Below are 72,089 nucleotides of genomic sequence, written 5' to 3' on the forward strand. Positions count from 1 at the left end.
GCATCCTCACCAACAACACTGCACAGCTTCCAGTGGTCCATCTGGTGGCCCTACAAAACTGCATGGTCCTGGACGTGGTACTGGCGGACTGCGGAGGAGCATGTCGCATCATCGGTGCCAGTTGCTGCATATACATCCCTGATAATTCACCCTCTGTCTATGAAGCAATCGAACATCTCCACAGACTGTCTTCAGAAATTCATCAAGGATCAGTGACTTGGACAATTGGAAGTTGGCTTTGGGGCATCTTGAAGGACTGGGGTTGGAAAATATCAATGTTTCTCTTTGTCCCAGTATTGGCAATATGTGGTTGTTGTTTGGGTGTACACTGTATACCACCTTTGTGTTCTCTTTGCATAAGTACCTTGCGCCCAAAGACTATGGACACTCAGCTAACAAAAATGAGAGTAATGTATGAACAAGAGATACAGGACATTATGGAGATCGAAATAGACTGACAAGCTGGCTAGTTATGTTCAAAGGGGCGAATGTTAAAAGCAAAAGGACAATCATGAACATTATCTGCGCCATCTTGTCTGATGGAAGTTTCTACGTGCACATAAACTGCAGTCATTCTGACCGACCGCAGCCGTTTTGTACTCTGTTGGTCACCTTCTTTTCACCCTGTCCTTGCTAGCATCCTTCTGACTCTCTGACCAAACCTGATATGTGTGCTGGGGGCTATAAACTATTGCCACAACAAACATCAACACCACCTGCTGCCACAAACTCGTCTTTCCTCTCATCTCTGTTTACAGGCAAACCCATGGATACTCCTACACAAACAGGTTCCAAATACCAAACAGACTCTTGCAAACATGGTTTATTGCACTGCACACAGCAAGACTTGTTTTTGCCAACAATGGGACCTGTTTTTATCAACAGAACGGACTCTTAGATCTGGCCTGTCTCACATGTTTTAGACCCTGAAGCAAGGTCCAGCTGCAAGATTAAATTGTCTGTTTTGACCTGGGTGGGAGGAGAATTAATGTTCGGCTTGTGTAACCATGTTGATGAAACAATGGTGGGCTTGTGTGACAACCTGCCCGGGGCGGAGACTCCAAGCTTGTAACCATGATAAATGAAACAAATACATTCTGTCAAACCTGTATAAAAGGAAGAGCCAAAGCAGTTGCCAGCAGAACACCTCCCTGAGACATAACGGTGTCTGCAGTTGACGTGGTCTCCTCTTGAGAGTAATAAACCTTTTTCTTGTCTTCCAGTTCCCAGCGCTTGCCTCATTATTTTGGTAACGAACCCAAGGTGAATTAGAGGTGGGACACTGCCACCGGGCAGCATTGAAAGTCTTAGAAGCCTGGCTGCCTTTCACATCTGGAGATCAAGTAGTTCTTCAACTACTGGAGATGGTATCGATTTTCATCACAACACAAGTGCTCAAATATAGTTTCAAAAGAAAGGATTAAGAACACATTTGCAGCACAATCACCACACAAATGCATAGCACATGAAGCCCAATAACCTATCTGAGCCTAGCAGGGTGAACAAAAGTGCAATCGGTGCCAGTGGCATTAATGGTCAAAGATTGACATGAACTGCTGTTTTTTCTAATAAGAGGCTCACACTGCCCTTTCCTCATTTCACAGAACAAATTCTCCAACGCATTGGAAATGCTGCATTGCTGTGAAAACTCTCTTCTTGTTTTTGTTTTGATTTGTGACGTATGGCCCTTGTTCACCCTAATGTTTTGTAAATTGCAGGAGTCAACTATTTGTTGCTGCTCCTTACTTTATATACACTAAGGATAAAATTATTAAAATCGTTTTGTAGCGTTTCTGTTTAGTGTGGCTCATAAAACTTTACATTGTTTCGGAAATACTTCCACAATATGTCTGAGAAATAAAAACATTCAGTCGAAGTGTCTTTTCATTACCATAACATGGGTTATCGCTATGTGTTTTCAGCACATCAGTGCATGTATTCCCCTTTTGAATAATAGGCTGCATGTTGTTTAGTGATGCTCCTCTCAGAGCTGGGGCATTATCTGCTGTTCTGCTTTAATACTACATGCCACTTTAATCAAAGATCACTCCGGGATGGCACGACATAGAGAAATGATTCAAGTGGTATCTGTAGTGACGGAGCCACCCGGCCCGTTCACGCACGCTTAATACGCACCCACGCACCCCGAGGGCAGGCTCGCCCGAGGGTATAAATAAAAGGGCTCAGGACCGCTCGTGGTCTTGGCCCAGTGGCATATTCTGAGTGTGTGTGTCATTATTACAGTTCGCCCAAGACTGCAGCCTACCCATATGCTAACCCATGTCCTGACCATTGCAGTCACTACACTGGCGACGAGGGGGTCTCACCCACGCCTCGCCGTATTCTTACCTGGAGTACTCCCCTGGTGCCTGAAGTTCCCGGCCGGCCGCTGCCATCGCAGTCCCGGTGCCCGTGTGGTCTGCGCAGCCAGCGCCTTCTATTTCGAGAGCGGGTGCCCACCCCGCGTGGCTCTGCCTGCCAGAGGGTGTCTCCTGGGCGGGTGCACCCGCCTTCCTCACCGCTGTTGCTTCTATCTTCGGCGCAGAAGAGCGCCACAAAGTGAGGCCTGCCTTGCTTGCGTGCATGTGCGCCGCTCAGGCCCGCTGCCGCATCTGCCTGTGCCCGCGCGCCTCCACTTCGCTGCAGTCAGGCCCGGCCCCGCTCCCACTGTCATGTGGTCGAGCCGGTGGGTCAAAGCTACACGCTGCGCATGGTGTGTTTATCGTCGGGCTGCGCGTCTGCATTGCGAGGACGAGCTCCTCCCACGAGCTTGCCCGCAGGGATAGCACTGCTCAACGAGTACCAGGGGGAGAAAGGCCAAAATACAGTGCCACGAGAAACAAAGAAACAATTAAACCATGAAGGGACACAACAATCAGACACAGAAGGGTGCAGTGGGAGTCGCCCACAGGCCACCGTACAATGTGATTGTCAGTCAAAGGGGCCCACCCCCAGTGTGGGTTAACACATGCCTGAGCTTGTCAGAACTCCCTGCCCGGCCTACAACGATCAGAGGCCCCCCAGTTCCATGCCAGCAGCTAGAGCGCAACATCACGGCACATGCGCCGAAGCCACACTCGCCTGTGCCTGCCCTAATTGCCACAGACCAGCGAGAGTTCCTCTCCCATACGCGCCCTACGCAAGTCGGCAGCATCAGTCAGAGTTCCACTCAGCCAGCCCACAGAAAAGGACGAGTGTCCAGGGTGCAGATGGAGGTGAGGCTCCGCCGGTGGTGCCACCACCACCCCCTCAGTGGGTTGACCCACCAGCCCACATCTCGGCCTGACCAGGCCACAGCTGCCCCTTTGCCACCCTTCAGCGAACTCTCGGACCCGTCCACAGCCACGGCGCATTGGAAATCCTGGATTGGCCCTCTGAACCATTACTTTATTGGTGTGCGGGAAACCAACGGAAGGGTGAATAGATCGCTCCTAAGGTGCTACGGAGGAGGCGAGCTGTAAGAGCTCTTCGAGACCTTACCGGATTGAGGGGCAGATGATGACTACGACAGAGTTGTTGCGGCCCTGAACCGACACTTTGATCCCCAGATAAATCCAGATTTCTATAATTTCAAGCTCCGGCAGGCGTTGCAGGGGGAGGCCAAGACCTTCGATATCTTCTACGCTCGCCTATGGAAACTTTCAAGCTCCTGCACGCTGCTGGACCAGAGGGAGGAGATCAGGGCTCAGCTTATCCAGGGATGTCGGTCAGTCACGTTGCGACGCCGGATACTGCTGCAGCCTGGCATCAGTCTAGATGAGATCCTCGTGCTCGCCAGGTCCCACATGCTGTCCAACGCTCGCACAGACGAAATGGAAGCGGCCCTCAACCGGCCTTCTTCGCAGCAGTCATCACTGCGGACACCCACTATCAAAGAAGAAAGAGTAGACGTGATTCAAAGACGTCAGACTCAGTCGAAATTACCCAAGAGGCCTCCACAGAGGAGCATGTTTGAGAACTGCGGCTTAGATCATCCCCCAGCAGGAAGATGTTTCGCAAGAGGAAAAACATGCTCACAATGGGGAAAACTCAACCATTTTGCAAAGGTCTGCAGGAGTGGAAGAGTACGGAGTAATGCCCCGGGGACACGGGGGCTCTCGACGGCAGTGATACAGCTGACGGTGGAGAACCCGATAGCCCAAGTAGACAACACCCTACCTGGGTTTGGCCTAGAACCCGAAGACGACTACGTATTCTTCGTGTCATTTGTCGGCCGAGAAGGAACAAAGTGCCAACCACCAACCAGGTGCATGACCTCCATGCTTGAGAAATACTCAGGGGGTAATAGAAAAGGTGTCAGGCCCCACTCCGTGGGTGTCTCCTCTCGTCGTAGCCCCACAACTGAAACAACCAGGAGCCATTCAACTCTGCGTCGACATGCGCCTACCGAACAGGGCCGTGAAGTGGGAATGCCATCTCACACCTACGATGGACGACATTGTAGCCGACCTGAACGGCGCCAAATGGTTTAGCAAACTCAAACTCAATGCTGGGTACCATCAGCTGGAACTTCACCCCGACAGTAGGAACATCACGACGTTCTCCACCCACGTAGGATTACGTCGCTATATGAGGTTGAGTTTTGGAGTCTCTTCAGCTGTGGAGGTGTTCCAGAATGCAATAGGGGAGACTCTGTCAGGGCTGCAAGGCATAATTAACTTGAGCTATGACATTCTTGTGTTCTCTAAGACGCTAGAGGAACACCCTGCACAGAGCCAAGTGCTTGTTCTATCAGGAGTCGGTGGACTTCTTCGGGTACATCTTCTCCAGAGAAGGGCTGCGAGTAGACCCGAAGAAAGCGTCAGCCATACGATCTGCCTCGAGGTGCACGTCAGCCACCTAAGTCCGAAGCTTCCTAGGAATGGCCACATACTGTGGCCGGTTCATTCCCAACCTGGCGTCCCTGTCCGAGCTGCTCCGGGCCCTCACAAAGTCCAGCCAGCCGTGAGTCTGGTTTGCGAAAGAAGATCTGGCCGTCAAAGAGGCCCTCATTGATGACCGAGTCATGGCATACTTTCGCCCGCATCGGCACACAGAGGCGGGGGTGGATGCCAGCCCCGTGGGATTGGGTGCTGTCCTGATGCAGGAGACCGAATCCAAGGAATGGTTCCCAACTGCATATGCCAGCAGAGCGTTGACGGCCACGGAGATGCGGTATGCACAGCTAGAGCGTGAGGCCCTGGCCATCAGATGTGTGTGCCAGCACTTCCATCTATATCTGTATGGGCATGAGTTCCGAGTGGTCACCGATCGAAAGCCTCTGGTCCCCCTCTTCACCGGTACATTTCGACTTTCCCCTCCACGGATCGAGAGGTGGGCGGTGCAGCTACAGGCATAACACTTTGAGGTTATCTTCCGGCCAGGGGCAAACAACCCCGCCGACTTTTTGTCATGCCACCCTGGTTCGATTGGACCACTCAGGGCACCGGCAGACAAAGACTACACTGAAGAGTTTGTCCGGATGATCTCTCTTGAAGCATGTCCCGTCGCCCTCACGCTAGAAGACATTGGGAGAGCAACTGAATCAGATGAGTGCCTTATCAAAGTCAAGACCACGTCAGCTCCCTTACCGCAGAGGAAAGACTATTCCGACAGCAAGTGTGGAGAGTACAGAACGAGCTCAGCGAAGGTCTTCATGTAGTGGTTCTGCGTGAAAACACCCTTGCGATTCCGAGAAGCCTGCAGAAGGAGGTGGTACGCCTAGCACACCAGGGCCATCAAAGAATCTCAAAAACCAAAGCCAGACTCAGGAGCAAAGTCTGGTTCCCGGGTATGGAAGCCATGGTCGAGTAAGCTGTATGCACATGTCACTCATGCAACATCAAGGGGCGACCCAGCATCCCACCCGGTGATAACTGAAGATCCATGTCTAGAGCTGTGGTACAAAGTAAGCATCGACTTTGGGTCTTTCCCGGATGGGCGAAACACGCTGGTGCTTGTTGACTCCCACTCGAAGTTCCTGGTGGTGGAGATAGTGTCGTCGACAGCATTTCACCACGTCAAGACAACTCTGGAGAGCGCCTTTGCCATGATGGGACTGCCTGAGGAGATAAAATCTGACAATGGGCCGCCGTTCCAAGGTAGAGGCTTCCAAGAATACCTGGCCTCCAGAGGCAATCGTCACCGAAAGATCACGCCACAGTGGCCCCAGGCAAATGGGCAAGTAGAGCGTACAATGCGTACAATGAACCGAGCCCTCAGGATTGGGTTTGAGAAGGAAGAAGATGCTGTGCAGTGCCTCTCACAATTTCACAGTGCCTATCGTCAAACCCCACACTGTACCACCCAGTGTGCGCCAGCTCACCTCATGTTCCGAAAAGCCCCAAGAGACAATATTCCGGCTGACTCATCGTGGAGTCCCCCAGCGCTGGATCAAGGTTCAGCCCAGGCCAGAAGAAAAGCATCCAATGACAAGGCATCCCAAGCTTGAAGAGCCCAGTCCATGAGCATCCATGTTGGGGACCGAGTTGTGCTGAAGGACCGTCACCCTAGCTGGAATTATCGCACCCCGTATGAGCCCGAAGTGTGGGAGGTCATCAATGTACACAGTACCATGGTTATCGGCTATGCGGGGAACCCGTGTGGTCAAGCGAAACACCTCCTGGTTCAAGAAGGTTGCAGAGGTAAGGTCAACTACCGACCAAGTTATGAAAGAGTTGGAAGACGGACAACGGTCCACCCCCACGGATGCCCCTCCAGGTAGCCCAGAGCCTGTACAACATCATGCTTGAAGATAAGTGGAGGAGGTGGAAGCATCGCAGAACTCTGGAACCATGTTCCCCGAACAAGAGAAGAACATGGAAGGGTCGGCAGCAAGAGAGAACTCCCGGAGCCAGAGATATGGACTCTGGCCAAAGACTGAGAGACTTTGCGTGGTGTGCCAAGAGCGACTGAGCACCTACTCGAAAGGGTCTCTGTATCTGAAAGATTGGAGGGATGTAGTGACGGAGCCACCCGGCCCGTTCATGTACGCTTGACACGCACCCACGCACCCCAAGGGCGGGCTTGCCCGAGGGTATAAATAAAAGGGCTGAGGACCACTCGTGGGCTTGGCCCAATGGCATATTCCGAGTGTGGGTGTCATTATTACAGTTAGCCCAAGCCTGCGGCGTACCCATATGCTAACCCATGTCCTGACCATTGCCCTCTCTACAGTATCAAGTTCAGCGTGACCAGATATTCTCACTAGATAGCACCAGGGTTTGCACAATTAACACCTTGGACTTTGGGTGAGGGGCACGTGGAGCCAGCGACACAAAGAAAGGGTGGCGGATCTACAGTCCTCTATCTATTGCAGCTGCTGACGTACTTCCGGCGGGGGTAGCGTCACAGTTGCATCCCTTGTCCTCCTGGTCCTGCTGCAGGTGCTGAGTCAAGGGGCCGACAATCCCCTTTGAGCCGGGTGTGTAATCCACGGGGGCCCTATGCTCGGCTCCCGCAAATCCCCCCTCAGCTGCGGCCTGCTTCTGTTCGCCCCGTCCAAGCCCCCGGGCCCTTTGAAGAACCGAAGGGTCCGCGCCGCTCAGCGGGAGGGAAAACGACACAAGTATGCCAGCAATGCCGACAATGTTCCGCTGATTACCTCTGCTGAACAGGAGCCAGGGAGGGCCAATTAATACTTCCAAAGCTGGCTAATAAATAAACTGCTTTTCTCTGAAGGCCGAGAACACGCTCAGTAAGCCGGTGGATATTCCAGGCGCCGGGGGACGTGCGCTGGCTGCAGGCTCCAGTGTTTTGTCGCTTTGCTCTCGTCGCCATACATGTATCCCTCTGTTCGTTCCCGTGGGGCCGTGTCACACCGATCAAGTCATCAGAGGCGGTTGCGATGGCAATGGTCTCGAGAGTACATACAGTAACAACCTTGTGTGGGCCCCACTCTGGCGTGGTTAGTCATTAATACAGTAAATAAGGCTACCAGGTGACTCCTCGTCACCAAGGGCACACTGCGCTAGCCCTGGGCCTTTCTTTCATAAATCATTCCTTTTCAGGTGTGTTAATCGACTTCACTAAGTGATAAATGAAAACAAAGGGCAGGGGTACCCTTGTCCCGGAGAGTCACCGCGGTAACACAAAAAAAAAACAAAAAAAAGCATGTGAACCGCACTGAACTGAAAGAAAAAGTGGGAGAGCTTGTTTGTGATTTTAGTGAATGGTCGCTCGTGTCTTTACGTTGCTAGAAACTCAATATCTACAGTGGAAGGGCTGGTGGAATTACCCTATGGCTCCAAGTCACAAAATATCAAGCCCTGCGCTTTCCTTTAATACATATTTTTTTATCAGGTGTGGTACTTCATTTGGTTAAATTGAAGAATCGAAGACTGCACGTACAAGGAGGCAATGTTTTCTTAAAAGGCGAGGGCTAGATTGACATTGAGTCAAATTGACATTGAGCAGTAAACCATAGGGTTGGGTGTTCTACCTTGGCAAAGCAGTCTGCCGACTGGTTCAGTTGTAGGCGTATTGGACCAGTTGTGTTGTAATGAAGATGATGGCATTCAAATGCATCTTCAAAGGGGCTTTGGGCGTTCTCCCTCTAATAGTTCTGCAGCTAAATAATATGCAATAGCGTACTGCAGAACATATGATTCCATTACATTGATTAACACTTTAACCAATTCAAATGGCACTTCACAATGCAAATCGGGGTTGCCAGCCAACAAGTAGTTGGAAGAGTTAGTGGCAAATGATGCATTATGCACAGGGCTGCTAGAATTATGTGGCAATGTGTGACCACATTTCTGTGGATGGTTGACAGTATGTGTGATAGGAAAATACAACAATTGTGACATTAGGCAGCACACTCCTTAGCTTTATTATTTCATTATTTTCTCCTTTTAATAACTATTCATGACAGACCTACCAACCTTACAATCATTTTCACCATGTTAATATACAGGGAGAAGCCAGCGCAGCCTTGGTGAGGGAGCAAGGCTATGGTGAGTGGGGAATTTGTCCCTCTGCATTACTAGACAGCCACATCTACCCTCCCGCACAGCGAGGATGAACTCATCTGGAGTGATCCACTATGTAATGGAGAGGTTTTAATTGGAACCCAGCTGTGCATGGCATTCACACCTGAACTGGAAATCTATTTTGTGCAAGTATTTCTAGCGCGCAGTGTGATAGTGATAGTGGATTTCACGACGTAGCCTTTTCTTTATTCAAATCAACATTTAAAATTGATTGTAAGCGAAGTCCCGAAGGGCAGGTATTCATCTAGAAAGCATTCATTTGATAGAGATCAAAGCAAGATGGAAGATACACGCATAAGTCAAATTTCATATTTCACATTCTGAGAACATGCAGAACACATTGTTTTGAAATCTGCCGTGCGCATTTTGCCAACAGGCCCCACCTTGCAACAGCCCCCCAGGTTCCACCCAGGGGTCCATGCACCATTCCTAAAGGAATTTATAGAAAACAACAATGGGACAACTTCACCACATCTCCATCTCCACCAACCCCAGAGGAGAACCACAAACTTGACACCAGGGCACGGCATAGCGTATCGGCCCACCGGGGTACCTGAACACAGGTGTAATCCCCAAAGGTAGAAACCCAGCACCACGGGGTAGGGCGGGAGAGTTCAGGACCACCGGCAGGTCAGTCCCCCCTCCCGCCTGCCCAGTGCCTAGACAAATCATACATACCCAGACAAGAGGTCAGTCCAGTTCCAGAATCAGAATTCTTGTGTATCCCCTTTATTATCTGTCAGGGACACCGCCAGCGCATGGGTGGGTGGGTGGTTGACAAGCGTCAGCTGCTCGCGATCCGCATCAGGCATGGTGAAAGGGACAAAGAGGAAGATATCCGTGGTGTTCTTACTTAAGTATCTCTTGAGGTTCAGTTGCGCCTCTTGATGATGTAGCTGGGTGACCCTCCCACGTCTCCATTTCCTGTGCAGACTAGGGGCTCCCCTCCTCTAGTTGCGGGGGGTGCCTGGTCATAGTGTGTGCACACATGCAACTCGCCCCACATTCGCTCACTACAATGCTCAAGAACAGAGATTAGAAGCAGTTTTGTGGTATTCACGGCGTGCGATCACGGTGATATCACTGTGTGATAGAGGATGTGGTCTGACGGCTAGATTGCCGACTTTGGTGGTGGAAACCAAAGTTCGCGCCTCGGGGTCGTGTCCACATCCTGTGCTTCTGGGCAGATCATTTAATCTCCCCGTGCCTATATGTGTCCTTGTGTAACGTAACCGGTGCTCATGTAAAGCGCTCCAATATCTTCGGGTCGAGTTCACGCTATGTAAATCTGCATACAATAAAAAAAAAGGTGTCTCTTCACTGGTGGCCAGGAAATGAGGAATGAAACAATTTGTGGCAAGCCCATATGCTCTGGTCCAAGTTGCACTTCTTTAGTACACAATAGTTGAATTCCGCAATCAGAAACTGAAAGGTGCGCTGTTAACCCTTGCAAAGGATCTGCCACTGTATCGAACCATATGTGGAAGTTTTTGTTTAGTAGCTTTTGGTTCCTTTGAGCTAGAAACATTTTTTTGGGTAAAATATGCAAAGTATACAGCCGATGTTGGATTATGTTGCAAAAGTTGCAAACCCTTGATTATGCTGCTAACGCCACAACTGCCGAATTATATTATTCCATAATTGCAGTATCTCTGATAATACAATATATTGGGTCCATGATACTGGAGAATACTTGGTAGGTTATAAAAAGCAGTTTACTGTCCTATTATGGCGGGCAAGTTCAGAAAAACAGTGTCAGGTGGCATATTTTACCCTCATAAGTGCTGATACTTCAATTCTGCAAGGGGTCATTGATGTAGATTGCTCATGGTTTTCCCAAGGACGCTAATCATTTGGATCAAAAACTAAAGTATAATTTGTGAAGAAGACTCTGAAGGCAACGTAGATATACACAGGTAAGAGGCTTTATTGGAGGAAAGCACCTGGAAGTTTACTGATCCCTTGCAGGCTAGTGGTAAAGTACCCCTCAAGGAACATCCACACTCAAACAATGCAGTGGAATCGCACAGCTGTGAAATTCCACCATTAGTACATCACACACAAGTGAGAAGCTCTTTACAACACATACCTATCCCTTCCAACTTAGAACCAGCGAAACTGAAAACAAGAAAAAGAAAAACTTAACCAGGAGGTATATAGTTTGCAAAATAAAAACAAAGGAAAAGCATGAATTGAATTGAATTGAAAGAAAATTTATAATGCGCAAGAACAATGACCCGCAGGTATCAAGGCGCCTAGCAAAAGATAAAAGAATGATCAGGAAAAGGACATAGGAACCTAAACATATGCTTGGCGGAAGAAAAGGGTTTTTAAGGCAGTACGGAAGTTCTGTAGGGACGGGAGAGATCTCAGATCCAGAGGAAGTTCGTTCCACCACTTAGGAGCAAGGGTGGAAAAGGCTCTGCCACCCCATTTGGCTCTTCGTACACGGGGGGCTGCCAAAAGCAGTTTTCCAGAGGAGCGCAGAGTCCTTCGGGGGACATAGTGGGAGATGATGGATCCTATTCCAGAGTCGCTCTTTTTGGCAATGGCTCTATAGGTCATACAAAGGACCTTAAACCGGATACGATATTCTACCGGCAGCCAGTGCAGCGTTTTCCTGGCTGCAGTGGCCGAAGAGCGTCTGGGGATATCCAGGACAAATCTGGCTATGGCGTTTTGTACTACCTGTAAGCGCTGCAGCTGTCCTTTATTAAGTCCAGCATACAGCGCGTTACAATAGTCCAGACGCGAGCCAATAAGGGCAACAGCTATTTGTTTTCTTGCCTGGAGGGAAAGATATTTCCTGACCCTTCGTAGGGTGTGAATCAGGCCCCAACAGGTGGAAATGGTTCTGCTCACCTGGTTGCCTAAGTTAAGGGCAGGATCTATTAGCACCCCGAGATCTTTTGCAGAAGATGTGGGGGAAGGGCACGTTCCAAGAGAGTCAGGCCACCAATTGGCTGACCAGATGTTTTCTTTCCCCCCAAACACCATCACCTCCGTCTTCTCCCCATTCAGTTTCAGAGAGTTCTGGATCATCCAGTTACCAACCGCCTCCATACAAGATCTAAACTTGGAGGCGATTAGTTCATCTGAATGGGGAAGAGAGACGAGGATTTGAGTGTCGTCTGCATACGAGACTACCTCCATCCCGAATGATCTTATTAATTTGGCTAGTGGGGTAACATAGATATTAAAGAGGGTCGGGCTAAGTGCTGACCCTTGAGGAACCCCACATAGCACAGGACGGGATGGAGATAGAAATTCCCCAAGCTTGACTCTTTGTTCCCTCCCCGTGAGGAAGGAGATCAAGAGATCCAGAGCTGCGTTCTTCACCCCCACCTCCCTCAGCCGTGATGTAAGTACTGAGGGGGAGAGGGTGTCGAAAGCCGCAGTTAGATCTAGCAGGACCAGGAAAGAGGTCTGGCCCTCATCTACTGTCGTGCGGATCTTGTCAAGCACGATGGTGAGGGCTGACTCGGTGCTAAATTCTTTCCTGAATCCATGCTGGGAGGAGTCTAAGCATCCTGAGCTTTCAACAAAGGCAGCGAGATGCTTGTTAAGGTGTGTCTCAAGCATCTTCGCAGGAGCAGGGAGCAAGGAAATAGGCCGGAAGTTTTTTAGGATCCCCGGATCCAGAGAGGCCTTTTTCAGCAGGGGTTTTACTACCGCCTTCTTCCACTCTGCAGGGAAAATGCCATCTCTAATGGCTAGATTCATTATCTCTAGCAGCGGTGGTAAGAGGGTCTCCCTACACTGCTTGATGACTTTCAGTGGGCAGGTGTCCAAAGGTGAACCAGACTTAGTCTTGGCTAACAGTAGCTCAAGATCTTGTAAAGCCAGCGGGGGAAAGGCGTCCAGAGTGCATGGTGGGGAGATTTCAGTGATGATCGAACTCGTCTCTACCCTAGGTGTAGATGCACTGAGAACATCTCTTTGTTCCTCGAGGGCTAGGTGGATATCCTGAATTTTAGAGTGGAAGAATGAGGCGATCTTATCACAGAGGTCCTGCGAAGAGATGACGGGGTCAGGGGCTTGCAATCTGACCAGGGAGTCCACAGTTTTAAAAAGTTCCTTCGGGGAGGAGAGCGAGGAGGTCGCGGTCACAAAGTATTCTTGTTTAGCCTGCGCAATTTCATCTTTGTATTTTTTAACAAGAAGTCGATGAGCTTCCTTGTTCTTGAAGTCCCAACTAGCATGCCATAGCCTCTCCTTTCTCCTCACTTCTTGCCGAAGAAGCCTAAGGGAGTTGGAGAACCAGGGGGCAGAAGGTCTCTTTCTAGCGCGGTACCGGGATTGTTCTGGGGCTAGTTGATTCAGGGCCTTGGTGGTGACCTGTTCAAAGTGAGCGACTGCAGACTGTACGCCATCTAGGCCGGTGATAGCAAGGCTTGCAGCCCAGGGCACGAAGGAATTGCTATTAATATTCCTGAAATTTCTAGAAGTTTCTCTTGTATGGTTCCCTAGTTTATGGGGGTTCTCCCTGTGGTGTTTCAGAAGGAAAGGGACCGCCAGGTGGTCAGACCAGGAAAGATGGATCGGATCCTTGGAGGTCAAACGAGGGTCATTGGAAAAGATGCCATCCAGGGTGTGGCCTGCACAATGAGTGGCTCCCGTGACACGTTGCGTAAGCCCGCAAGATTCTAGGGCCTCAATGAGACAGGAGGTGTCACAGAGGTCGTGCCGCTCTAGATGGTAGTTGAAGTCACCCAGGATGGAGAAATTGTCTTGGCCAAAAAAGGGTTCAAGAGATTGGAGAAGGTGGTGCGTGAAGTGGGTTCTCGAGCCGGGGGGACGATAAATTAAGATACCGTTAAAAAAGGGGCGTCGCTCTTCCTTTATTGTGAAATAAAGAGCTTGAAAACTGTCAGGAGAATCAGTCATGGGTACTATGTGGCATTGAAAGTGATCTTTGTAAAGGATCGCTATCCCCCCTCCCACTCGTCCCTGCCTATCAAGTCTGGCCAGGCAGTAACCTTCCGGGACAGCCTCAATTAGATCAGGGTCGGAAGAGTCCTTAGCCCAGGTTTCGGTCACAAACACTAGGGTGGGCGTTCTGTCCAGTACCATCTCCTTAAACATGACCTTGTTCTTGATAAGGGAGCGGGCATTAACCAAGATGCCCTCTACTTCTACTATATTAGAACTAGATGTGACGGGGTGTTCAGGGGTAGGGTAGATGGGGGCGGGGTTGGGGGGTCTTAACGGAAGATAACAGCCACAACGAGGTGGGAGCAAAAAGTCGTCCGGTTCGTAAGAGTGAGAACAGCGTTTTTTACAAGGTTTAAGAGCCAGCAGATCGCGGAGAGAATAGCTGCAATGAGGGGATGGCATTTTACCAGAGTCCAGGGACCAGCCGTCCAGCTCGTCCTTAGCGCGGACGGGTGCAGACGGGCTGACTCTGGCTGGACTCCGGCGCAGGGACGGCGCCCCCGCAAACGCGACCGCTATGTTATGTTGTGTTGTAATGACATTACAACATAAGAGAACATTCAAAACCTTGTTAAACAGAGATAAAAGAAAGTTGGAACATGAATAATACTCCCATGTGAAGAGGATTAAAAATGTAATCTTTCAAATACTCTGGAGGCCTACTGTCTCTCGTCTTACTATCTTCTCCATACTCCAGCACTTCCATATTCCTCCGTTTTACCCTAACAAGGTGGGTCACAACCTCTCCATTCACCCTGAGAAGTCAACAAACTTTCATTATGCTTGAAATCCACATCTTTCATCAACATATATCCATTGCAATCTTCACATTTCTTTCCTGAATGTTCACCACCTTTTTGGTACAAGGCAACTCTACGTCAGTTCCACCGCCCACCATTCTCTAAAATCACATACAACTCACATGCGTACCTACACAAAGCCTTTTATCACCCTCTTTTCACACACTGCATCTTATAACCCATTCCATGACCTGGTCGCTGCATCAAACTCTGCCCCAAATGACCTTCATGGGCCTTTGCTATAAGTTTAGTTCCCAAGCTCACAGGTGGTACAAATCTCTCACCTCTCATCAATGTACTGTCCCCGCACTTTAATCAGTTCATCCATCATCTCGACCAAACGCCTCACAGGAACTGAAGCACAACTCTCCTTTTCCCAGAAACCACCATGCGCATAACCTCCTTAAGGGCTTTATCAACATCCATAGCTGGACACCAATCCTTTCAGTGAAGGCACCAGCCCCCTCCAGTACAATATCCTGCACAGATGCAACAGCTCCCTCAATTTCATTATCAACCACTGTAGAACCATCCACAAATTTCCAATCCACTGACAATCTGGATGTCCTCTCACCGATGCTTTTGATGTGCTATTGCAAGCAGCGATAGATAGCTTGGAAGGTGAGATTTGGTTCCATCTATAAACATCTGGGGTGAGTGATTGTGTTGTAGGCCTTTGAGACTCCGCCCTAGAAACAAAAAATTGAATTAAATACAATAATATGTGATTGAGAGAATAAGAAGATTGAGTATGTGTGTGGATGTATTCATGTTAGAATAAAAGGGAGTCCACAACCAGTTTTCCAGCTAGTGATGCCTTTAATTTAAGTTGTGGGACATTGAATTTAAAGTAAAGAACTTGTATCTTTAAATGGAGAAATAATGGTTGCAAAAAACGAATCTTTTTTAAAACTTGTACAAATAATATTTTAAACTGAATTCTTGTTGTAATTTTACGTGTTTTTTTAAATACAAGTGTACCGCATTGGTTGATCTCACATATGCTTTTTGAGAGTTATATTTACAGTCTTGATAAAGATGGTTTAACCAGGACAATACCATCGAAACGCGTTGACGCTGTGATACCTAATCTGTGTTGTGGGTTGGCACAATAGATATCAAATAACTTCCAATATATCGAGTTCCAGCTCTAACGCTATTTGAACACAGATATGGTTTATTGATGACAAAGTGTATTGTCTTTTAGATACTCTCCTCTTTCCCCTTTTTCCCCTGTTTTATCTCTCTATTTACATTTACAATTTCTGCAAGCTATTAGTACTATTGTGTATTGATAGGAAATATATGAATGAATTAATTTATTGTTGAATTAATAAAAATCCTTACAATAGCAAAGGTACAGTTGGCCTAAATGCACAAAACAAATTTCATTAAATTGCTAAAACAAAAGATAATGTCAAAGTTAAAAGAAAAGGTTAAAACTTTGTCGGGACCCGTTGCGAACGTCGTGGGGGAGTAGCCTCAGGCAGTGTGTAACAAGATCATGCACAGACCTGTAGCTGCTTTCCAATTTCAATCATAAATTTAAGACCCCTACAAGTCAGGATTGGTGATGAACCTCCCAGCCAAATAATAACGGCCTGGCGACATGTTCTTATGTTCATTTTATTTAAAATGTCCCGTAAAAACTGTTTTCTGGCTACCGTGAGGAATGGGCACACACAAAATAAGTGAATTAAAGATTCGTTTTGGTAGCCGCAGAGTCTACATTTTGGGCAGTTGTCTTGAGATTTCCAGGAAGGTCTTAGGTCCTTGGACTCGTGGAGGCCCATGCGGAGGTTGATGAGAATCTTTTTTAAGTGTTGGCTAAAGTGTGTTGCCAAGTAAGCCTGAGGCTGTTGAAGTTGGTAGGAGGAAATAACGGTCCAGGCGTGGCGTCGAAGGGTCAATGTTTGTTTGTCTACCAGTAATGACTTCAGTTTTGTATTTAAGTTGGTAATTTTACAAAAACTAGCCTGGTCTATTTTTTTGTTCCATGCTTCAAGCAATCCGAGGTCCGAAAGGCAAATTTGAAGGTGGGTGGCCCAGCGCTGAGTAGGGACAATATTGATTTCTTGCCAACAGAGATTATTTAAAGTATGTGGATCAGCAGCACGGAGTTTGTGGCAAAATTTAACGAACCTTGATTTGGACCTGAAGATTTGATTCTGAAGACCAAATTCGAGACGCACCTGGGCTGGCGAGGCGCACTTCGGTAATTTAAATACCACTTTGTAGATTTTGTTTTGCAGAGTGTTTAGTATACCAGCCTCCCCCCCAAGCCAGGTAACCAGACCGTAGGACACAGCTGGTAAGATCTGAGCGGCCATTACTTTAAGAAGATGGGTATAATTTGGGCCTCCCAGTTTTTGTAGGAGACGCCCGTATCCATAAATTAAAGTTTGGGATTTAGCTTTTAGCACCGCAGAATGTTCTTTTTTTGAATTGTCTTTGCCTAGGGTGACCCCCAAGTACCGATAGTAGGGCTGTACGCCTAAGGCAAGATGGTTAAATGACCAATTGAATTTGATGGGTTTTCGCTCGATAAGACGTATTACTTTTGTCTTATCTCTATTTAGTTCCAGATGTTCCTCGTCCAGATAGAGATTTAGAGCGTTTATCAGCCTTTGCAACCCTATCGGGGTTCTGCTTAGGAGCACAATGTCGTCGGCAAATTGGATTATTGGCATTGGGGTGTTCCCGAGCTTCGGAGCATGGCTTGCAATTTGGCCGAGCCTTTTTCCAAGATCTGCCAGGTAGAGATTGAATAAACATGGAGCCAGGACGCAGCCCTGTTTTAATCCGTCCTCAGTTGGAATTTTAGACGTAAGGCTTGGACCCTGTCCTTGTTTCACCCTGGCCCAAGTGTCTGTATAGAGGAGCATGAGAGCGTTGAGAACATTTTTTGACAGCCCCCACTCGGTAAGTTTTGCCCAAAGTCTCCCCCTGCTGACACGGTCAAATGCCGCTCTGATATCAATAAAGCAGCCATATAGCCGATTGTTGTTGGTTTTGGCTCTTTCCATCATGAGTGCTAGGGCTGTAAGATTTGTTGTGGTCCCTGTCCCTTTTCTGAAGCCCGTCTGATAATTTGGGATTAGGTTGTTGGTGTCGGCCCAGTCCTGGATCTCCTCCAGTATACAAGAAGCGTATATTTTGGCTTCCACGTCGATTAGAGATATGAGCCGATAGTTCTGCGGTAATCTCCGGTCTCCCTTCTTGAAAATTGGGTGAATAATGTTGCCTGTCCACGAAGGGGGCTGCTGGTTGCTAGTAAAGACTTGTTTAAACAAGGCGGAAAGATGAATTGCCCAAAAGTCAGCGTTATGTTTAAATACTGCGTTGGGGATACCATTGGGCCCTGGAGCGCCTTCGGTTTTAAGATGGTTAATAAACCTTTTGACTCTGTCACAGGAGAATAGGTCCAGCTGAGACCCCAGATGATTGGACCTTCCTATGTCAGGGTAGCTTAATGACTCGTCTGACAGACCTTTCGAGAAGCACAGTGACGATGAAATGTTGTTGGGGCGATGGTGGTTAACTGGAATACAGGATTCCCTTTTTAAGTAGAGGTTTTTTACGTGGGTTTCCCAGCTTTGTTTGCTGATGCCGGGATCCTGAGATATTGCATCAGCATGGTTTAATTTGTTAATGATGCCCCAGAAGTCCCTCGTGTTTCGCTTTTTACTGGCTGCTAGCAGTTTGAGCCATGTCTCTTCCCTGTGGTTTGACTTGGCTTTCCACACCATTTTATGATAGTTATTTCTTAATCTCCCAACAAGAAGATGATTTGACGTGGGGCCCTGGGTAATGATCCTTGATGCCTTCTGTTGTGCCCGGGCTATTTTTCTCTTTTTCTCCCTTAGGGTATCGGTAAACCATGGTTCCCGTGGGACTAACGGGCCATGTTGCGGTGCAGGGTGAACCGAGTGTTTAAGAGACAAATTTTCTAACAGATATGTCCAGGATACGACCAAATCTTCATTTTGGTCGTTTTTGTGTTGAGAGAAGAAGCTACTTGCGGATTCGAAGATGGCTTTCGTACCTCTGCCCCTCCATCGCAGTTTACGTAAATTAAACTTCTCTTCCTGGTGGGAGAGAACAGTTAACTGGGCAGACTCCGGCACCCCTAAGTTGATACAAAACATTTGTGGAAAGTGGTCACTTTCTGTTCGAGTTATGATTTCATAATCCATTACAGAGTCAAGCAGGATGTTACTGACAAAAGTAAAGTCGATGGTTGATAATGACTTGCCACTCATGTACGTTGGTGGTGCTGATGCTGTGCCTGGTAGTACGGGATATAGAATTGTTAATCCCTGCAGAGACAGTTGCTTAAGGGTTGATGCAATAGGCTCTGCCCGGGTTTTTGTCAATGAGGTCCGTTTGTTTTGGTCTTCTTGAATTAGATTAAGGTTGAAATTGCCTGGTAGTAACAGCGAGCTTTGGAAGTTTGTTTTCTGGAGTGTTTTTATGAGTTTAATAAGGACATATAGGAAATATATGTGATCAGATTCCCTGTGACATTTGGTTTTTATTATGACAAATTGCTCTTTATGATTTTAATAAATTGATATGTACACATTTTATTACCACATTTCCTTGTTGGCAGACTATTTTGAGCAGAGAGCAATACCCCTCCTTCTGTGGTCTTTTGTATTGAGTGTTATGTTTGATTTGTATGAATTTGAACAGTGTGTAATGTATGGTTCCCCAGATGATACAGTGTTATTTTTGATTCAATAACAGAACCCTATTCCTTTGGTGTAAAAGGGTCTCTCTCATTTGTTTACAGAATTTTCGATCTTTGACTAATAAAGCTTGTTGGTCCTATGGTCATCCTCACGGTGATGTGTTACACCTTCTGTTTTCATGTCCTCTCACCAATGCTTTTGGAAGAGAATTTGGTCACAGCTCAAAATAATTTTTTATCTAGAATGTCCTATGTCAACCACAAGTAGTTTATCAGGAGATCTCACGTTAAATGTGCATGAAAAAGGTTTATTTGATCTAATGTTGGCCTTAGCTTTCCAGCAAATCACAAATAACTGGAAATCTTCCGCTAATATATAATTTACAATTTGGTGGAATAATGTCTTTCATTATCATAGAGTAGATGTTGCTTTAGCTTCTTCATGCAAACCACATATTAATAGAGATGTATATTGGTTGCTGCTCACAAACTTTCTAAATGTTCTTGCTAAAAAACATATTAATTGTTTATGTTCTGAACGCTTTAAGCTGCCGTAAATTGTAACTGTCTCTGCTTTTTTTAAATATATTTTCATACTGTTTCTCATATGCATATTTCTAATATTACATTACTTTTACTTACTACTTCATGTTACTACTCGATCTTCAATTGGTGACTTATGTTTCCCTTTCCTCTTTCCCCTTATTTCTCTTTCTTCCTGTTTTTTTACAAAATTGCAAACAGCTCTTTTTTTTAGCATTGTTGTCGTTCATAGGCATTTTCTTAGATGCATATGTCATATTGATTGCTCATTTATATGTAACTTTAATCTTAATAAAAATGTTCGATTTCTGAAATCCTTTAAGCATCATATCTGCTGAATGCAACTTCTTCACAAGTGGCAGAGCTGTTTGCATTGTCAAGATCTTGCTGCCTGTCAGAAAACCTACATGTGACAATTTATACCGACAGTCAGTATGGTTCTGGAGTGGTCCATGATTTTCGGCAGCTGTGGTCACAGAGTGGTTTTATGACATCTTTTGGAGCTCCCATTAGGAATAGTCTTTAAATACTTTTTTTTTAAGTCTAATCACAGGATGTTTGTTTTTGGTCAAGGGAGGACCTGGCTTGGCAGTTCGGGCTGGACTGTTCCCATGAGGCACAAAGTCAAGACTGATTTGCATATGGCCAGGTCTAACTGGGGTGGCATGGTGAGTAAAAGAATGATAGATTTCACCTAGATCTCTTGCCTGGGGGTGAATGTTTTGATTTGTTCTGCATTCCGTCCTTCAATTGTGTGTCTTTTAATCTTTTTCCTCAGCAGCAATCGTACCCCCCTTGCTGACATTCACCATTTCATGATGCATACCAGCAAGGTATGGGAGTAGGACCCTTGGCGCTACCACTACAAAGCAGAACATGAAAAACAAAATGCTGTATTGTCTAGGTTGCCAATACAATCCATTGATTCTGACTAATGAGTTTCTTCAGTACCTGATGAGGAAGGAGAATTGCCTTCTTGGAGCAGTCCTGAAAGTAGATAAAGGTCAATGGCCACCCCATCTCTTTCTTAATAGATACGGCAGCAATCCGCTCTACAGTCTGTTCAGTGGAAGTTCAAAACCCACCTTTCTTATGAAGAGAAGTCCAAGTTGTAGGAATCAGTAATAAAAAGGTTGTTAATCTTGTCACAGCAGATGTCCCTGTTAAAATAGGGCTCCTGGAAGATAATCATCAGTTCATTTGATGTGACCCAAGACCAGTAGATTTTTTGGGCAAAGACTTGCTATCCAAGATGAACCGCATGTTTATTTCACCCCGGGTGGTGTTGCAATTGAGATTTAAGATGAAGATTCTGTGTTTAGGAAGGAATGAAACAGGTCATTGAAAAAATGACTGAGCAGGGGATTCTTCTGGAAGTTCTTGGTAGTCCTTGCAACTCTCCCGTGATGGGGATTAGGAAGCTAAATAGTAAATGGAGAACAGTGCAGGATTTAAGAAAAAGAAAATAGTGATTCTATGTTGTCCAGCAGTACAGAATCCAGCAGAGATCCATTTCCCAATTCCAACAGAGGCAGAATCGCACACAGTCACTAACTTGTGCCAAACATTCTACTCCATTCCTCTTTATGAACTTCCTCTTTATGAACATGACCAATTGTTATATGCATTTCAATGTCAATAAAAATCTCTCATTTGGGGGTTGGATGAAAGTCCTTCAATTCTGCATCAAATCCTGAAGAAAGATCTAAAAAAATTTAGATGGCCCTGTAATTCTGTTTTGTTCAGTACACTTATGAGCTACTTGTTGCATCCAAGATGACAGAAGACTGTAAACTTGACACAATTGTCCTGTTGAATAATCTAGCTGCCAGTAGTCACAAGGTTTCCCCTTCAAAAATGCGTTACTATAAAAAGAAAGTGATTTATCTTGGGCATCACATAGAAATGAGAACAAGGAAAGCCTCAAAAGAATGTGTTTCTGCAATCCTGGCTCCAAAGGGAGCTGAGGATGTTCCTGGAAATTGTTGGCTGTCATCATCGGATTCCAACCTTTTCCTTGATTTCAAAATCATCTTAGGAAGGTGGACCCATAGTGACATTTATAATCCGGTATCATTTGACGAAGAATGCTTAGAGGCCTTCCTGGTATTAAGAGAAAGTTTGTATAAATGCACCCGCTCTAGAATGCCTGACTATAGTTTAGAATTCTATCTTTTCTGTCACAAGAGAAGAAGGGTGTGCCTTACTATTTTGACACAAACAATTGAGGAATCATGAGATCTGTAACATATCTATCAGCTGTGTTGGATCCAGTAGCTGTAAGTCTTCCTGGTTGTTTGCAGTCGGTTGCAGCTGTTTGCACTGCAATCAAACAAAATGAGACACATGTTAATTAATCACATTCTCTTGCGATCCTACTGACTCGTACTCAAACCAAGCACATGACAAACAGTTGACTGACAAGATATGAACAAGGCATATTAGCAGATTAAATCACCTCAATCAGAAGATGTAATCCTCTGAATACTGAGACGTTTTCTTCCTGTTTCAAACAAAAGTTGTGAACTAGAGTGATGAAGATAATGATGAACCCGGAGCACGACCGCATCAATGCTCAGAATAATAATATCAAACCAAGTCCAGATATTGAAATGGCTGATCTGACTTTATTTGTTGTTGGTTCCTGTTTTAGGGACCAATGTGGAGCACTGCAGTATGTTCGATTTCTGAAATCCTTTTAGCATTATATGTGCAGAATGCAACATCTTTACAAGTGGCAGAGCTGTTTGCATTGACAAGATCATGCTGCCTGTCAGAAAACCTAAATGTGACAATTTATACAGACAGTCAGTATGGTTCTGGAGTGGGCCATGATTTTCAGCAGCTGTGGACACAGAGTGGTTTTATGACATCTTTTGGAGCCCCCATTAGGAATAGTCTTTAAATACTTTTTTTTTAAGTCTAATCACAGGATGTTTGTTTCTGGTCAAGGGAGGACCTGGCTTGGCAGTTCGGGCTGGACTGTTCCCATGAGGCACAGAGTCAAGACTGATTTGCATATGGCCAGGTCTAACTGGGGTGGCATGGTGAGTAAAAGAATGATAGATTTCACCTAGATCTCTTGCCTGCGGGTGAATGTTTTGATTTGTTCTGCATTCCGTCCTTGAATTGTGTGTCTTTTAATCTTTTTCCTCAGCAGCAATCGTACCCCCCTTGCTGACATTCACCATTTCATGATGCATACCAGCAAGGTATGGGAGTAGGACCCTTGGCGCTACCACTACAAAGCAGAACATGAAAAACAAAATGCTGTATTGTCTAGGTTGCCAATACAATCCATTGATTCTGACTAATGAGTTTCTTCAGTACCTGATGAGGAAGGAGAATTGCCTTCTTGGAGCAGTCCTGAAAGTAGATAAAAGTCAATGGCCACCCCATCTCTTTCTTAATAGATACGGCAGCAATCCGCTCTACAGTCTGTTCAGTGGAAGTTCAAAACCCACCTTTCTTATGAAGAGAAGTCCAAGTTGTAGGAATCAGTAATAAAAAGGTTGTTAATCTTGTCACAGCAGATGTCCCTGTTAAAATAGGGCTCCTGGAAGATAATCATCAGTTCATTTTATGTGACCCAAGACCTGTAGATTTTTTGGGCAAAGACTTGCTATCCAAGATGAACCGCATGTTTATTTCACCCCGGGTGGTGTTGCAATTGAGATTTAAGATGAAGATTCTGTGTTTAGGAAGGAATGAAACAGGTCATTGAAAAAATGACTGAGCAGGGCATTTTTCTGGAAGTTCTTGGTAGTCCTTGCAACTCTCCCGTGATGGGGATTAGGAAGCTAAAGAGTAAATGGAGAACAGTGCAGGATTTAAGAAAAAGAAAATAGTGATTCTATGTTGTCCAGCAGTACAGAATCCAGCAGAGATCCATTTCCCAATTCCAACAGAGGCAGAATCGCACACAGTCACTAACTTGTGCCAAACATTCTACTCCATTCCTCTTTATGAACATGACCAATTGTTATATGCATTTCAATGTCAATAAAAATCTCTCATTTGGGGGTTGGATGAAAGTCCTTCAATTCTGCGTCAAATCCTGAAGAAAGATCTAATACAATTTAGATGGCCCTGTAATTCTGTTTTGTTCAGTACACTTATGAGCTACTTGTTGCATCCAAGATGACAGAAGACTGTAAACTTGACACAATTGTCCTGTTGAATAATCTAGCTGCCAGTAGTCACAAGGTTTCCCCTTCAAAAATGCGTTACTATAAAAAGAAAGTGATTTATCTTGGGCATCACATAGAAATGAGAACAAGGAAAGCCTCAAAAGAATGTTTTTCTGCAATCCTGGCTCCAAAGGGAGCTGAGGATGTTCCTGGAAATTGTTGGCTGTCATCATCGGATTCCAACCTTTTCCTTGATTTCAAAATCATCTTAGGAAGGTGGACCCATAGTGACATTTATAATCCGGTATCATTTGACGAAGAATGCTTAGAGGCCTTCCTGGTATTAAGAGAAAGTTTGTATAAATGCACCCGCTCTAGAATGCCTGACTATAGTTTAGAATTCTATCTTTTCTGTCACAAGAGAAGAAGGGTGTGCCTTACTATTTTGACACAAACAATTGAGGAATCATGAGATCTGTAACATATCTATCAGCTGTGTTGGATCCAGTAGCTGTAAGTCTTCCTGGTTGTTTGCAGTCGGTTGCAGCTGTTTGCACTGCAATCAAACAAAATGAGACACATGTTAATTAATCACATTCTGTTGCGATCCTACTGACTCGTACTCAAACCAAGCACATGACAAACAGTTGACTGACAAGATATGAACAAGGCATATTAGCAGATTAAATCACCTCAATCAGAAGATGTAATCCTCTGAATACTGAGACGTTTTCTTCCTGTTTCAAACAAAAGTTGTGAACTAGAGTGATGAAGATAATGATGAACCCGGAGCACGACCGCATCAATGCTCAGAATAATAATATCAAACCAAGTCCAGATATTGAAATGGCTGATCTGACTTTATTTGTTGTTGGTTCCTGTTTTAGGGACCAATGTGGAGCACTGCAGTATGTTCGATTTCTGAAATCCTTTTAGCATTATATGTGCAGAATGCAACATCTTTACAAGTGGCAGAGCTGTTTGCATTGACAAGATCATGCTGCCTGTCAGAAAACCTAAATGTGACAATTTATACAGACAGTCAGCATGGTTCTGGAGTGGGCCATGATTTTCAGCAGCTGTGGACACAGAGTGGTTTTATGACATCTTTTGGAACTCCCATCAGGAACAATCTTTAAATACTTTTTTTTTAAGTCTAATCACAGGATGTTTGTTTCTGGTCAAGGGAGGACCTGGCTTGGCAGTTCGGGCTGGACTGTTCCCATGAGGCACAGAGCCAAGACTGATTTGCATATGGCCAGGTCTAACTGGGGTAGCATGGTGAGTAAAAGAATGATAGATTTCACCTAGATCTCTCGCCTGGGGGTGAATGTTTTGATTTTTTCTGCATTCCGTCCTTCAATTGTGTGTCTTTTAATCTTTTTCCTCAGCAGCAATCGTACCCCCCTTGCTGACATTCACCATTTCATGATGCATACCAGCAAGGTATGGGAGTAGGACCCTTGGCGCTACCACTACAAAGCAGAACATGAAAAACAAAATGCTGTATTGTCTAGGTTGCCAATACAATCCATTGATTCTGACTAATGAGTTTCTTCAGTACCTGATGAGGAAGGAGAATTGCCTTCTTGGAGCAGTCCTGAAAGTAGATAAAAGTCAATGGCCACCCCATCTCTTTCTTAATAGATACGGCAGCAATCCGCTCTACAGTCTGTTCAGTGGAAGTTCAAAACCCACCTTTCTTATGAAGAGAAGTCCAAGTTGTAGGAATCAGTAATAAAAAGGTTGTTAATCTTGTCACAGCAGATGTCCCTGTTAAAATAGGGCTCCTGGAAGATAATCATCAGTTCATTTGATGTGACCCAAGACCAGTAGATTTTTTGGGCAAAGACTTGCTATCCAAGATGAACCGCATGTTTATTTCACCCCGGGTGGTGTTGCAATTGAGATTTAAGATGAAGATTCTGTGTTTAGGAAGGAATGAAACAGGTCATTGAAAAAATGACTGAGCAGGGGATTCTTCTGGAAGTTCTTGGTAGTCCTTGCAACTCTCCCGTGATGGGGATTAGGAAGCTAAATAGTAAATGGAGAACAGTGCAGGATTTAAGAAAAAGAAAATAGTGATTCTATGTTGTCCAGCAGTACAGAATCCAGCAGAGATCCATTTCCCAATTCCAACAGAGGCAGAATCGCACACAGTCACTAACTTGTGCCAAACATTCTACTCCATTCCTCTTTATGAACTTCCTCTTTATGAACATGACCAATTGTTATATGCATTTCAATGTCAATAAAAATCTCTCATTTGGGGGTTGGATGAAAGTCCTTCAATTCTGCATCAAATCCTGAAGAAAGATCTAAAAAAATTTAGATGGCCCTGTAATTCTGTTTTGTTCAGTACACTTATGAGCTACTTGTTGCATCCAAGATGACAGAAGACTGTAAACTTGACACAATTGTCCTGTTGAATAATCTAGCTGCCAGTAGTCACAAGGTTTCCCCTTCAAAAATGCGTTACTATAAAAAGAAAGTGATTTATCTTGGGCATCACATAGAAATGAGAACAAGGAAAGCCTCAAAAGAATGTGTTTCTGCAATCCTGGCTCCAAAGGGAGCTGAGGATGTTCCTGGAAATTGTTGGCTGTCATCATCGGATTCCAACCTTTTCCTTGATTTCAAAATCATCTTAGGAAGGTGGACCCATAGTGACATTTATAATCCGGTATCATTTGACGAAGAATGCTTAGAGGCCTTCCTGGTATTAAGAGAAAGTTTGTATAAATGCACCCGCTCTAGAATGCCTGACTATAGTTTAGAATTCTATCTTTTCTGTCACAAGAGAAGAAGGGTGTGCCTTACTATTTTGACACAAACAATTGAGGAATCATGAGATCTGTAACATATCTATCAGCTGTGTTGGATCCAGTAGCTGTAAGTCTTCCTGGTTGTTTGCAGTCGGTTGCAGCTGTTTGCACTGCAATCAAACAAAATGAGACACATGTTAATTAATCACATTCTGTTGCGATCCTACTGACTCGTACTCAAACCAAGCACATGACAAACAGTTGACTGACAAGATATGAACAAGGCATATTAGCAGATTAAATCACCTCAATCAGAAGATGTAATCCTCTGAATACTGAGACGTTTTCTTCCTGTTTCAAACAAAAGTTGTGAACTAGAGTGATGAAGATAATGATGAACCCGGAGCACGACCGCATCAATGCTCAGAATAATAATATCAAACCAAGTCCAGATATTGAAATGGCTGATCTGACTTTATTTGTTGTTGGTTCCTGTTTTAGGGACCAATGTGGAGCACTGCAGTATGTTCGATTTCTGAAATCCTTTTAGCATTATATGTGCAGAATGCAACATCTTTACAAGTGGCAGAGCTGTTTGCATTGACAAGATCATGCTGCCTGTCAGAAAACCTAAATGTGACAATTTATACAGACAGTCAGTATGGTTCTGGAGTGGGCCATGATTTTCAGCAGCTGTGGACACAGAGTGGTTTTATGACATCTTTTGGAACTCCCATCAGGAACAATCTTTAAATTCTTTTTTTTTTAAAGTTTAATCACAGTATGATTGTATCTGGTCAAGGGAGGACCTGGCTTGGCAGTTCGGGCTGGACTGTTCCCATGAGGCACAGAGTCAAGACTGATTTGAATATGGCCAGGTCCAAACTGGGGTGGCATGGTGAGCAAAAGAATGATGGATTTAACCCAGATCTGTTGACTTGGGGTGAATGTTATAATTTGTTCTGCATTCCGTCCATCAACTGTGTGTTTTTTGCGGAAAAAGATTTGTTTGCCCTAAATTTCCCCACAGTGGCACAGCAGTATTGTTACACCTGCGCTATTTGTTAAGCCCTCAATGTAGGGAGAGCAGTTGGAACTACTCGAGCTGTCCATCCACCACCATAGGGCCCATTTGTAAAAATCCAAGCAGATTTCATAAACATGCCTAAATGTCGCAATTTTGAATATGTAGTTGTTATTGTTTCCATGGTGGGTAGAAGCCTACCCCTGTATTAAAGTTGATGCAAACACAGTAACGGAAATACCATGAAAAGACTTTATGCCTTGGTTTGCCATTATACTATCCATTGCCAGTGATGAAGGCACTAACTTCACTGCCCAATAATGGGTGGAATTTGCAAGGCCCTCCAAATACAATAGAACTTTCACTGTGCCTATTACCACCATGCAAACAAAGAATGGAGCTGAGAGGGAAAATAGGTCTAGGTCGCCCTCCACTCGATACGTCACAACTACAGAAATGACCTAGACCCAAGGCAATCGATTTTTTGTAAGACTTGGGTATCTCATGTCACACTCTTTTACAACAACCACCCGTTTCTTAATGTACAGGGTTGGGGATACACCACTCAATAGCCCATCTTAACAAGCATTAGAAATGCAATCGGGCTCGGATTTATTTGAGTTTGAGCTAATGGCATTGTAAATGCCAATGTCTTTTTGCCATGTGTTATGGAGTGTGTGCATGTGGTGTGTAGTGGAAGTATGTTGGTTGAATTGTAATTTTACCAATGGTGGCATGCTGTGCTTTATATGAATATGTTTAAAAGTAAAGTGTACCATACTGCGATTGCTTGGTGGAAAAGTGCACTGCCGGCTGGAGGTGTGTGTGCCTGGTGGAAGGGTGCACTGACGGCTGGTGGGTGTGTGCTTGGTAAAAGCGTGCACAGATGGATGATGGTTGTTGGTGTTTGTGCATGGTGAAAGCATTCATTGACGGCTGGGGGTGTGTTGTTGTGTGTGTTGTTTTCTGTGTGCTGGTGAGTTTGTGGTGGTGAGTCTGTGGGGGTGAGCCTGGGGAGTGAGTGTGGTGGTGAGTGTGTTGTGTTGAGTGGTGACAAGTGTGTGGTGTTGAGAGACTGAGGTGTGTGGTTTGTGTGTGCGTTATGTGTGTGTGGTGTATGTGTGTGTGGTGTTTTCTGCACACTCACACACTGCCCCTACACATTCACACACTGCTCACCCGCACACTCCCAATGTCACCCTGCATAGTCACACACTGTTTACCCTGCACACTCATTCTGCACACTCACACAATGTGCACCCTGACACACTGTCTCTGCAGTCACTCTGCACTCACTGTCACTCTGCACTCACTGTCACTCTGCACTCACTCTGCACTCACTGTCACTCTGCTGTCACTCTGCACTCACTGTCACTCTGCACTCACTGTCACTCTGCACTCACTGTCACTCTGCACTCACTCTGCACTCACTCTACAGTCACTCTGCACTCACTGTCACTCTGCACTCACTGTCACTCTGCACTCTACAGTCACTCTGCACTCACTGTCACTCTGCACTCTACAGTCACTCTGCACTCACTGTCACTCTGCACTCACTGTCACTCTGCACTCACTGTCACTCTGCACTCACTGTCACTCTGCACTCACTCTGCACTCACTGTCACTCTGCACTCACTCTACAGTCACTCTACAGTCACTCTGCACTCACTGTCACTCTGCACTCACTGTCACTCTGCACTCACTGTCACTCTGCTGTCACTCTGCACTCACTGTCACTCTGCACTCACTGTCACTCTGCACTCACTGTCACTCTGCTGTCACTCTGCACTCACTGTCACTCTGCACTCACTGTCACTCTGCTGTCACTCTGCACTCACTGTCACTCTGCACTCACTGTCACTCTGCACTCACTGTCACTCTGCACTCACTGTCACTCTGCACTCAGTCTGCACTCACTGTCACTCTGCACTCAGTCTGCACTCACTGTCACTCTGCACTCACTGTCACTCTGCACTCACTGTCACTCTGCACTCACTCTACAGTCACTCTGCACTCACTGTCACTCACTGTCACTCTGCACTCACTCTACAGTCACTCTGCACTCACTCTACAGTCACTCTGCACTCACTGTCATTCTGCACTCACTGTCACTCTGCACTCTACAGTCACTCTGCACTCACTGTCACTCTGCACTCACTGTCACTCTGCACTCACTGTCACTCTGCACTCACTGTCACTCTGCACACACTCTGCACTCACTGTCACTCTGCACTCACTCTGCACTCACTCTACAGTCACTCTGCACTCACTGTCACTCTGCACTCACTGTCACTCTGCACTCCCTGTCACTCTGCACTCACTGTCACTCTGCACTCACTGTCACTCTGCACTCACTGCCACTCTGCACTCACTGTCACTGTGCACTCACTGTCACTCTGCACTCACTGTCACTCTGCACTCACTGTCACTCTGCACTCACTCTGCACTCACTCTGCACTCACTCTGCACTCACTGTCACTCTGCACTCACTGTCACTCTGCACTCACTGTCACTCTGCACTCACTGTCACTCTGCACTCAGTCTGCACTCACTGTCACTCTGCACTCAGTCTGCACTCACTGTCACTCTGCACTCAGTCTGCACTCACTGCCACTCTGCACTCTCAAACTGCACTCTCAATCTGCACTCTCAATCTGCACTCTCAATCTGCATTTTCCACTCTCAAACTGCACTCTGCACTCTCAATCTGCACTCTCAAACTGCACTCTCAAACTGCAATCTGCACTCTGCACTCTGATTCTGCACTCTCAATCTGCACTCTCAATCTGCACTCTCAATCTGTACTCTCAATCTGCACTCTCAATCTGCACTCTCAACTCTCATACTGCACTCTCAAACTGCACTCTCAAACTGCACTCTCAAACTGCACTCTCAATCTGCACTCTCAATCTGCACTCTCAATCTGCACTCTCCACTCTCAAACTGCACTCTGCACTCTCAATCTGCACTCTCAAACTGCAATCTGCACTCTGCACTCTGATTCTGCACTCTCAATCTGCACTCTCAATCTGCACTCTCAATCTGCACTCTCAATCTGCACTCTCAATCTGCACTCTCAACTCTCATACTGCACTCTCAAACTGCACTCTCAAACTGCACTCTCAATCTGCACTCTCAATCTGCACTCTCAATCTGCACTCTCCACTCTCAATCTGCACTCTGCACTCTCAATCTGCACTCTCAAACTGCACTCTCAAACTGCAATCTGCACTCTGCACTCTGATTCTGCACTCTGATTCTGCACTCTCAATCTGCACTCTCAATCTGCACTCTCAAACTGCACTCTCAATCTGCACTCTCAACTCTCATACTGCACTCTCAAACTGCACTCTCAAACTGCACTCTCAATCTGCACTCTCAAACTGCACTCTCAAACTGCACTCTCAATCAGCACTCTCAAACTGCACTCTCAAACTGCACTCTCAAACTGCACTCTCAAACTGCACTCTCAAACTGCACTCTCAATCTGCACTCTCAAACTGCACTCTCAACTCTCAATCTGCACTCTCAACTCTCAAACTGCACTCTCAAACTGCACTCTCAAACTGGACTCTCAAAATGCACTCTCGAACTGCACTCTCAAACTGCACTCTCAAACTGCACTCTCAATCTGCACTCTCAATCTGCACTCTCAATCTGCACTCTCAACTCTCAAACTGCACTCTGCACTCTCAAACTGCACTCTGCACTCTCAAACTGCACTCTCAATCTGCACTCTCAAAGTGCACTCTCAAACTGCACTCTCAAACTGCACTCTCAACTCTCAAACTGCACTCACAACTCTCATGCTGCACTCTGAAACTGCACTCTCAACTCTCAAACTGCACTCTCAACTCTCAAACTGCACTCTCAACTCTCAATGTGCACTCTCAACGTGCACTCTCAACTCTCAATCTGCACTCTGCACTCTCAATCTGCACTCTCAAACTGCACTCTCAAACTGCACTCTGCACTCTCAAACTGCACTCAATCTGCACTCTCAAACTGCTCTCAAACTGCACTCTCAAACTGCACTCTCAAACTGCACTCTGATTCTGCACTCTCAAACTGCACTCTGCACTCTCAATCTGCACTCTCAAATCTCAAACTGCACTCTCAAACTGCAGTCTCAACTCTCAAACTGCACTCTGCACTCTCAAACTGCACTCTGATTCTGTACTCTGATTCTGCACTCTCAAACTGCACTCTGCACTCTCAAAGTGCACTCTCAAAGTGCACTCTCATCTGAACTCTCAAACTGCACTCTCAAACTGCACTCTCAAACTGCACTCTCAAACTGCACTCTGATTCTGCACTCTGCACTGCCCGTAGTCCCATCACACGCAGGCGGCTATGGAAGCCCGAAAACAAATGGAAGCGCACTAGCTGGTAAAACAGTCCTGAGGGTTAATGCTCCTGCTGCTGAGGTATGGGTGTAGCCTGCAGGTCTCAGGGAAGAATCCAACGGACAAACCTAGGTGAGCGACTGTACATTCTCTAAGCTCCGTGTTTAATTTGCAGATCACACCCTCGTATCCGGGTCAGATAGCTCAGTTGGTTAATGTTGCTGCAATCTTTGTATATTCACGAGGCAACAGGGTTGAACGCTGGTCGAGTACATCAGTGAGTTAATGGTTCTTCAGCCAGTGTCTCCTTCTGCCCATGGTTTCTATATTGGTTGTGTCTGTGTGCAACTGGTGCTGGAATCTGTGTATTCTACCAAGTGCCGGGGCAGGACGTTCCGAGCTTCGCCGATACAGATGAGGGAGGGGGCCGTGGGCCCCCGTGTCTTGCTGTCTCAGCGCCGGATGAGTGAGGCTAATGAAGCCCTTTCCCGGCCTGGCATGCAGCAGCTGCGCGCTGAGCGCTGCTGAATGGTGAACGCGCCCGGCCATCTGGATTCACTTACGGAGGCACCCTGACAGCTCCTAATTATAATTAATGTACTTCTGTGCGCGCACACGCACAAAAAATGCCAAACATGGTGGACGAAAACTACATTTAGCCTATCACGTCAAGGCTATTAAAAAGACACCACAGCGAAGACGAATCACTGGCCAGATGACATAACACACTAAGCAATGTGTCTGGCCAAAGCCCTAGAGATACTTTTTTTTCTCTTTAACATTAGGAGCTCGAAACTCCACCCACTTCGTGGGCATAGGCCGAGCCCTAAAAAGCCCGTCTCCTTCTGTACAACAGTACAACTACCCACACCAACATGTGCAGAAAAAATTTGAACAAGCACGATAGCACCTCACGGGCGCACCACCAATGGGACCCCTGGTAGGTACTCACCAGGACGGCCCTATTATCATCATCGGTGCTATCGCGCTAAACGGAAACGTGTCCAACCAAAAGTAATTGTGTTAACAGTGGTAAGTGCAGTGGAACAATACAGACAACACAAACAATTAGTGAAATGATACCACATATATAACATAAAAACGCATAAAGCATGAACAGACAACTTTATTCTTGTTCTCATATGCTGAATGCTCTCAATTAAAAAAGTGAATGTGGCTACTCCTTATAGAGCCACTATCTACTTGCCAACATGTTTCATTGCCTTAGTATTTATCAGGCAATTTCTTCAGGGCATATCTTTATTCGCCACTGCTTTGGACACCAGGGTTGTAGGTACTGTTGTTAAAAACATAACAAACACGAGTTTCACTCCTCTTCCCTTAACGTGTATATTCATATTGCTTATCCGCACCACAAGCACAACTATTGTCATATTTACCCTCAATCAGCAGATATATCTCCTACCAGCCGAGAGGTGTTTAAAAACAGAATCCAGTAAAGTGGGGTGCTCAAGATTTACCTACCATAGCTGGCTGGATTCGAAATATGGACCTTCTAATGGTGAGAGAACGGGCGGTATACGTGATGCGGGCATGCCCCCGTAAATGGAATAAGGTCTGGATGCCATGGAATAAATATAGGGGCGAACCGTGTGCAGCCCTACCTGAGGATGAGGACCTAGACTCAGAGGAGGATGAGGACTAGAGAGTGAGGGCGGGGTTATGTTACTCTGATTTGTAAAGGGATGGAGCGTGATCACAACATTGCCTTAAACATTGTACGGGATGTGTATAATGGATGACCACTGTTTCTGAAAGGGTACAACATTGTATTGAAGTGATGGCATTAGTTAGGTTCTTTTTCTTATTTTGTGGACTTAGTTTCTTATCTTAGTCGCACTTACTGGCAACCAACTGCTGTACTAAACGAGGGCATATTGCGAAATGGGGGAGGGTATGGATTATTGCTCAGTGAGTTTATATGCGATAAAGTCGTGATTACTTTTTACTTGCCCTTCTAGTGAAAATGTACTCAGACAACGGACTGCACTGTGATTTATACATATATGAGGTGCACTTTGCGATACATGTGCAGCAGATGGGAAACAATGTTGATGTGAATAACTTCTTTGCAAATGTGACAATAAAGTTTTATAAAAAAACAGAATCCAGTGAACTCCATTCGTGAGTTTACGTGGTCTCTCCTTGCGTGATGAATCACTGAAAGACATCACAGCCATTTTCACACACACTGTAAAATTCAACTGTTTCTACAGACCTGTACATCTTAGTTCGATTAAGCCCTCCCTTCCGCTCTTTTTAAGTACATTACCGCTAACAGGAGATTCGCCGGCTTTCTATCGTCCCTCGAGCAAGGTACTGTTCGTTTGTTCACTGTTTACATACAGCGAAAGCTGATTGGTTCCAGCATTCTCGCGATACCGGGCGGCCATCTTGGATTGGGAGCCGTCCCATTGCATATTATTCGAGGTCCTAAACTCTCTAGAAGTATCGCGAGATCACGCTGTTCGTTTCCTCGATTTCTAAATACTTCACAAAGTCTTGACCATTAATATGTTTATTATTGCAGTTATAGTCAGCCAGTTTTGATAATACCACTGCTGCATTAGGGGACCCTGCACGCTGGTTATAAAGATCGTAGCTGACTCACATGCTCCCCTATGTACAATTACTTTGTAAGGTGTCAATAATTCTGGATTGGGCCATGATTTTCAGCAGCTGTGGACACAGAGTGGTTTTATGACATCTTTTGGAACTCCCATCAGGAACAATCTTTAAATTCTTTTTTTTTTTAAGTTTAATCACAGTATGATTGTATCTGGTCAAGGGGGGACCAGGCTTGGCAGTTCGGGCTGGACTGTTCCCATGAGGCACAGGGTCAAGACTGATTTGAATATGGCCAGGTCCAAACTGGGGTGGCATGGTGAGCAAAAGAATGATGGATTTAACCCAGATCTGTTGACTGGGGGTGAATGTTATAATTTGTTCTGCATTCCGTCCATCAACTGTGTGTTTTTTGCGGAAAAAGATTTGTTTGCCCTAAATTTCCCCACAGTGGCACAGCAGTATTGTTACACCTGCGCCATTTGTTAAGCCCTCAATGTAGGGAGAGCAGTCGGAACTACTCGAGCTGTCCATCCACCACCATGGGGCCCATTTGTAAAAATCCAAGCAGATTTCATAAACATGCCTAAATGTCGCAATTTTGAATATGTAGTTGTTATTGTTTCCATGGTGGGTAGAAGCCTACCCCTGTATTAAAGTTGATGCAAACACAGTAACGGAAATACCATGAAAAGACTTTATGCCTTGGTTTGCCATTATACTATCCATTGCCAGTGATGAAGGCACTAACTTCACTGCCCAATAATGGGTGGAATTTGCAAGGCCCTCCAAATACAATAGAACTTTCACTGTGGCTATTACCACCAGCCAGCTCGAAAGGTTAGGTGAAATAGTGGGAAACTGACCGCAAATGGACCGATGCATTGACTGTTACTGCCATGATCAATCAAGCTACTACAGATAAGAAAACAGGCCTTAGCCCACATGACTTCCTAATGGGCAGACCAATGAGACTCCATGTCTTGCCACCATTAGAAATAAATTTGGCTGATGACATTGTCTTGGATTATTGTTGTTCTTTAATAAGTTGTATTTGGACCTTACATTCACAGGTATCAAGGGCTTTGCCAAAGGCACAGATACAACTCTGTCATCAACTTCAGCCAGGAGATTCGGTGCAAGTTAAAGTGCACCAACAAAAAACAGCTTTGCAGCCATTATTGATTGGCCTTTCTTGGTACTGTTCACCACCAATACAGCTGTGAAGTGACAAGGCCTTCAATCATGGATGCATGCATCCAGCTGTAAAAAGACTTCTCAAAAAGGGTGCGAGTGCTGGAAACCTCTCCCCTGAAAAAGAAGAGGATTTGCTATTATATGCCATAGGATTTGCCACTTCACCAGGAAGAGAAGGGGTCCCTATAAAATTGTCGAGCGGCCCCCAGGCATATCACCTCCAACCAGGGGGTGCTACCCTGAACGGTTCCTTACCAGTCTGGTCCGCAGCCAGGGAGAACTGCATTCGGTTGTGTTGTGGACAGCTGAAAATAATACTGAAATAATAGCTCACTGTAATTTTCACCCTCTGAATGCTGGGGATTCTGTATTAAGTATCTTTGTCCCTGTCCAGAATCATCCAGATTTGCCTGTAGTATGGAATGTTTCTGGAATAGTAGAAGAGTGTTGCATTGTAAATAGCTCCCTGAAGAAAAATTGGGTACTGCATATTTGTGCAAGTAATAAAAGGTCTGTTAATTGTTCTAGCACATGATAATATCAGTTTAACTATAAGTAATGATTATATAAGTAAGTTAAGATTATAGGTATACGTAAAAGGTGATAAATGCTGCAATATTGGTACAGTGCATTCAACCCCAAACCACTTAGTGCAGGGATCCAGAGTGGTGGAGAACAGAAGGTTCCCTGGTCATTCGATTACTGACCATTAACTCTCCCACCCTGGAGCAGGAGGAAAAAAAATACTGCTTCTCTGCCAAAGAACCACCTTCATTTGGCATCCTGCTCATCTCCAGAGTGGAGGAAGCTCTAGAGGCAGTGAACACTACTAACCACCATTGGGTACAAAGAAGTGTATTGGGAGAGGTGGAGGGAATTTTTGGCAGTACATACTCACTTGTTTACACCATTTTGGTGGATGAGTAAGTTAATAAATGCTAAGGGAATGAGGACCGGTTGGTCGAGAGAGAAATTCAGGGAAGGGAAGGTGGAAGGGAGCTATTTAGGCATAGTAAGCTAAACTAAGGTTGCTACATTTCTTCGAAGGGACTCTCTAACTGCACCTGCAGTTCACCTAAAAAATAGCAGACACCATCACAGAGAGGAATAGAAGAACATCTAACACAACTACATGTCTAGTAAACTATACTTTAGCTTTTAATACAGCCATCACTCTTGTGCAAAGAACTCTCTCTGAATTTGCCAGTGGCCATATGCTGGATGACCTGATCAAAAGTGTACATTCTGCAATAATATAAAGGTCACTCGGGCTTCAGGTAGGTACACAGCTTAATTCAGTCCACTCACACCCTGTACCCATCAATGGCCACTTGCCTTCCTGGAAACTGGAAATAAGAGTGAAAGTACCGATGGCATCAGAACTGGGCAATAGAGTTTGCTCACCATAGTTGCCTGTAAGGTAGCTTCAGCTGGTATCCCCAGTATGCATTTGAAATAATACCCACATGGTTACCTCTACCCGTGTTATCTATCTACTGCTCCCTGGAGCCTGAGAAATTGTGGATGTGAATTTACTCCTGGAACAAACTTCCTGGATGTGGAAGCCAACCACAACATCTCTATGAGAATTAGGGAATGTCACATTCTGCGGGAATGCACTAGGCAGGACACTGTGGTGCATATTATCAAGAAAGGGGAGTTACATTATCGCCGCTTTTATCGGCAGGAAACTGCCGATAAAGCGGCGATAATGGGCTTGGTAATATGCTCTATGAATTCCAATCGTAGCCCATGTTAGATGTGAAGACATCTAACATGGGCTACGATTGGAATTCATAGAGCATTTTATCAAGGCCATTATCGCCGCTTTATCGGCAGTTTCCTGCCGATAAAAGCGGCGATAATGTAACGCCCTTACTTGATAATATGCCCCTGTATTCTCAGCAGGGTGAGTGTGAGGGTCTGGAGAATTTCTGCCTGGAGCCCCAGGTCCCCTATGTACCAGGACACTCTTTTGTCCTTAGACTCCAGGTAATTGCCATGACCACCTGGCAAATTCTTGTAGACCCCATCTTGTACAGTGATAGTGAAATAATGAACAGAGAGAAATCAGTTTGGAAAGAGGTAGAAAGGATGAGAACTAAACTAGGTGTGAATATGAAAGCCACGACCCTTATCCACCTGCCCATGAATCAGTCATTAAAGATAGCTAAGGGACACTTTTCAGAGCAGTATAATGCAGGACAGATGGTCATGAACACAATTCAGAAAGAATGGTGGTGGGATTCCTGCTTCTCTTTGCGATGGGAGGGGTTTGTGTTTGCACTAAAAATATGTGTCCTGATAATGTTCTGCACAAGCCCTGTGCCTTGGGTAGTAACAGGATATGTGTACTGTATGACAGATAAGTATTTAAGAGGAGAGGTCAGGAGTTTGCATCGGAAATAGTAGTTAGGAAGTGAATGAAAAAAGAGGGATATATTGCCATTGAAGATGTTATTCATTGTGCCAGATAAAGCACAAAAGAGAGGAATTGCGGAAGATAAATGAAAAACACAACAGTGCCCATGTTGAGAAAACCCAAAATAAAATGTGTGTGTGTTCAGATGATCTCCTGACCAGTGTGCCTCTCTTCAATAACAAGAACATCTGTGCAAATCACCTTAAATGGGAGACAACCATTACAACACGGTCTTTACACCGGGATACCATTACGACGCGGTCATCACAACGCAAGTCGTTACAACGACTTGCGCTGGATGGGGCTATATACCAAGGAATAGTATGATTTACTATTCCAACACCTTCCCTACTGTTACGTAGGCTGGAGTTGGAATAGTAAATCATACTATTCCTAAATCCAGCGCCTCTAGCGCAAGTCGTTGTGATGACCGCGTCGTAATGGTATCGTGGTGTAAAGACCGCGTTGTAAGGTCATACATCCCCTTAAATCCTTGTCAACCCTTAAATAATGTGAAATAGCAGTTTCTGCTTTGAGATATTTGCCAGCCCAACACTTTGCTTTCCATATCACTGTATAAGGCTGAACTGTTAAACATTTTACTATCATGTTCTGGGAAGCTGGAACAATTTCTAATTTCAGGAAGCCTTGCTTAAATTATGTCATACACCTGCTGTAAAACATGATTTCTTTTACAGGCCTCATCTTCTGGAGAAGCAGATGACCCTTGCCATGGAGTTTTGTATAGTGACTGCCTATGTTTTCAGACTCCAGAGGAGTCTGTTGGCTGATGTTATTCGTCAGCCAACATACTTCCTCAATGCTTCTAAATAAATGTGTATTCTGATATTACCCGAGTACACGTGTTTTTTTTCTTCCAGAGCTTCAACTGAGGCTGTTGTTGGCTGGCTTGTGGCTACTGTGGACTCCTCTGCACTTGGGAAACAAAATCATTCTGGATTTGATCTGGATTTTGTCGAAATTCCCTCTTCCAGTGCCCAATTTTACACCTGAAGTGACAAGCAACGTTGGTTTTCAATATGTCAACATTTGCATTCACTCCAGAATTATTCACCATCCCTATTCCACGACCCTGCATTTGCACCATTCCATTTCCCATTGTCACACCTTGTATTGAAGACATCCCATTCAGAACCCATCAACTGTTTCCTAGCATTTCCCTTAGAGTGCTTCATCTCGGCAACCATCAGCTTCTCGTTGATTTTTTTCCGTTTTGCGTAAAACCAATCACTACTGTATTTGGAAAGCCTTTAAAAGTAATCTATACACATCTAACTTTGCTGTAGCTCATTACTAAACTGCTGATGAAAACCCATGGTAAAAGCAGAGACTAAACCACCAGTACCATCTTTCTCTGTATCTTCAACTCCACTATTCTTCATAACCTCTTCGCCACGGCGCAAATTCCTCAGCAGTGTGGGGGTGGCGCTGTGTTGCTCATGACGGCTCCCGGCCGTCATAAATCACGGTGGGCGTGTGCTCATTATGGCCGGGAGCCGTCAAACTCCGCCCACTGATTAATTCTCCCGCACAGGCTGGGGAATAACACCGCGTGGGAGGAGCGGCAACGTTCCGACGGCTCCCGGCCATCGTGAGCACATGCCTACCATGACTCATGACGACCAGGAACCCTAATGAGCTCCAAGAGGTTAAGGACCTGCACAAGTATCTAATAATAAGATGCACTGACTTTCAGCTCGTGAGGATCTGAGAATCTTTGCCCCCTTGATATCTTTCTCAGGCACCTTCTTTTTTAGATGTTCTATTACCTGCGTGTAAATGGACAAGGCAGGCTGCTTGTATCAGAACGCCGCCACCAGCTCCTTTTATAATTTGCACGGTTTCCATTGTTTTTAAAACTGTGTTGCTGCAAACAACTTAGCTCCTTACCTGCATTTCCTGTTACCCTCCCGCAGCCCCGGTCCGACGCGGCTTGTGCCGTTTGTTCGGAGGGCTGGTACGGGCAAGTTGTACTCACTTCCGGCGGATGTCGGGGTTAGCGGTGCAGTCTCTGGGTGCCGCTAGACTACTTAGGGCACAGAGCTAGCGCGAGCACATTGGACAAGGCAGGCTGCTTGTATCAGAACGCCGCTGCCAGCTCCTTTTAAAATTTGCACGACTTCCATTGTTTTTAAAACTGTGTTGCTGCAAACAACTTAGCTCCTTACCTGCATTTCCTGTTACCGTCCCGCAGCCCCGGTCCGACGCGGCTTGTGCCATTTGTTCGGAGGGCTGGTACGGGCAAGTTGTACTCACTTCCGGCGGATGTCGGGTTTAGCACTGCAGTCTCTGGGTGCTGCTAGACTACTTAGGGCACAGAGCTAGCGCGAGCACATTGGACAAGGCAGGCTGCTTGTATCAGAACGCCGCCGCCAGCTCCTTTTAAAATTTGCACGATTTTCATTGTTTTTAAAACTGTTGCTGCAAACAACTTGGGGCCAGATGTAGGTCGGCAAATACCGGTCGGTAACGGCCGATTTCGGCCGTTACCGACCGGTATTTGCAAATGGAGATGTAGGGGCCATCTAATTTACAGAATCGGTATATTTACCGATTCTGTAAAATACCGAATCGGTAAATTTACCGAATCTTGAAATCCAGATGTAGGTGGCACTTCAAACAGTGCCACAGGCCATTACCGATTCGTTATTTACCATGTAATACTATTGCATGGTAAATAACGAATACCTGTGTACATGCACATCTGTGCATGTACACCTGTGCAATGTGGCACACATACATGCCCTAAGGGCATGTATGTGTGTCACATGGCACTCAAGCCAAAATCAGGGGTGCAACAGGGTGTCAAAGTGACACCCTGTCACCCTTGCAAATTCGGTAATTTTACCGAATTGGTATTTACCGATTCGGTAATTGACATTGATTCCTATGGGCCTATAGGCCCATAGGAATCAATGGCAATTACCGAATCGGTAAATACCGATTCGGTAATTACCGAATCATACAGATTCGGTAATGATTACCGAATTTTTACCTACATCTGATTTACCGAATCTAGAATACCGAATCGGTGAAATTCGGTATTTTAGAGTCGGTAAATCAGATTTACCTACATCTGGCCCTTAGCTCCTTACCTGCATTTCCTGTTACCCTCCCGCAACCCCGGTCCGACGCGGCTTGTGCTGTTTGTTAGGAGGGCTGGTACGGGCAAGTTGTACTCACTTCCGGCGGATGTCGAGGTTAGCGCTGCAGTCTCTGGGTGCCGCTAGACTACTAAGGGCACAGAGCTAGCGTGAGCACATTGGACAAGGCAGGCTGCTTGTATCAGAACGCTGCCGCCAGCTCCTTTTAAAGTTTGCACGATTTCCATTGTTTTTAAAACTGTGTTGCTGCAAACAACTTAGCTCCTTACCTGCATTTCCTGTTACCCTCCCGCAGCCCCGGTCCGACGCGGCTTGTGCCGTTTGTTCGGAGGGCTGGTACGGGTAAGTTGTACTCACTTCCGGTGGATGTTGGGGTTAGCGCTGCAGTCTCTGGGTGCCGCTAGACTACTTAGGGCACAGAACCAGCGCATGCGCAGCGGACTCGCCCAGCGGGCGCGCCAAAGGCAAGCCCGTCTGCGCCCGTCCGCGCCCAACCAGGCCCTGGGACCACAACCCCAGTTCAAATCCCCACTAAACAGATAGCCTATTCTTCCTCCCAAATCCAAACTCTGAGGCCCCATGGGAACCAAAGCTGTAGCACATTAGATTTGGACAGTCTTTGTCCCAGTTCTTGCTCAAACTGTACATTTTTCTTGAAAGCACCTCAATTGTGCCGCCGATATTTTCCTATAACAAAGCCTACCCTGAATTTCTCCTTTCTGAGCCTAAATTGTCGGTGGAGGCATTGCAATAGTCTTTAAAAACATTTTTCAATGCAAGTTTGAGCGGCTCAATTTACCCAATTGTGAGGCGGCTTTTTTCAAACTTGCTCTACACCCGAACTTCACCTTCACAGGTCTACTAGTATATCAGCCACCGGGGCCCCTGCAGTCATGGGCTTCACAATTGTCGAATCTTGAAGCCTCGTTACTCGTGAACTCACCTAACTTCTCTGTTCTTGGACATTTAAATCTACATCTTGAGGACACTCATAACTTGACGAGCATCAACCATATTGCTGACCTAGCTGCCATGAACATCTTGCTCTGCAACTCAGGACCCACGCATAGAGCCGGCCATCTACTAGATCCGATCTTCTCCAACCTTCCCCATATACACTGTCCCGCTGCACTCCCCCTTCACTGGTCTGACCACTTTCCGGCTAAATTTAGTGTCACCTCCCCTGCTACCACAGTCACCCTTAGTGCAAGTTCTAACATCTACAAAAGAGACTGCAAAAATTAGACGTAAATACCTTCAAACATGCCCTAGATGCTCTTCGTCCTCCTGATTTCACCATTACGGATGATGTAGAAAACGCATCTAAAAAAATTGACAGTTGGCTTACAGATGCCACTAACGCCTGTCTCCCCTTGTCTCAAAAAAAATTAAACTATCATAAAATGCCAGTACCCTGGTTCAATGAATCTCTAAAAATTGCAAAGTCCAAGTGTAAGCGACTGGAACGGAGTTGGAGGAAAAATGACTCCCCTGAGTCCGGAGACATCTACAAAAAAGAATTAAAACTATATCATAAGGCATATCACTGCAAGGGCCAGCCATGTAGCCACAACCATTTCTGAGGCCACTAACAAATCCAAAATGCTTTTTGCTCTGGTTAAAGAGCTTGCAGGCTCCGAAACCACAGCAAAACCGCCCCCCGAGCAGCAACCAATTTGACGAACTAGCTCAATTCTTCACACAAAAAATAGAAGACATCTATCAGGACATAGCAAAATATCATTGTAACAGAGCCCGGTTTTTACAATCTCCCACCACCTGCTTTACTATACTGTGATGGCTTGAGAAAATTATTTGGATGCTGCATTGTGACACCCACAAATCCGTAGTCCATGCCCTCATAACCTCTCGGCTGGATTACGGAAATGTTCTTTACCTTGGAGCAAACAAGGCGGTGACTAGACGTCTACAGTTAGTTCAAAATGCCGCCGCAAGACTGCTGTGTAAAATTCCCAGATCCAGCCACATTTCAGGACCCCTCCGTGATCTACATTGGCTCAGGGTTGAGAGTCGTATTAAATTCAAAACCCTGAGCTAAATGTTCAAGATCAAAGCAGGTTCTGCTCCCCTTTACCTACAATCCCTTGTCCATACCTACATTCCTTCACGTAATCTTAGATACTCGGACTTGGCCCACTTTAGTGTGCCCAGAATTAGACTCGCCAGAATGGGAGGCCGGTCTTTTGCTTACTTAGGCCCTACTCTTTGGAACTCCTTGCCCCTGAGTATCCGTATTGAAACCAACTATGTCCGTTTTCGCAGAGCCATTAAGGCCTGGCTTTTCAATCAATAATCTACAGTAACTGCTGAAATGGTCACTCCCAAGCAATCTGCCTGTCTAGCGCCGGAAAACCCTTTTTGGGTAGCTTAAATAATAAATAAATAAATCCATTACTTGTATAGCGCACGAATCACCCCCCAAGGGGTATCTCGGTGCTGGGGGCAGTTGGGAAGATTAGGCGAGATATTGCCCAGAATCACATGGTGCTGGGCAGCCCCCTGCCCCCAGAGCCGGGGATCGAACCGTGATCCCCAGCGTCCAGCGCTAGTCGCCTTGGCCGCTGCGCCGCACCTCTCCTACTTGTCAGCAAACTCATCAGAAGGTGCTCTATTAGGTGCAACCAAGTTCTTCAGCTGGTCAAGTAACCGCCATGTTACACTTTAACCACAAATCACTAGGAGCTACAATCTCAAAAAGCAAATTGATATTAGTCCTGAGCATGTTCGAAATGGTAGTCAACCTATGAACTTCATTCATTCCTAATTCCTCACAATTTTGGAAAATGTGTCATAAGGGCATAAAGATCAGCTCTTGTCCAGGGCACATGCACATAATTCCCATCATGCACTCCTCCTAATGGTAACTCTGTAACTGTCCCTATTTCTGAGTCACTAAGTGACCCCTTTTCTTTCTTCCCTATCTCTGTAGTTTTAATTTTACTCCTGCTTTCTTCAAGTTCACTACACTCTCTTGTCTTTTTAACCAAATCCTTAATGTGAGCCCTTGAAGCCTTTAAACCCAGTTCCTTTATTTTATCCTCGGTCAAATCCATTTTTCAATTTTTTTCAATTTTGTTTATTTTGCTGACGTCTATTTCTGAGTCACTAAGTGACCCCTTTCCTTTCTTCCCTATCTCTGTAGTTTTCATTTTACTTCCTGCCCTTTTTTCCAACTTTCGCTGTATTTCTTCAAGTTCACTACACTCTCTTGTCTTTTTAACCAAATCCTTAACATGAGCCCTTGAAGCCTTTCAACCCAGTTCCTTTATTTTATCCTCGGTAAAATCCATTTTGCAATTTTTCTCAATTGTTTTTATTTTGTTGATGTCTACCTTACACTCATCAGCTAATTCTTCAAGCTTGTCACATGCCTCATTAGCACATCTTGCTGCTTCCTTGATCAAAAATCGCATTTCAGCAAAATTGTATGTCAATAATCTGTTCAAGTCAACTGTCCCTTACAAAAGTTCTCCAAATTGAATTTTTAAAAGCCCAACATTATTAGCTGTCTCTTGAGGAGGTTCTTCAATAATAGCAAAAACAGCAGGTGGATCAAGTGAAGCTAGAGAGACAGTGGTAATATCCCCAATAGTACCTGGCAATTCTGTCATTGCATTTCAGATGGGGCACTCGCTATTGTGTTCACAGTCACAGATGCGGATTGTCATTGTATTTGAACACCCTTACCATTTCCTGCTGCACCCTTATCCAGTTCTACAGCAGGACTGTGTCCCTATCTCTTACTTCCATCGGTATATGATCAAACGATCATTTAAAAAAGTTATCCTCTTCATCTGAGTCTTGGTTTTGTTGCTTGTGCAGGAAAAACTCTCCCTCCATCTATCATCTTTCTTGTCAATCCCAATAAAACTCAAGCCATTGTCCAAATGAACCCTTCACCTGCTCCGAAATGTTCCTTCTCTGCTTCTCTGTAGCCATTCAAGCACATGTATGCCCCAGTTTTTCCAGCCTTTAAGAGGCACAGGCTACTTGATGAATATCCTGGTTTTCCTACAGGCCACTCTACCACTTGTGCAACCAAGGGTTCTGTGGTTAGTTCGTCAGGGAAATTATGTTGTAAAATTCAGTTATTGTTCTAAACCTTCTCTGGGTATAAACATCATTAAGTTGTAAATGCCACACATACTGCAAATACAGTTCTTCAGGGATTTATTCAGCGAAAGTCAAACATTACCAACTCATACAGACTGCTGGGCTCAACTGACTCACATTCAAAACATTTCCCCAGCTCAAAGGGACCCGGTAACAGCGCTTTACATGAGCACCAGTTGCATTACAGACGGACACATACATTGTGCTTTCATCTATGACTAGGAAAATGTTCAGATCGCCCGTACAACGATAACATTTCAGTCACACATGTATAATACTACTGAGCAACTAAGCAGATCATAACACACCTTTTCCCATATGATATTTACATAAGGACATAAAAAAAAACAAATGGGAAAAGGAAATGCAATAAGATTGTAACTAACTACGAAAAACAAAATACCCAGAAAAAGCTAAACAGAAATGCAAAATGCAGAATCCCCTTGTCTCTGCCATCTCACAGCCCCCATACCAGGTTGGTTGGAACCTAAACTTCTTGGTAGATTAAATACTGTTTTTAGACTTTTGTCCTTCCCAGAACTGAATTCATGGTTGCTTGAATTGCCTATGTGCCCATGTGATGAATCTTCGTCTCAATCTGACATCCATGTTTTATTTTTTAGTAAATTTTATATTTTACCGCGTAGGAAATTTATTATCCCAATCCTCAAAGAAATGAATTTAAATAGATGTCGCCCAGCATTTTTAGAACTTCAAAGAATGGACACTGTTTTAACTGTTGCAGTAGTTTTAGGTTTTTTTAAACATGTTTTTAAATTGCGGAAATCAATTGGTTTGGATGAATTTTAATTGCTTCCTTTTAAATATCCCTGTGCAAATTGAAATTTCATGTTGTTGCTTTTATGGTTATTACTTATTAACCGAATAAAGTACTTTTTGAACTTTGGTAGATTAACAGTACCTTGACAGGCTTTATCTGGCTAAAAAGTTGATCACTGAGACCACCTGTGTTATAATTAAGAAAGTATACTGCAAGGAAGATGACAAGTCTGCTTTATTAGTCATCCAACTCTCCGAACTGACAAGGGACTGTTAACATTCTAAGGTGAGCTTCAGGGGACTGTACCAAAAGGGAGAAGAGGGAAGGGGTGGGAGGAGCGTACCATTACAGATGGAGATTACAACACATCTCCCTTAATCATCATCAGAAAACACATTACTGCTTGTAACTCTGTCACAGCTCCAATATTGTCCATTCTCCATTGAACTACATTTCTGAACGCTTTGGATATTCTACACGGAGGATAGAACTTACTCGCATTTTGTGACCCCTGCACATTTATTTTCACCTGCACAATCTTCCCAACGCTCCACCCAGGGGATTTTACACCATTCTTTTTATCATACCAGCGTTTGTATTTCTCGTGGTGCAGTTTCACCCTCTCGCTAGCTACTCCAGGATTGTGGTTAGACACCACCCCCCCAACCAACCAGGGTTGACTTTGGTGCAGGGTTCTCTCCTTCTGAGGGACACAAAAGGGGAAACACCTGTTACTAGATTGGTGTGGTGTGGTATGCCCATATACAAACACGCAGGGAGGATTCTATTTCTCACCCATTCATGGTGGCTAGCTGAATGTGTTCTTTGATGAGCCTATTAGCCCTTTCTACTAACTTGTTGGCCTTTGGGCAATAAAGGGCTGTCCTTTCGTGTTTGATGTTCATCTTGGTCAGAAAGTCAATCATGAGCTGCGACGTAAACTGTAAACCATTTCCCAGTTCTTGTCCACCACCATAGAGTAAGGTGATCCGGAATCCACTAGGACAGACGATCTCTTCCCTCCAACTGTAACGCCACCAGTATGTCACCATCCACTATCCCATCTTCACTCACACTCAACTCAAATCTGTTCTCTTCCTCCACACAATGTACACCTTGTCCTTTAGTCCCTCGGCACACTCGTGCATAATGCCCTTTCTTCCCACGTTTCTTGCATGTAGCATACCTTGCAAAACATCCTGGACTATTTGACAAATGTCCCCTGCTGGCACATCTAAAACATTAAAATCCACCACTACGGCTGTAATTAGCATTTTTATTACCAACAAATCTCTTGTAACCTTCACTGTTAGGTTGTTTTTTCACATCTCCCCCTTTGTCCACTTCCTTCCTACTGCACAACGCTATCTTCCACCACTCAGTCTTTACCTTTATCATCTCTCATTTCATGCACCACCATGCTGGTGTTTTCAATATCTTCCACTATGGCTATTGCTTCTTTCAAATCAGGTCTCTTGGCAAGAAGCTTTTCCTGCACTTTAACATTGTTTGCGTATCTAACTATCTGATCCCTGACAATAGAATCCATGAGTTGCTCAAATTCACAATCAATCAAGGTTCTTATATAACGTGACTACTCACCCATAAGGGTCTCAAGGCACTTGGGGGTGGTGGGGGGCATATGCAGTTCAGTCGAAGGGCCAGTTCTTGTGGTATCTCCTGAATTGAGGCAGTGGCGGTGATTGCCTGATGTGCAGAGGTAGTGAGTTCCAGCTCCTCACAATGAGGTAGGAGAAGGATCTTCCTCCAGCCAATGTTTTTCAGATCTGTGGGATAGTGGCCAGATGGGCAGAGCAGAGGTGTCTGGTCGATGTGTAGAAGGAGAGACAGTGGTTGAGGTATTCAGGTCCTGTGCTGTGTAGGGATTTGTAGGCGTGCATGAGAAGCTTGAAGGTGATTTTTTTGTTGACCGTCAGTGGAGGTCTCTTAGTTCACCGGAGATGTAGTTTTGGCGTGGGATGTCCAGGACAAGTCTTGCAAAGGTGTTCTGGATGCGCTGCAATTTCTTTTGTAGTATTTGGGTCGTGCCGGCGTAGAGTTTGTTGCTGTGGTTTAGCTTGCTGCTGACGAACACCTGGGAGACTATTCTCCTGGACTCAGTGGGGATCCTTTTGAAGATCTTTCAGAGCAGGCAGAGCATGAGGAAGTAGGAGCACGATACAGCATTGATTTGGCAGTTCATAGAGAGCGAGGAGTCGAGGATGATATTGAGGTTGAGAGCGTGTTCGGCGTTCCAGGTGCTACTGGCCACCAGGAGACATCCCAAGCAGAGGGAGTGGAGCCCAGGATGAGGACTTTGGTTTTTTCGGAGTTGAGTTTGAGGCAGCTCTTCTTCATCCAGGCAACTACTGCCTTCATCCTGTTGTGGAATTTGCTCTTAGAGGCTGTAGGTTTGTCGTTGAGGGACGTAGAAGACAATTTTGAGTCTGTGGTTTCTGACAATGGCTGCGAGCGGGTCAAGTAGATGTTGAAGAGGGTGGTGCTAACATTTTCATTGTTGCAACATAGCTTCCCATCTTCTCTTAATCTCCCTGCAGTCTTGTGAAATATGTGTCATTCTAGCACAACATTTATTTTGGAGCCAAAGCTTTTTTCAAGTATCATGACCAACATATCATAGAAATAATATGGTTCATCTTCACCATGCCCTATAGTGATTTCATCCAAACGTTCATACACATTCCTCCCTTTAATACCCAACTTATGTAACAATATAGCTTGTTTCCTGACAGCAGAAATGTTTTCCCCATCAATAGCGAGTAGATAGGAGTTGAAAAATGTTTTTCACCTTTTCCATGGTAGAATTGGATCTCCCTTATCTGATAGAAACTGCGATGACTGGGACATGTTAGCTGCTGTCATGGCACAGTGTAGTTGAATTGCCACCCAACTCACAAAATAGTATCCCTGCTAAATTAACCTACCCTCAATATTGTGGTTTAGAATTAAGGACAATATGAATGTCAACTAATAAGCCAATAAACATACTTATTGTAAATTGCACCCCAATACAATGCCCCAACATTCTCCAAACATATGAAGTTAAAAGCATGAAAAGTGAAATGCTTAATTATGATGTGCGCATCACTTTATCAAGCACAGGTGACACACACAGAGGATTAGGCTTTGAGCTTGCACGTCACCCCAAAAAAAAGTCCACAGGAAGAATATTCAAACTTCTGTCAAATGGGGGAACTGTTCCTGTAAGGGAAAGTTAGGAGGGTGTGTGCGTCACCGCGCTTGAAACTTCACAGAAAGTGAGTGCCCCTTTAAGGATTACACCTTCAGGTAGAAACTGCAAATGCAATCTCGAATTGACTCCTTTAGCTCTGACCAGTTCTCTACTCTGCCTTTATCCCACAAACTCTATTATGTTTTGTTGTTACTTGTTGTTTTTGTATGCTTTGTTGGTACCAAATGTGCTATTCATACCTTGCTCACCATGTAAAGCGCTCTGTTACCCTACCTTGGGTCTGGTTCGCGCTATAGAAAACTTTAAAAATAAAATTAACGTGTGCGTCACCGCGCTTAGGTGGGTGTGCACATCACTGCGCTTTACTGCTAAATACGCTTGAATGCTAGAGATCATAGAGACTGACTAATCCACACTACCAGGACACACGGGGAGCAGTCCAGCACACTGTGTCTCTTTCCAAGTTTTGAAAGTCTTTGGCACCTGCTACTTGTTTCTTCATGGGTTCACGGGGAAGCTGGTGGTCGTCAATGTTAAGTTGTAAATACCACACATACTCCAAGTACAGTTCTTCAGGTATTTATTCAGTGAAAGTCAAAGACCACCAACCCAAACAGACAGCTCGGCTCAACTGACTCACATTCAAAACATTTCCCCAGCCCAGTGGACGGTGCATTGTGCTGTCATCGATGACTAAGAGATTATAATACTACTAAGCAGATCATAACAATCATATATACTCCTTTACGCATTCACTCTGGGCTTTTGAGTTATGACTCGTTTCAGAGCCTGTGCATACCTCAGCCTTTCTTATGTCTGTGCCTGTGTGCTATCTGCCAATCCCTGGGCTTCCCTCTTTTACCCACTCTCTGCTTCTTTCACTTTTTCTGAGGCTGGTGCGAGCTAGTTTTTTTAACTATTCGCCCCCATCCCAGTGTACCTAGTCCTCTTCCAGTTCTAGGGTGATCATCGGCAGCCTAGCAGAGAAAAATACTGACCGTTTATTCACCTTTTAAGTTTCTGAAAGTCTGGGTATATTATTTCAGTAGAGCTTTAAATAAAAGTGCCTGTTTTCATTTTATGAATGGTCCTTCTGCCTTTTTTTACTTTCATTGTCAGTCAAGAGGACATTAAGGTAGCTGGAAAGGACATTTTAAAGCGCTTTCTTCTTATATTTACAGTTTTAAGTATGTACTGATAAGGGGAAAAATACCAGCTTTAGGCAATTTTCCTGGTTTCTGTACTATCTGGATTCTGGAACATAAAAATAGCTGTGATGCTGGTAACAGAAACGACCAGAGGTCCTATTACTGATGGGGCACAATTTTCTTGTTTGAGCCACAGTGCACCTTTAAGCAGATGCGCCAGGTGCAAACAAGGAAAGTGCACCCTGTTATGTTGAATGCGAGCTCATTCAAGAGAAATACTGGGCAGCTGTTTAAAAGCTGCTTCGTTTTTCTCTGTGCAGACGGCAACCCATTTGCATTTTGAAGAGGGATCAGAGATCCCCTTTCAGGTGGCTGCAGAGAGTGACCGCACCCACCTGCAAGGGGATGTGTAGGGGGTCCATGTTACCCCCTTTTAACCCACCAGAAGGTTGCCTTTAGCAGGTGCGCTTTCCATGTGCCGCCTAAAGACGTTTGCCTCTGCGCCCATGTTGGTAATACGGTGCAGGCGCAAGACAAAGCGATTCTCTAATTTGCTTGGGGCCAGGCCCCCAAGCAAATGAAGTAAAGCCCTGTAATGATAGCGATGATGCTAGATGTGCACCAGTGCTATCTGTACTACCGAAGGGGCTGCACAAACTTTTGCGGCCCCTTCTATAATATTAAAGTGCCCCAAGGGCGCAGAAAGCGGGTGCAAATGCCCTTTGCACCCCCAGAGAACCTCTGTAATATGGGCACAGGTTGCACTGATAGAGCGCGCGAGGCCACCCGACCAATAGTTTTCGCCGTTTTCCGGCTTCAGGGCCCATATACTTTCAAATCACCATATACATCGATCAGGTGACTTCACGAGCTCTACCAATTTGTGTGTGTGTTCTCCCTGCTAATAATTTTCAATGCACCCGACTTACCATCCACCGATGCGGGTACCTAATGACCACAATGAATCAGGGAGCTAGCTGTAAAGAAAAGGCAGCAAAATACAAACCCAACCAATAATATTCAAAATACTATTGAAATGACCACGGACAACTGGAAGTTTTAAAATGTTTATCTAAAGTTCATTATTTTCTTGCATGAGGTACAGTAAAATAAGGCAATCAATAACCAAGATAACGTAAATTATATAGGCATAAAGAAATAATGACAGGGTAATCATTCAAATGTAATATGGTATGTAGATGGGAAAAATACTATAAAATCTCAGAAATGTTTAAGCATGGACAGTTTATGCATGGATAACTATAGGAGGGCCTATAAAGAGTAACACGCTTCACTTAAGGTGAATGGGCCTTTGAACAATCTAGGCAATGAAGTTCTAGACCATATCAGAAAATTACAAACTGCAATGCAAAATATAATCTCTATCAAATGAGAAGACATAGGAACAAACTTATGAAAAATATGTAATTGACTTTCAATAGTTGCGGAAAGGCATGGAAAATATAACATATGCAATGATGAACTTTATTAAAGCAAAAGTTAGAAATTCAGAAGGTGCAAGATTTTAAGAGTTTCAGAGCAATATTTACCTAGAATGGTGTGGAAACCAAACCCTGGCCACGGGTCAGTTAAGGACAGGAAACCCTCAAGGAAGGATACCCCTCAAAGGACAGCAGGTGCAGAATGGACACCCAGGACAGGACAGGATACCCTCGGAATAGGAATCAGGACAGGACCCTCAGGACAGGACAGCAAACCCTCAGGACAGGACCGCTCAGGACAGGACCGCACCCGCAGTTTGGAAGCAACGCCTGCGCTCCACCCGCTCTGCAGTTATCGATCAAGACCCCGATTGGGTCAGCGAACTCCCAGTAAAGTGCTTCACCAGCACTTTAAGGTTCAGTAGAACCTCAGTCTATGGTCAAATTCGGACAGAGTGCTTCGCAGCGCTCTGTATCTCCAGTCACCTATTGAGTGCGTTGGGTCAGTGACAGGTCAGCTAAACCAGACAAGTCGGACGGCTCCCCAGGGGAACCCAGGGTAGATATACAGTTTGGGGACAGCGTACCACCCCCCAATGTTGCAAAGTGTCAGAATCCCTCAATGTCGATTGGTCCTAAGGTAGGATTTGGGTAACACACCAATCATAACAGTCTATTTGTATGCCACATTAACATATTTTGGTACCGCCTAGTGGGATAGTGGTTCCCATGAGAGACTACACGGCAAGCAGCAATACAATTACATTGTAACATATAAGGAGCCATATTCGCTGTTCTCGCAGGGCAGAGGTGACTTTCTCAGGAGCATCTCGCCCATCGCTGCCAACTGGCTATGTTCCATCAGTCAAGGTCCCCTGTGCTGCCGAATGTCGCACAGGCGCAGAAGGGACCTCCAATATGGCTCTCCTCTCACTCAGACCCCCATTCCCCGCGGTACATGAAAAGTAAGCGAAAAACAAATTAATACATAGTAATGTCAATATGAAAACACATCACACTATTTGTACTTTTAACTCATCATCAAGAAATAAAACTATTGCGTTTAAATGTTAGCCACATTGATACAGTCACAAGAGCAGTGGCACGAGCAGTACCACATGATAAGCACAGCTATGAATTACGCATGCGCATAACTTTCCCTCCACTTCTGCAGACGCGTCAGGACACGTGAGTGTGGCTGACGCATGCGCAGTAACTAAATACAAGCGGCGGCCATTTTAGATGACTTGAGTAAATTATTTTAGTAAAACACATGTGCAAGCTTCACGATCCTTATCCAAACTAAACATAAATGTTAGTAGAACATACACTTGTTACCGTATTACACATAAACGAGGTTCTTGACTTCGGCAAGCCGCAAAATATGCAAAGCTTTGCTTCATCAATCCCCTCTTTGATGATATTTACTATCATCACAAATTATAATGGAACCAGATGCCAACTTTCTTTCACACTTTATAAAGTTCTATCTCTTCCAGCAACCGTTCTAACTTTTCTCTCTCAGTTTTAGTAGGGTGAGAAGTCTTCACCTTTTTGTATATCTGATCATTCACTTCCTCTAATTCAATCTCATCCACACTTCGTTTCACTCCTCTTGCATTTACCTCGTGCTTTTTGGTGCGCTTGCGGTATTTACAGCACAAGAAAATGGAAAGTATAATAAGACCTATAATACCAATTGGCATCAGAATTTTGAACAATAAGCTTTTACCTATGCTAGCAAGCCAATGACCTACATTTGAGAGACCATCTACCAGTCTCTTCCAGGCACTATCAACCTCGAGTGGTTTGAGTTCTTTTGCCAAATTAGTAATGTTTTTCACATATCTTTTGATCTGTACACTTTTATCCGGAATATAAGTGCAACAATGTTGCGCCTTCAACATCCGGCAGACTCCGCCCTCTTTCGCTAATAAGGTGTCAAGAGCAAGTCGATTCTGCAAAACCATTGATCTGATCGCAACCATTTCAGTATTGACCAGCAGAAATCCATGAGCTGTTTCAGTAGACAGCACATCTACTATAGTAGACAATTTGCAAATTCTGTGAGTGTTCAGAACCACTCCCACTCCAGGTATCAGTGCACTGAAAATACTACCCATAATTTCACCTATACTTTCTCTTTTACTACGCACTAAGCCATTAGTATCTTCATTGCTTCCAGCTTTCCCATTCACATGGTATATTTTCGGGAAGACAATACCAAAGTAGCAGCTTCCATACCAGTGATCCGGCAATTTGAAATAAGCCTTGTCCCCACAAATATAATAAATTCCAGGAAACACAGGCTCTGACCCATTTTTGAAACCCCAACCTCCAATTACCTTGTAATTATGTTCGCATTCACTGGAACCAATGAAAACATTATTATAATAGCTAGTCTTCTCGCGGTGAAGACATAGCTTGCCTTTCTTTTCAAAATCCAGCAACAGAGCAGGACCCGCTCCACCAGATGAGGTGCCTTCCATGTTCTCTGCCCACTTTGGCTTTTTCTGACTTTCGTCATTAGCCTTCTTTTGAATTTTAATTCTTCTTTTCTCTGCCATGTTCAGGAACATCTTTTCCTGCTCACGCAAAGAACAAGTCAAGTTATCTCTGTGTGCGTCTGCTATGTCAATGTTACCTATAGTCAGAAAGTAGTCTCCCATATATCTTATGGTGTCACTTTTGGTATGTACAGGATTCAAGTTCCCACGTATAGGAAGTTCAGAAAAGATCACGTCATTGTTAGAGTAATAGTACTGTAACGGTCCTCTTTTGTAAAATAAACTAGCTAAAATGCTACAGGAGATTCCATATGTCAATGGCAGGTGATGGTATGTCACGCCTTCAGCCACAGAAGTAGGTAGCTTCATGCAGACATAGCAATCTTCAATTTCCATAGTCTCTACATAGTGTATTAACAAGTTTGCGAAAACATTTAAGTGTGTCTTGTTCTTAACTCCATGATAATGTAGTCCTCCCTCATCTGATGCTTCTAAGTTCTGTTTTGTTTGTCTCAGGGCTCTTTCATGTCTCGCTACACTCTGTGTTGTTAGCTCCTCACTGTCAGTATTTACAACTTCAGTAGGGACAATGTTAGTATCTTTACTTACAGCAAAGGGAATGAAAATTGTTAGTCCTATCCAGATAACTATCAGTACTACTACACTACATATACACACCTTGCAACACGTCTTAAAACGGCTGCAACTAGGTCTACCATTCACTGTTGAATCAGACATTTTGGCTCAGAAGGAGTTTCTCGACCCCTCTTTTTGGCTTTACACAACTAGCTTACTTTGTGCAAATTCACGGTGGTTCGTCTTCTTCTTCAGCTGAGTACTCAGGGACGGGCTCTCCGTCGCTCACGTCAGTTATATCAAGATCTTCAAGTTCTTCCAAAACCAGTGTCCATTCAGGAGACTTGTACTTTTTGTTTTGTCTTTTTATTCGTTCACTCCTTCTTTTGGAAGAGTCTTCTTCTTGCTCTGCTATCCGAGCACTTCTTCTTGCTTCTGCACGTTTTTCTTCCACTGTCTTTATCCTTAGTCTCAATCTTTTTACAAACCTAGGCTCAAGGTTGTTTCTTTTCTTTAGTCTCTTAGTCGGTACTTGGACTTCACTTTCTTCTCTTATTCTCTTGTTCTCTTTATCTTGTGGCAATTCTTCTCCACTTTCTTCTTCTACTTCCCCTATCTGGCTAGTTCCAGGGCTAGCATCAAATTCTTCTGCCTGGTTGCTAATCTGGCCTTGTTCAGGAATATTTTGTTTTTGGCTTTCGATTGTCTTTGTTTCTGTTTCTGTTTCCTGAACCCGTTCTTCTAACCCTCTCTGATCCTGTTCAAGCACTTCGATCTCTTGATTTTCTTCTGCTCGAACTATCACTCTATTTCTAGTCTCTCCTTTATCTGCATCAGGTGTTAGCGGTGGTGTATCGAACACCTGCTCTGTCCCTGTCTGACCTTCTCCTTCCTCAGTTTTGATGTGAATCTCAAGCGGCTGAGGTTCTTCGCCTGTGCCTTGCTTTTCCTGACTAGTCCACTCTCTACCTTCACTAAGTCGCTCTCTTGTTCTGATAGGATCTTCGGTCAGATCAATCATCGGTATCCATTCTTCTGGCCATATGCTTGGCAGCTCGTCTTCAGCTACTCCTGGCTCAGTTTCCTGGACCTCTTCAGCAGGCTGGATTCTTGGCAGTTCGTAGTCAACTACTCCTGGGCCAACGTCTGCTGTTCCTGTAATCTGACTGGTGCTGGGCTGCTCGTTGTCAGCTGCTTCTGGACTGGCTCCTGCAGGGTCCTCTGCTGGTTGCCCTTCTTCTGCAAATTCTTTGTCTGGTAATACCTTCTGGGTGTGTCCAGCGTGGATCCACTGGGGAACACCTGCGACCTTCACTGCAGTGGTTGTTACCAGGATTACTTGGCGTTTCTTTCCCCACCTGGGTGCCAGACAATTAGATCGAGTGTGCTTCTTTATTTTGACCCAGTCTCCTGGAACCAAGTTGTGGAGAGGAGTCGTTGGATTGAGGATGCCGTCGTCTCCAATCTGGCGAGAGATAGAACGCACTTGGTCACCCAATCTTCTGCAGTATTCAAGCACCAAATCATCAGTAATACTCAACAGTTTGCTTCCTGGCACCCATGCTTGTCTCATCACTCTTCCCATAATGATTTCATGGGGACTTAGGCCTGTCTTGCGGTCAGGAACACTTCTCAGTCCCATTAGGACCAGAGGCAGGGCCTTCACCCAGGTCATGCCAGTAGCATCTGTCAGCTTTGCTAGTCTGTTTTTGATAGTTCCATTTACTTGTTCCACTATTCCAGAAGCCTCTGGGTGGTATGCACAATGGAGTTTCTGCCTTATTCCAAAGGCCTTACAGAGTTCAGCCAGTATTTCATTCTGGAAATGTCCACCCTTATCTGATTCAATAATGTATGGTATTCCGAATCTAGGTATCAGTTCTTTTAGTAAACACTTCGCTACTGTCAGTGCGTCACTTTGGGGAGTAGGGTAAGCTTCTACCCATTTTGAAAATACGCAAACAATGACAAGGACATATCGTTTCCCTTCACAACGGGGCATGGTGATGAAATCAATCTGTATCCTTACAAAGGGACCCCCTGATCTCCCAATCTTGCTCAGTTCAACCATTGTCCTCTTGCCTGGGTTCATCTGTTGACATGACAGGCACCTCTGGCAGAGGGACTCTGCTACCTTCCTGAACTTCTTACTGTACCAAGTCTGTTGAAATACCAGAATCATGGCATCCCTACCAATGTGTGATCCTTCATGTATTAATCTTGCCATTGTGCCAAGCAAGTGTCGGGGTAACACAGGCATACCAGTTGGGCCCAAAATCACACCATCCACACGTCTCGGTCTACACCCATCCTCCTTCCATTTCTCTCTTTCTTGCCAAGGAGCCGATTCCTGCCACTCTCTCACTTCATCCCATGTAGGCACTTCTTCAAACACCTGAAGCTGGCAGCTGGTTCCTGGCCCCCCTCGTTTTGGATTTACAATATACCGATCTTTGGCACACCATTGGGCCACTCGATCAGCATAATCGTTTCCCAGTGATACTTTGTCCATGCTCTTTTTATGAGCAGCACATTTTACCACTGCCAGTTCTTTGGGCAACTGGATGGCCTCTAAAAGGTCATGAACAACCTTTGCATTCCGAATGGGAGTACCTGAGGAAGTCATGAATTCTCTCTGTAGCCATAATTGGCCAAAGTCATGCACAACTCCATAACAGTACTGACTGTCAGTATACACTGTTATGCGTAAGTCCTTCCCAATTTTGCAAGCTTTTATCATAGCAATCAATTCGGCTACTTGTGCAGACTTGATGTTATATAGGTAACCTGCTTCTTCAATTTTTGTAAAAGAGACTACTGCATAAGCAGCACTCAGGCCTCCTAGTTCATGTCTTAGACAGGAACCATCCACAAATAGTTCTTTATCATGTTCAGTCAACGGCGTTTCTTTTATGTCTGGGCGTGGTTTAGTACTGAACTCTGTCAGGTCAATGCAGTCATGTTCATCATCATCCCCACCTTCCATTTCCAAGGGGTCGGGGAGCAAAGTGGCAGGGTTCAGAATACCGCACCTGACAATGCTTACATTTGCTGCACCCACAAGAATCCTCTCGTATTTAGTCAGCCGACTAGGGGTGAGATACTGCGTTTTAGTTCTGGTCAATAGAATTACTACTCCATGCGAAACATACACAGTCACAGGATGTCCCATGACAATGGACTCGCTCTGTTCCAAACTTGCACAAGTAGCAGCTACTGTTTCAGACAGCCTGGTAACCCAGCAGCTACTGGGTCCAAAGTGGCAGAGAAATAGGCCACAGGCCTTCTGGTCGTGCCATGTTCTTGAGTCAGGACTGACAATGCGCAATTATCGCGAGTGTCACAGAATAAGGCAAATTCTTTGGAATAATCAGGCATTCCCAGCGCAGGGGCTGTACACAGACAGTTTTTCAGTCTTGTGAAAGCCATTAGGCTTTCATCGTCCCACTCTACAATATCTGGCATTCCTCTCGTGGTCATTTTTATCAAAGGCCTGGCTAAGGCTGCAAATCCCAGAATCCACTGCCTACAGTAGCCTAGTACACCCAGGAACATTCTGACATCTTTTTGAGTACGGGGCAACTGCATCTTTTGAATTATTCTCACTCTTTCTGATGTGACTTTTCTGACACCCTTTTCTATCTGGTGTCCTAGATATTTCACTGATTTCGCACAGAACTGTAGTTTGTCAGGGGCCACTTTATGCCCTTTCTCACACAGATGATTTAGGAGGGCAATGGTGTCAACTACACAGTCCCTATGACTTTTGGACGCCAGTAGAAGGTCGTCTATGTACTGCACTAAGACAGAGTTCCCAGGTAAGATCAAAGTCTCTAGACATTTTTTCAAGATCTGATTAAAGATAGAGGGGCTCTCTGTATACCCCTGAGGGACCCTGTTCCAGCAATACACGTGACCTTCGAAGGCAAATGAGAAAAGAAATTTGCTGTCGGGGTGCAGGGGTATCGAAAAGAATGCATGACACAAATCAATCACAGTGAACCACTCAGCATCCCAAGGAATCTGGTACAGAATCACTGCAGGGTTCGGGACAATAGGGCAGCAAGGAACTACAATTTTGTTTACCTTTCTCAGGTCTTGCACTACCCTATACTTGCCGCTAGGCTTCTTGATGCCCATAATCGGTGAGTTGCATGGGCTGCTCATTACTTCCTGTATGATGTCTCCTTCTAATAATTTTTGAATTTCCAAAGTGACACCTGCTTTCACTTCAGCATTCATTCGGTAGGGCCTAGTGTTAGGATATACTGCATTGTCCTTGATGGCTATCTGTATGGGGTCCACATCTTTCATCAACCCCACATCCTTCCCAGTGAAATCCCACACCTCTGGCTTTACTGCTTCCTGGAGTTCTTGGGGCAAGTCCTGCAGGGTCAATCTTTTAATTTCTGAGTCAGGTCTAAGTAACAATAGTTTATAAATGCCATCTTCATCTGGGGTCTGTATTTCAACACCCTTTGGTGTGCAAAAGATGGTACAGTTCATTTTGCACAGCAAATCACGACCCAGTAGATTCACTGGACTGGTGTCACAGACGACAAATCTATGCATCTGTTTAAAATTTCCAATTGAAATCTCCATTGGTTCGGTAACAGGAGTACTAATCAATTGATTAGATACACCCACTACTTGGATATTTTCTCCCGAGAGGGGTAGGTTTGGAACGTCCACTGTTCTTACAGTAGAACGGGTAGCGCCAGTGTCCAACAGAAAGGTGACATCATTTCCGTCTACCTTTCCTTCAATGTATGGTCCAGACTGGTCTATCGGCAAGGAAGCGCCAAGTACGCACTCCTCGTCCTCCCCTCTCAGGCCCCGTCAGTCCTGATCATTACAAAGGAAGGTATCATTTAGCAGATACTGCGAAGTTGCTGTATTTCTGTTCTCACCGCTTTCCCAAACTTCTATCTCCTCACCCTCTGCTTGCTTTCCCCTGTATACCTGCTTGGGTGCTCGAGGCACCTGAACTGTTTTTACCTGGGGTTGAGTCTTTCTTGGCCTTTCTTTCTGCGTCTGTGGATTTAAATCAGGAGTATTTGCATTATCATCCATTAATTGAGGACACTCGTTACGCCAGTGTCCAATTTCGCCGCACTGATGGCAGGGAAATTTCTTCATAGCCTCTTCCCTGCTAAATTTTGGCCGGGGCTTTCCTCCACCCCCTCCCCCAGGACTTTTGTTCTCAGCATTTTTAACCATGTTACTCAATTGTTTTTCCTGCTGTTCTGCGAGCTTCACCTGAGCCCACATCACTTTTTCCTTAAGGGCCTTTTTCTTTTCTGCCATCTCGTCCTCGCAGTACTTAGCGTACCGCAGGACCTCATCCATTTTCTTTGTATGCCAGCAGATTTTATTATCTTTTATCCACTGGCAAATTTCAGGTCTTAAACCATTTACAAACCTGTAAATAAAGTGCGTCATGTCCTTCAAATCGATGTTATCAATACCACTGTATGTTTTAAATACCTGCAATAACCTCTCATAGAAGGAGTGCACTGTCTCGTCCCTTTCCTGTGTTGTTCTATCTATTTTTGTCCAATCCGTTTCCTTTGCGGGCACCTTTTCTTTCAAATGCTGAATTACCTGCTCATATTTTCGCATGACATCCTTTGATGGCTCCCCTGTTTCCTTATTTCTTGGGTACTCCTCACTGGGCCAGTCTATGGCTATTTTACACTGGGTCCATAAATCTACTGGAACCACAATGTCGAAAAACCCATCCAGGTCTTTCCACAGACATTTCTGTACCTTCACGAACCTCTCCACCTGCCTGTACCAGTCAACTGGTTTCTCTCGTAATTTTGGAAAATCGTTCGTGAAGGACACAATATCCTGCCTAGACCAGGGGACATGCACATATTTCCCTCCTGGAACTTCGCGCATGGGGCATAACTGCTCAGGTTTTTCTACCTCCCTTAAAGCAAATTCAGGAGTCACTTGTCGGGAGCGAACCTCTTCCCTCTTTTTCGCCCACCTGCTTCTCCATCTTTCCACATCTCCCCATTTCTGCAGTACCCCCATTAATTCTTTAATCTGCAGCTTTTTCCCCGCCACATTCAGGTGCTCTATATCTTTGTCTGAGAAGTCTGCTCTGTACGGTTTCTGTAAGGGCTTGGATTTTGAGATATCTACCCCCATACTAACTGCTGTTTCGCTCAGTTTTTCGTGGAGCACTCTGGTGTTCCTTGTAAAGCTTTTACATATGAACGACAATTCTTCTTCAGAGTAAGTGTTCAATCGATCCAACCCCACATTTCCTGCCATTAATTCTTCTATTTCTACCCTCAGTTTGTAGAGGTCTAAAGGTTTCGTTTGCGGAGTCTGTTTCTCTAATTCACGACTCCAACTCTCAATTTCATCTGGAGTTACCAGAGAGACATTCCTAGTGCCTGTTGCTGTTTCTAATTTAATCTCTTTCGCATTAAAAGGGTTATACCTCTGCTGCATTCCCTTTCCGGTCGGTTTGTTTGGCAAGTCCAAGAACGCAACTTCAGACTCGCACTCACTGGAATGATCATCTATGATTATCGGTTCCTGTCTCGGGGTTGCCATGACTGGGGTCATAACTGGAGTAATCGGATTTCCCTGACCATTTCCGTATAACGGGACCACCGGTCCAATAGTTACTGGAATAGTCAATGCCTCAGGACTGGTATTTAACTGGGAGATTTTCTGAATTATTTCTGTCCTTTGTCTAGCTAGAGCCTCTTGCTCTTTTTCCACTAGTATCCTTCTTAAAGTCGTGTCCTGTAATATCTGTGGGGTCAAGGGAGGAGTAAAACTCGGGGCAGTAGGATGCGTTTCACTTGGTCCCCCACCATAATTTGGTTTCGGAAATAAAGTTCCAGTGTTAAAGGACCTGCGCTCTTCCCCATATGGAGGTTGAACAAAAGGCAGTCCTGAATTCGATGGTTTCTCTTCGCTTTCATACAAGGGTCTGGGGAAAAAAACTTTCGTACTTGAATATTTTTCTTCCTGGCTTGCGGGCACTTTGGGATATATATCCCTTGTTTCCGCCTGTTCGGGTTTCTCAGGATAGGGCAATACTTGACCACCCCCTCCCAGTCCTAAGAATCTGTCTTCTTCCTTGAGGAAGTGGCGTCGGGGAGCATCTCCTACACTGGAAGGTCGGGTTCCCTCATTATAAGGTGGCGGACTCCTGGTACAGATGTCATCTATCAATTCATCATCTGATTCCCCCGGACCCCCCCAATGTTTACACTTTTCGGTGCTTTTCTCACCTGCTCCAACGTTATGACATGCCGGCATCATGGGAAACAGACCCTCAACAATCATGCTCTGCCTCCACTGTTTCATCCTTTTATCCCTGGACTCCTGTTTCTGCCTGGGGTACCACTTGGTCAAACCCTTGTCCATTCGGGGTCTTTCTCTTTCAAAAGCCTCAATCTCCCATTCCTCTAATGCCTCATACTGCGTTAGTCTTGGCCTGGGATGCAGTTCATTCATTCGGGTTCTTAAATTAAATAAGATCCTTCCATTGAAAGTACCATCTAACGGAAAAGCCAATACTCCGTCATCTTTTGTGTACTTCACCCAATTCTCCAACCACACACAGGTATTGTACCCTCGGTCAAACATCATAAATGAGGCAGGAGTATTAGGTGGTGGGACAAGAACACCTTCCCTAGATTTAATCGGTTTGTCCGTTTTAAAATAATTTTTCACTTTACTTACAAGGGACATTTTTCTCTTGGTTCCGTACATAATATCGTATCTATTAGTCTTCCACTGATCCCTTTCAAACCCTAGGTGCCTTGGATCAGGTCGAGTTCCTGTAGTCTGCGAGTGCCACATACGACTTCTGCGCTAAACTTTGTTTACAAACTACCTCCAATCAGAACGCGCTTCAGAAATTCGTGCAACCAATGGGTGCGCGACACTAAATAAGCTCCGCCAATGGGTGCGCGGCCCCTTCGTGAGACAGTTCCCACGCTCCGGCGCTCACTCCTCCTTTACAATTCCAGCTCCGCTACCCGCCCGCTGCTTCTACCAATCCCAGCGCGGCACAGAGTGACGTCAGAGGCGCTTCGCGACTGACTCCCTCCCTTCACAAGGTAACGGAAACTTTCTTTCTTTTAAAGTGCTCAGTGCTTGGTTATTTTACAACAAATACACATTCGCCACAGTGCTCAAGTGTCTAGACAGAGAAAGAATTGTTTTACTGCAAGTAAACTACTTCCATTTACTTTTCACTCGCTGCGGGCAGATCTCTTCCGCCTACCCTTCACTCTAGCATCGGTGAACCTGTTATTCCCCTAAACTCATCCACTTCTTTCCGGGATATATTCCGAGTTTAAGGTTTCTCAGCGGACCCCTCTGCTTTCACGCTAGCTCCGAGGAACCTGCTACTCTTCCGATGTGACCCTTACTAGGTTACGCCACTATGGGAATTTTGCCAATGAACCCCGTTACTGTCATTTATTCACACATGTATTCAGAAAAACCCTAGTTAGTGCTTCCCGGTTATCCTAACCTGCACCTAACTTTCCTCGAGCCTGTGACCTCAGGACAATGGATTCTATTCACCACTTGCCCTTTCAATTCCCCGGGGAGTTCGGACAACATGAAACGATACGGTTTACAAATGCATGGATTAGTACATATAACAATATAAGAACAAGAATAATAACAATGCAAAAATTCATGAGTTTCAGCAGCGTATTCACAAGAGAATGATCAGGTCTCTTAGAACAGCCGCTCTTCTAGCAGCATCAATATACTAGCAGCTTCCGACTCAACTAGTCCAACTAATCCCTGCCTTACTCTCAACTAGTCCCTAACCATCCTCTAGCTACCAGAAAAACTGATAGAGCGCGCGAGGCCACCCGACCAATAGTTTTCGCCGTTTTCCGGCTTCAGGGCCCATATACTTTCAAATCACCATATACATCGATCAGGTGACTTCACGAGCTCTACCAATTTGTGTGTGTTCTCCCTGCTAATAATTTTCAATGCACCCGACTTACCATCCACCGATGCGGGTACCTAATGACCACAATGAATCAGGGAGCTAGCTGTAAAGAAAAGGCAGCAAAATACAAACCCAACCAATAATATTCAAAATACTATTGAAATGACCACGGACAACTGGAAGTTTTAAAATGTTTATCTAAAGTTCATTATTTTCTTGCATGAGGTACAGTAAAATAAGGCAATCAATAACCAAGATAACGTAAATTATATAGGCATAAAGAAATAATGACAGGGTAATCATTCAAATGTAATATGGTATGTAGATGGGAAAAATACTATAAAATCTCAGAAATGTTTAAGCATGGACAGTTTATGCATGGATAACTATAGGAGGGCCTATAAAGAGTAACACGCTTCACTTAAGGTGAATGGGCCTTTGAACAATCTAGGCAATGAAGTTCTAGACCATATCAGAAAATTACAAACTGCAATGCAAAATATAATCTCTATCAAATGAGAAGACATAGGAACAAACTTATGAAAAATATGTAATTGACTTTCAATAGTTGCGGAAAGGCATGGAAAATATAACATATGCAATGATGAACTTTATTAAAGCAAAAGTTAGAAATTCAGAAGGTGCAAGATTTTAAGAGTTTCAGAGCAATATTTACCTAGAATGGTGTGGAAACCAAACCCTGGCCACGGGTCAGTTAAGGACAGGAAACCCTCAAGGAAGGATACCCCTCAAAGGACAGCAGGTGCAGAATGGACACCCAGGACAGGACAGGATACCCTCGGAATAGGAATCAGGACAGGACCCTCAGGACAGGACAGCAAACCCTCAGGACAGGACCGCTCAGGACAGGACCGCACCCGCAGTTTGGAAGCAACGCCTGCGCTCCACCCGCTCTGCAGTTATCGATCAAGACCCCGATTGGGTCAGCGAACTCCCAGTAAAGTGCTTCACCAGCACTTTAAGGTTCAGTAGAACCTCAGTCTATGGTCAAATTCGGACAGAGTGCTTCGCAGCGCTCTGTATCTTCAGTCACCTATTGAGTGCGTTGGGTCAGTGACAGGTCAGCTAAACCAGACAAGTCGGACGGCTCCCCAGAGGAACCCAGGGTAGATATACAGTTTGGGGACAGCGTACCACCCCCCAATGTTGCAAAGTGTCAGAATCCCTCAATGTCGATTGGTCCTAAGGTAGGATTTGGGTAACACACCAATCATAACAGTCTATTTGTATGCCACATTAACATATTTTGGTACCGCCTAGTGGGATAGTGGTTCCCATGAGAGACTACACGGCAAGCAGCAATACAATTACATTGTAACATATAAGGAGCCATATTCGCTGTTCTCGCAGGGCAGAGGTGACTTTCTCAGGAGCATCTCGCCCATCGCTGCCAACTGGCTATGTTCCATCAGTCAAGGTCCCCTGTGCTGCCGAATGTCGCACAGGCGCAGAAGGGACCTCCAATATGGCTCTCCTCTCACTCAGACCCCCATTCCCCGCGGTACATGAAAAGTAAGCGAAAAACAAATTAATACATAGTAATGTCAATATGAAAACACATCACACTATTTGTACTTTTAACTCATCATCAAGAAATAAAACTATTGCGTTTAAATGTTAGCCACATTGATACAGTCACAAGAGCAGTGGCACGAGCAGTACCACATGATAAGCACAGCTATGAATTACGCATGCGCATAACTTTCCCTCCACTTCTGCAGACGCGTCAGGACACGTGAGTGTGGCTGACGCATGCGCAGTAACTAAATACAAGCGGCGCCCATTTTAGATGACTTGAGTAAATTATTTTAGTAAAACACATGTGCAAGCTTCACGATCCTTATCCAAACTAAACATAAATGTTAGTAGAACATACACTTGTTACCGTATTACACATAAACGAGGTTCTTGACTTCGGCAAGCCGCAAAATATGCAAAGCTTTGCTTCATCAGCACCACTTGCAGTACCAGAAAATCTAAAAATGAGCTATAAAAATAAAAGACTGTCAAGAAGCTGACATCCAATCATTCATCCTCCCCCGACCCCAGCAATTCCCTATAAAATCCTTGTCATTTAAATTGTTCCCTTTGATTCTTATTTTCTCCGAACTTATTTGTCTTATGGCTTTTTTCTAGTATATTTGAGATTTAGCACTTAATTCACCTTCGGGAGCAAATGTACACTCTACAAAGAAATGCCTGTTGTGTTATTCATGCACAGGTAGCTCGCCTTCCTGCAGTGGAACATGTAATCCAGGAATTAGGTGATGTTAGTATAGATGCTGTTTGAGCCAATTTCATCACTAGGGCTGATTTTGAGTTGTGAACCTGTAGCCGGCAGGTGCAGCACATGTATAATTTAAAAGCAACGCTATTGGAAAAAACCTCAGGGCAAATTTTATTTCCAGCCAGGAGCCTCTGCACCCTTTTTTGGACATTACTCTAAAAAATAACCTATCACTGACTCACATTGTCAGCGGACATTTTTGCAGGACAAATAGACAAGCCACCAGGGCGTGCAGCTGCAGTTATTGCAGCAAATATAATGCCACCACAGCCGAAGGTGTGAAGTGCACCCCAATTATGGCTGTCCTTTACTACTCAATGAAAAGATGGGGGGGCTTATTTTCCCTGTTTGCCTTTGGTGTTATGTCACCCAGGCTATGGCACTTTTTGTGCAGTTTTATGATGCTTAAAAACTCAATGTGATATTAGGGCGATTTACATGAGCATCAGTTATTATCCACAGGACACATTTGTTTCTTTTTAAGGTAAGGTGAGATAAAGTGATCTGCCCAGAATTACAGGATGTTAAGCCGATGCCGAGACTAGAATCTGGATCCCCAGTTCCAAAGTCAGCAGCTCTGGCCGTAGTGCTACATCATCTCCCCATTGGAAGTCAGCAGGTGGAGCTCTGAGCTGGGAAAGGAAATAGGCTAGCCGCCACCCACACCCACACCCCCATAGCTGCCAAGTTTCCAGAGTGTTCATGTGTGACATTCCCTTGGTTTCAGAGTGCTTATGAGTGACATTCAACTGCAAATGTGTGTCACTTTCTTGCGAGTAAAACGAAGCAATGATGTACAATGGATTGCAAAAAGTATCAGAAATAACACCCTTATGAGCAATGATAAGTTCTAAAAATCCATTGAAACTGCTGCAAAATTCCAGAAATGGAAGGTTAACACTTTTTTTATTGAACACTTATGGCCTCATTTATGGCATTTTGGCATAGGGCACGAATGCACTGTATTTAAGTAATACGGTGCATTCCTGTCCTTTCTGCCTGCGCTGGCACCGTTTTGGCAGCCTAGCCCCAACGTAGGAACCCTGAGAACATGGTCCAAGGGTGTCTCCATTGGTGGCAGGATTGTGTTGTGCATGAAGGGGTACTGTTCTGCACAAAAACAATCCCACAAGGCGTCTTCCTCTTTCCATGTGTGCTACAGAATGCAGCACACATGGAAAGAGGAAAAGGCACAGAGAAATTAACACATGTCTCCTTGTTACGCCTCACCTCTGGAGGCATACAGATGTGATGCTTTCCCAGGTTTACATCACTTTGTAAATCTGGGGCAGCATCAGATTCCATGGGTGTTGGGTGGGAACATCCACTGCAACGCCCATGGAACGCCCCTGGGCGCAGAGTACGGCAACGCTGCGATTTGTGTTGCGTTGCCTTACTCATGATTTATGAGGCCACTCAAAGCCATGCAGGGTGGCATTGCGTGCCTTCATAAATCTCTATGAGAGCCCTGCGTCACGCATGTACCACTTTACATGGTGCAAAAGTGACACAGGGCCCTCATAAATAAGCTCCTAAATGTCCCATGATTTGCAGCACCCTGTCTTATATTATGTGCATTACAATTTTAAACAATGTGTGCATTCACAATCGCAGGCTGTGACCACGTATTACTATAATACAGAATTCTGTACCTCTCTGGTTACATACAAAATTTCTGCATTGATTGCATTAACCAACTGAGGTGACAAAGAAGAGTCCTGCCTTAGGGGCGAACAGCAGATGAGATCCTCAACACCCCTTTTGGATTGATGCACTCCTGTGTTATTCATGGACCTTCTTTTTATGTCAGTATGTCCCACTCACCCATCATTTCACTTTTATTCTGTACCCCCCAACGTGCCTAGGGGAAAGTGTGGCCAAGATGGTTACCCAAAAGAGAACACCACCAAATGTGTTCTGCATTAGGGGACAACAGATGTACTCTCCAAAGCGTGCCTGCCCCATTGAAGTGCAGAAAAATAGCGTTTCAAAAAGGCAGAGAAGCATATCTGCACATGCAGTCTGAAACTCTGACACATGCGCACACACTGTCTGAAATACGACCTCCGATCCACCCGTGCAGATACTGTGAAATAAAAGATCATCTGTGCGTATCCACAATGTTTATGCCTAGAATGCAAACTCGTGTCTGCATATGCACAAACTGTTTCACATATGAAAAAGATTGGATGACTATAATTTATAGAGACAGTGGAGCTAAAATACCACCATACTACCAAAGAAATAAGATTTTAAAAACTTGCAATGCTGGACAGCAGCAAATCTGCCCAATAAAGTGCCTCAACGCTCAAAGGCTCCACCACGCCTGCACGAACGTACCTAGGCTCTCATTTACAAGAGGCCTGCACCGAGGGAGTGTCACTTTTTATGACGATCCAGTGGCGCTAGCCTCTCAGTTATATCTATGAGGTGCAGCAAATCCACCCTGCCTTGGTTTGCATGGCCTCAAGAGATATGAAGTAAGACAAAGCAGTGCAAGGAGACCTTCAATGGGCATTGAGGTGGGTTTTCGCACTCTACACTCATGGATTTTGACATGGCCCCAGATTTACAACATCACGTAAACCTAAGGCAGCGCCAAAAACGTACGCCTCCCCAGAGAAGGTGTAACGAGGAGAAATGTTTACATTTCTCCTCCTTTTTTCCTCTTTCTACATGTGCTGCATTCTGCAGGACACATTGAACAAGGAAAACGCCACTTGTGATTGTTTTTGTGCAGGAAGGTGGCCCCTCCTGCAAAAAAACAATCCTGCCAACAAAATAGACACCCTTGCACGATGGTACAAGGGTGCCAGCATTGGCGCTCAACTGCAAATTGTGCTCTGGTGCTGGCTGAAAGGACAGGAAAGCTCTGTATCTTGTACATACGCTGCATTCCTGCCCTCTGGAATTGGTGTAGGGCAGAGCTGCAAAATGACTTGCTGCTCTACCCTACGCCAATCCCCCATAAATAAGCCCCTTAGTCTGAGTTCTCCAGCACGTTGAGCTTTACCTGTTTAAAACCTTTTCTTTCCGACAACTACACGTGTGTCGTTCATAGAAGACAAGTGGACACTGTATGCCTCAGTCACATGTGAAACTCTTAGGGGCTTATTTACAAGCCCTTTGCGCCACACTTAGGTCAGTTTTCCCATATTAAAAATTACGCAAAAGTGGCGCGTAAATCTGCCCGTTAGGTTATAATAATTGGTAGCTCGTCTGTGTTTTCCTTTCCATTGCTACTGGTAGTCCTGCTTGTATACCCTAAAAACTAAAAAAAGTAACTATAACAGTAAAAATCAGACATACAAAAAAACGATTCCCTCACATGTCACAACAGACAAATTCAGACCCCTGACGAGACTGCGCAGCTTCTCATATGTTTGCCCTTCACACCAACCCTAACGCGCCCTTTCCAAGTTGCACATGGAATGGCCCAGCTGCTGGAACCTTCTTCACAGCGTTGAATATCGTAATTTTAAACTAGCAAATGTAAACCAGAAATCTCCAACCTCAAGCCCTGTTAGGCTGGGGTGCTGCATAGGCACCCCCAGATTTCCCAGAAGTGCTACAGCCCTTCTCACCCCTCTCATTTTGCAGCTCATTACACGTGACGCAGACAAAAATAAACCCCAACGTCAGAGTCCCCGCAGGGCCAACTCCAAGGCTAAATGAGGTAGTCGCCTGCCCGCCCGCGCCAGTGGTGTCAGTCAAAGGCCGCGGCCGTGACCTCGGCGCGAGGACCTGCAGCGTCATGAAAGTGCCAGGGGTGAGGTGGGAAGAGGAGGGGTCACGTGACCGCCGGGCTCTAGCAACAGAGGGAACAAGATAGGTGCTCTTGCTATATCCGGAGGTTGCGTCAGCCCCCTGGACTCCCGGCGCGAGCCTGGAGGCATCTGTTGTCCAAGGTCTGCAGCGTGGTCCCACGCGCCGCACGGGCACCCCAGGCGCGAGCTCTGCCTGACCTTCCAACATGACGCTGGAAGGAGTGTGCATGAAGACGGATTTAACTGTGTGCTGCTGCTGTCATTTTAGTGGCAGTTCTATTGTAATCCAGCAGAAATAACCAATTACAATACTTGCAGAAACTCCCGAAGATGTTTAAATAACAAGCAATGCTATTTTAATTTCTGATAAACTGGAGTGTCGTTGGGAACCTGCGTTAATTGCAGATTTTGACCGGACTGCTGCTCAAATGCATAATCAATTGCACGTGCATAACAATTTGTGGTGCGCCAGGCACATGTGTAAATTGCTTATGAAAAGTAATTTTCTTTTCTTTTTCTCATCAGGAAATACTTTTTAATGCTGGAGAAACTCCTTCACCAGATCACTACTGATTTTGGGTGCCCCCTCACATTCCCATCCTGGGTATGGATTTATTCTGGCCTTTTAAACAACTACATCTGACATAATACCCAGGGTGAAAGTAGTCTGTGAAAACTTTTGTGGGTGTTCACCAGCTTTGCCTGGCATTCCCACCGTGAGAAGCCCGATTCTTGCCCATGGAAGCAGGTGTAATGTCTCATTATGTGACACCCTCAAGTTTACTCATAAGGTATCACATGTGCATGCTGGTGGTTGATTAATAAAAGGCAGGTTCCTAAAACAGTCATTTACTCCTATGACATACTCTCCACACCCACCTGTCCGTCCTGGCTGTATGGCACATCACCTTCATTGTCGCCTCTACGGTGGGTTTGTGGTTAATAAAACGAATAGAGTTTGTAGTGTCTTAGCGTGGACACGTTCTAGTGTTCCGGTGTGATGTAACATACTCTACACCCACCCACCACAGACGTCATGGTGTCACATGACGCTGCCAATAAAAGAGGCCGAGCGCACGTGCTCGAGACCATTCCTACCACCCTCATCTGGTGTCTGCGTCCGTCCTTGCTGCTCCTAATATGCGGGCCTAGGGCCCTCCACCATCATCATTACAATGGCGACGAGGACGGTAGTGCAACCCATGCGTGCCACTACCCTACACTGAGGAAAAGGGGGAGAGAGCTGCCCGCCTGAAGGGCATCCCCTGCAGCAAGGTGCAGCGAGCCGAGAAGCCGGTGAGCACGTCGGAGCCCAGCAGCCACCAAGAGGCTAACAGCAAGCCGACCGAAGCCACCCGCGTCAGCCGCCACCAACATGTGCCATCAGGAATGAGCGGACCGCCCAGAGCCCACCTGAGACGGCCGAGAAAAAGTGACCCCCCGGAGAGGTGTACCGGCCGGGCGGAGGCCGCGACAGAGCATCAGGCCCGTCGGCCGAAGGTGAGCCCAACGGGCGAAGTGACTTTAAATAAACTGTGCCCAATCATAAGCAGGACCAGCGGAGCCTACCCGCGGCCTGCCTGAGTCATCCCCTGCCCCCGCCGCGTGTGTGACTGTAAGCGGCGGGGCCCAGAGACAAGCGACTGCGTGAGGGAGAGTGCGGCCGGACCCGCAATTAACGTAATCAACAAGGGGGAGGGAGCGGAGTAGCTAACCGTCTC

The sequence above is a fragment of the Lissotriton helveticus genome, chromosome 6 (assembly GCF_964261635.1).
Source record: "Lissotriton helveticus chromosome 6, aLisHel1.1, whole genome shotgun sequence".
Classification (NCBI taxonomy): Eukaryota; Metazoa; Chordata; class Amphibia; order Caudata; family Salamandridae; genus Lissotriton; species Lissotriton helveticus.